Source organism: Ylistrum balloti, unplaced genomic scaffold (assembly GCF_031769215.1).
Source record: "Ylistrum balloti isolate Yb309-2 unplaced genomic scaffold, AGI_CSIRO_Ybal_v1 Utg371506, whole genome shotgun sequence".
In the NCBI taxonomy this organism is placed as follows: domain Eukaryota; kingdom Metazoa; phylum Mollusca; class Bivalvia; order Pectinida; family Pectinidae; genus Ylistrum; species Ylistrum balloti.
In genome coordinates this window covers 330,260-402,348 of record NW_026782778.1, presented here as the reverse complement: position 1 = coordinate 402,348, position 72,089 = coordinate 330,260, and the positions used below count along the sequence as shown (strand labels likewise).

The 72,089-nt window shown below is 34.9% G+C and overlaps 2 protein-coding genes and 1 pseudogene across 3 annotated transcripts in view; 2 read left to right on the top strand and 1 right to left on the bottom strand.

Moving 5' to 3' along the window:
• Positions 1-14,184, bottom strand: part of LOC132562762 (late secretory pathway protein AVL9 homolog) — a 15,738-nt gene extending 1,554 nt beyond the window's left edge. The window contains exons 1-15 of the mRNA XM_060227522.1: positions 14,030-14,184; positions 12,536-12,656; positions 11,363-11,448; positions 10,892-10,963; positions 10,257-10,413; positions 9,715-9,794; positions 9,141-9,210; positions 7,404-8,914; positions 6,588-6,722; positions 5,684-5,825; positions 4,726-4,806; positions 4,169-4,283; positions 3,689-3,742; positions 2,357-2,445; positions 1-1,152 (exon numbers count right to left, since the gene is read on the bottom strand). The exon at positions 1-1,152 is cut by the window's left edge and continues 1,554 nt beyond it. Coding sequence (XP_060083505.1) covers positions 1,079-1,152; positions 2,357-2,445; positions 3,689-3,742; positions 4,169-4,283; positions 4,726-4,806; positions 5,684-5,825; positions 6,588-6,722; positions 7,404-8,914; positions 9,141-9,210; positions 9,715-9,794; positions 10,257-10,413; positions 10,892-10,963; positions 11,363-11,448; positions 12,536-12,656; positions 14,030-14,110 — 2,868 coding nt within the window. The 5' untranslated portion in view covers positions 14,111-14,184 and the 3' untranslated portion in view covers positions 1-1,078. The remainder of the gene's footprint in view (positions 1,153-2,356; positions 2,446-3,688; positions 3,743-4,168; positions 4,284-4,725; positions 4,807-5,683; positions 5,826-6,587; positions 6,723-7,403; positions 8,915-9,140; positions 9,211-9,714; positions 9,795-10,256; positions 10,414-10,891; positions 10,964-11,362; positions 11,449-12,535; positions 12,657-14,029) is intronic.
• Positions 14,185-32,797: 18,613 nt separating this feature from the next.
• LOC132562765 (cytochrome P450 3A24-like) lies at positions 32,798-42,681 on the top strand. 2 transcript variants are annotated; one of them, XM_060227527.1, is made up of 15 exons: positions 32,798-32,881; positions 33,274-33,389; positions 34,290-34,386; positions 35,726-35,778; positions 36,580-36,676; positions 36,964-37,086; positions 37,720-37,808; positions 38,141-38,289; positions 38,845-38,912; positions 39,463-39,586; positions 39,993-40,150; positions 40,446-40,534; positions 40,844-40,981; positions 41,366-41,528; positions 41,813-42,681. In XM_060227527.1, exons 2-15 carry the CDS (start codon positions 33,307-33,309, stop codon positions 41,879-41,881), a joined length of 1,500 nt encoding a protein of 499 aa, XP_060083510.1. In that variant the 5' UTR covers positions 32,798-32,881; positions 33,274-33,306; the 3' UTR covers positions 41,882-42,681. The 2 variants fall into 2 exon arrangements, with proteins under 2 accessions (XP_060083510.1, XP_060083509.1); XM_060227526.1 differs by having other exon boundaries at positions 38,776-38,912.
• Positions 42,682-45,810: 3,129 nt separating this feature from the next.
• Positions 45,811-66,376, top strand: LOC132562761 (uncharacterized; annotated as a pseudogene).
• Positions 66,377-72,089: the final 5,713 nt, after the last annotated feature.

The following is a 72,089-nucleotide window of genomic DNA, read 5'->3' as shown; positions in this document are numbered from 1 at the left end:
TAGGAGTCTCCCCGACTTTCTTTTTTAGTTTTTGTCCATTATCTTCATGATTATTCTTTAAGTTCCTTATACCTCACATCTATCATAGAGCAAAATACAACCAATAAATTCTGAATCGTAAGCTGTGTGAAACTTAATGAATTTGTCGGACATTTCTGAAGTAAGTTTATTCATCTTTGATTTTGTGAGGGTATGGATTCAAATGCCCCATTGTGTGGGTTGGGTTTAATAGATCAAAGATCTGAGAGTAGGAGCAGGTCTGGAAGCATGTTAATTGAATATATAGAAATTTCAAAGAGGAAAGAAAACCTTGATCTACTCTCTCGTTCAATATACTCAATACTTTAATATGAATTCCAACATACAGTACATTCATATATGTTTTCCAAATAAACTCGTTAAATCCAGATTGCTAATGATCATTACAATGTATTTCAACTGCAAATGCATATGATTTTGTAAATCAATCTTTCCTCAACATGAACAAATCAGAGATCATTGTAAGCACACAACACAAAGCACTGTAAAATCTAACGTTATACAAAACAGTCCTCTTTACAGCTATTATTATCACTAACAGCCCCGTAACAACGTCCAACAATAAATGATACACCAGGTGTTACCGTTCATAAATGACATCAAGTCTTTAATCACATCATACTTATCCTGGCATTAGGGGCTCAAACACATAATCTCTGACTTAAAAGACAGGTGTGGGATTGTTACATGAATGATCAAGTGGCATTGGTTGTCATTTGTCTTGAACTGCGCTATATATGGTTGAACTAATTGCCAGGCATATCAACAGGGGCACAATACTGTACAGGTTTTTTCTAACAAAAGCCAGGGCCAACAAGAATCTTAACAATCAGTTCTACCTATCAAAGTAAAAAATAACCATAACTAACTACTCCAAAAGTCAACAGTTGAGCTATAATGTGCCTTTAATATCACGGTGGTATCAACATTCAACAGCAATGATCTTCGGCCTCGCTCAGTACTACAAGTCTGTAACAACTGTAGTATTAATATGATAAATACCTAACGAACAATTCTGTAACCCTGTTATTGAGCTTGTTCAGTTTTGTTCCTTGTTGCTCTTACTGCTGAACCAGGAGGACATGGCTGACCGAGCTTGAGTTAGGGCTCCTCCTACAACAATGTAACCATACGTATCTACATGAAGGTCAAATGAACAAATGTGAAATAAAAGTGATTATACATAGAGGATATTTAATACTTTTCAAATGGAATATCACCTATATTATCTATCTATAATATTTTTTGAGAATGGTACAATATCAACATTTTCTACAAGTGGGAATATATGAGTGATTAGAGGTGTCTTGGCAGCCACCATTTATTTGTTTATTTGTTTTATGCAAGTTGAATCTTTTCTCTTCTTTCCTCTGATTGGTTCCTTTATCTGCATTTCAGTATTCTCCAATGTGGTCCAAAAATTAATTAGGTATTGCTGTCATAATGAAACTAACCTCTTAATCAGCTGATAGTCTAAGTAGTAGCATTTTAGAATGATCAGTGCTGTTGTTGAGAGAAACTTAGAGTTAATTGTGTTGAAAACAATTTTAAATGTATAGTGGCAATGACCTCAACCTTAACTGACATTTGAAGATGTAAATTAATCCAAAAAGCACAGTCACGTAAGAAAGTAGTGTATGATGTTTGAGTTTCATAAGCCCAATAAAACTATCATTTTTGAGCAGAAACAGATTTGCTGTTTATTGTAATAAAAACATATATCTTTGATCAAGTATTCACATCAAAAAGCAATCCCAAAGCAAGCCATGCTGGTAAGGAATGATTATGCGAAAATTAAATTTATACCATCCACATCAATTTCAGTTATTTAGCGAAAACCAATATTCATAGTTGCAGTGAACTTTACCTTCAAACTTTTTATGACCCAAAAAGTGTAACTTCTAAAAATATATTGATAACAAACTTTAACAGCCAATACCTAAAATTGCCTACTATTGGCCAATTTGTTTTCCTGATAAGTCCCAAAACAGACAATGCACAACCATAGTGTGACCTTAAGGAACACAAATGTCAAATTTTAGAATGACCCATTCAGTACTTTCAAAGAAACAGAAAGATGGCAGGCTTCTGGCCATATTATTCTCCAATTACCGGTAGTACAAAATAAAAAATTCACAACCAAGGACCTGAAGAGGACTTAAATATGAAATTTGAGAATGACCTAAGTAGTACTTGTCAGGAAATAAAAATAATCAAAATATCATAATCAAAGTCCAAGATGCTCAATTGTCAGCCATTCTATATTTTTTTTCTCACCAAGTCATATTTCATTGATAATTAACAAAGTGGGACTGACCTACAACTTTTCCTGTTTGAAGAACGTATTTGCCAGTTTGAGATACTGCAGCATTAATCTTCTTGCCTCTCTCTGTACTCTGCATTGTACTGTTGACAGAAAATATACAGACTCAGTGTAAGTAATGGGATGCATCAAGAGTGTTCAACAGAAAAGGAAGGTTTGCTTGAATCATAAAAAGAATACTGGGTAATAATTTGTTATGGAAATACAATTTTATTCAAAAATGCTTAATTTGATTTTCTCTCAAAGTCAATGTCTGATTTAAGTTAAAGAGCCAGATCCACTCCGTTATAGATATTTTTTCATATTTTATTGACTGGAAATATTGTTGTATACTTATAGATAATATATAAATAAAGACTTGTATAAAGTTTCGAACTTGAAATTGAAAGGGTACCGGAGATATCGGTGCCGGAATAAGTCTCATTAATCAACACCAGGATATGAATACTGATGAGGAAAAGTCATGTGATACGTTCAGATGCGGTCAGAACCAAAACAAAAATGGAGGAAGAGGTGAGTAGTATGTCCATGTGACAACGCTTGTAAAGAAATTTTACTGATAAATGCAATCAATACTCTATATATCCTGTATGGAAATCATCTAACATATGTAGTGATCACATCTTTCAATGCTTAGATATGACACAAAAACATGCAGATTACGAGAAAAACTATGATTAATTGCAAAGAGGTCCTTAAATTGGGGCTACGATACGGTAACAAACATATAGAACATCGCGAAATGGATCTATCTAAAGCGAATATTCGATGATAAGAGTATTTATGAATATGATTTTAGATTGATACTACATGAGAGAGCCAAACAGAGAGCGATACAGAGTATGAACCAGTCATCTTCCTTCTTTTCACCTCAGAGTCTGTCAAAACACGTTTTCTTCCCCGCTTCCCTCACACGCTTTCTGCCATGTTGGAAGATGGCAGATTTATTTACAGTTCTTTGCGCATGTGTCAGAGGGCAGGACTTCCCGCATAATTATGAATAAGCACGGAGTGGTTTTGAATTCTTTTTTAAAACTATTTATTACATTAGATTGGTTGCGATTTACTTTAAAATTGCGGTATTACAGAGTTAGTCAGAACTTTTGCTACCCAAGAAAAATAGAAAATCATGAATTTTATTTGGTATAAAATAATATTGGTCGAGGAGTGGGTCTGGTTCTTTAATAACCAGCCTACAAAAAACAACGCTTTTGCCAATCTTTATTTAAACATTTCTGAGGAAAGTTTAATGCAAGTTTTACTCTGCATGCAACATTACTGAAAAACACAAATCTTACAAAAAACATTTAGTGTAATATTACTTACTGTGACAGTCTCATTCTGATGTCAGACACTCCAAGATTACCATGGTATGGATGTCTGTAACGATTAAATCAACATCAGAATATGCATTTCTCTGCCATGAAGGGTTACAGACAGCCGGTAATCGAACTTAATCTGTACCCTTCCAACAAGAAGCAGTTTACTAAATTTCATTTTGATAACTCAAAGCATAACCGAAAAAGTTCGGAAAACTTTCGTACGGACGCCGCTGCGTGGCGACAGACAAAGTGATCCCTAAGTGTCCGCCAGCTCTGCAGGCGACATAAAAATACATTAATCTGACAAACTTGCCACTGCCAAATTTCAGTTAATTCATAAAATCCTTGATGCTATCACCTTTGTTTTACAGATATATTTTTGAAGGGTACTACACTGTAAATTTCAATCTAAAATATTTGCTGTAATTGAAGCAGGAAACAAAAGGGCGAAACATACAAACTTTTTCTAATAATCAGTACTCACCCTAGGGCAATATCCTTCATACCCTCATGTTCTGTGCTGGTCCACACACGGTAGCTATGTGTAGTTTTGAATGCTTGGACAAAGGGCATACCGAAATCTTCTTGATGTTTTACATCTAAAAAGGTAAAATATCTATATCTAAATAAACCTATGAAATGCTTTTATCAGAGTTATCTTAGTGAATGAAATGTTAAAAGTTACACAAATGTATGGAAGTAATATAGAGCTAATAAATAAACAATGAAATTGAGGGATCCTATACTGCAATAAAATCAAAAAATAGTACGAAGATAAAATTACTAAAAAAGTATAAAAAAAGTATACTTTGGTATACATCCTTTTGGTATGGGATACAATATACCCTTTTGCTACTTGTCACTGTGTTCATTTTATGAGACTGAAAATTTTTTCTAAACAAGCATCATGCCGTGAGTAAACTTGAACCAGAATGGAACAAAAACTGGGCCGAAATGAAAAGATGTCCAATTACACTTGTATGTGAAACCTTTTTTGATGTTTAAAACCAAATCACACTCAGACTGAATGTATTAACATACCATCTTGGTGACAGCTGACAAGGAGAGATTGGAGATAGATCCTGAACTGAGCTCTCAACCACTCGTCTCCACCTTCCCATTCTGTCACATAAATCATCAACATTATATACTGTTTACAAGATAACTGGATTTAGGTATATTAAAATCCAGAATATAAACAAAGATTTTTCTTTTCTACCAGAACAGGTCTTGACATCCTACTATCAAGCTGTTATTTTCCCAGATAAACTTTCCCTCTAAAGCCACTTTCAGATGACTTGGTTGAAATCATCCAAGTGGTCTGCAATAATTTTGCTACACATGAACACACATGTACCGAATGTTAGGTTCGTCATGAAAAGATCAAAATGCATAGTTTTAGAATTTCCTGTTAGGCATAACAAGACAATATGAATATAACTAACCATTCATTTAACTCATATCTAACAGTATAATGCTTTTGAAAATATGTGCGTTCACCAATCCTGCTATAAGCTAAAATTCTGAAAATTAATGATATTCAGGAGGCTAGTTTTGGATAGGTACAGCTAGGCCCCTCAATCTACACATGCCGCAATCCAGCCTCATTCCTGCTCAGAACCTAGCATTTTTCTTGGTGGTTTAACCAGTCAAGTCATTTCAACTGTTTATGCAAAAGTGACCTTACTTCCAAATAAACCAGCATTTTTTTTCAAACTAGTAACCAACAAAATCTTTCATATTCATACCACAAATGTTTGCCTCTTGGTCTTTGGAACAGATTATCTTCCAAATCTAAATCATAGTTATACACGTATGGTGAGAATAAAACTGGACTAAAATAATAAAAGCCAAGACATTTTACTGATATTTCATGCTAATTCTATTCTGTGTTATCAATTTCAAATTAATTGAAAAAACACATGATTGTGCAGCCCTTATATATAGCTGGAAACATATATCATAACACCAAGCACTGACATAAACATTCCTGACATACCTGTACCATCAAAATTTGCAGCATCTGGATCTTCTTCAACAACTGCCTTAACAATAATTTCTGCAAACCGCAGATCAGCCGTAGTAAGACTCAAGACTTTCTGCAGCTCTTTGTCATGGATATCCACCCGACTCTCCATAGTCTTATAAAAAAAAATAGATGTACTTCCGGAATAACAAAGAAGAGGCCCTAGAAAGTGGTCCCAACCTGGTTGGCTTAACAATTCAATGATTCAATTCATCACAAAAAAATACTCAAAACAAGATTTTTTTTAACAATTCATTGTTAAATTCTTTACTGTGTCTTATGCCTTATCTGCCCATACGAGGTGTGTGAGCTGGACAACAAGATCCATGGGCTAATAGAATGAATAAAAGTTCTTGTAACTCAACCTTTAAAGCTGTTATGAATCAACATGTAGAATATTTAAGGGTGAAATCATACTTGCACTGACGAATGTAGTGTATGAGATGGTAATAATATATACGGAACCCACTAACTTTTTTTTTAGCTGTACTATAATCCTATGTACATTTAGGTCTAAAATGGTGTGACGAGATGATTTAAAGATTATAGATAAAAAAATACACAAGATGGTAACAATGTACTGAAGTCAATTGGGCTACGCATAATATTCACTGGCTATGCTGTAATGTCTATATCTTTATTGCGTGGTAACTTAATATCATTGGTGAAAACTGTCTTATGACTCTAGAATGTATATTGATCATTAGAAAAGCTATTTAGATTTTTAAAAAATTGTCTGTTGATAAAACATCATATATTTGTAGTGAATACCAATCAAGGATTTTGTTGGTAATACAAAACAAAACCCCCAAAAAACTTTGATTTGTTTTGTGACTAGATTAGCTAGGCTAGATAGATGTTGATTTTAGTTACTTACATCAATAACAACATCTGTCAAGTGTCTCTTCTGCTTGAATAACATGTTGGTGGCCCCAATGACAAAGGCTCGAATGTTGACATCCTGCATCAGGTCATAATATTGTAGAGACAGGTATGGGTGGCACACATTTCCCTGAAATATCAGATAAACTAGACATAAGAGGAGAATATACACAGTAAACAAGGGCTAATAACATCTGTGGGACTGGAGAAGAAGCTGCGTGTTTTTCAAGATGGCTGCCATATTGGATATCACTGGCGGATCACTGAAAAGCATAACGATGAACAAAACACATTTATGATGACTAAGGTCCTTCAAAGTCAGATGACCTTAATACAAAGTATTAACCCAACCTTTAATCTGTACCTGTAAGACATAAAACAGAATATGCTTTACTGAATTAAATGCTAATTAATCTATCTTTTAAGATAAAAAAATATATCAAAACTTTCTTATACATCGATAGATTTTGAAACTTGCTTTCACACTGATAATTCTAACTTCACTGACTCTGGTAACGATTCCTATCTCCCATTTCCTTAAGCCAAATAATTTTACCTTTCAGTCTTAATTGTTTGGCCAAAGTCTGATAGAAAATACTGTCATAGATTTTTTTTCCATTTTCAGGAGAAAACTGAAGTTAAGATTTTGATCTGGGCTATGTTCAAGAAAAAAAAACGTATCCAAGGACTCCAGGTTTTGTTAATGAGTAACAAACACAGAATTTAATTCCTAATTTGCTTAGAAGTTACGGGTGCCGAAACCATTGACAACTATATCTTTTACTGGAATTAACCTTACAGGCCATTTTACCTTAGAGAATATGACAAGTGGGAAGCCACAATCATCTTGCTGTAGTCTTGAAGCAAGATAAGAGTTGGACATTTCGACCATTTGTACATCACCAGGGCTGTTGTTGCTACTTTGACCACTGCTACCTCCACGTTTTAAGCGCGATGTCTTCTCTCGCACTGTACCAAATGCTGAGCTGAGTTTGTTTCGTAGGGCAGCTGCTTTACTCCCAGGACTAGACAATTTTCCATCGCTGTCTTGAAGACTGATTTCATCCAGTGATTTATCTCCATCAGACTTTTTACTGCTGGTTTCAGAGACAAGATCCACTTCCATTAAATCACTACTAGCTACAACGGCCTTGCCATCCTCACTAACTTTGCTGTGTTGTCGAGTTAAATCTTTTTTCCCAGACTCTAAATTTACTTCATCAGCTTCCATTGCATTATCAGAGTTTTCTTCACTACTTTCCTTGTTACTGGACACTAATTCATGTTCAATGGATAAGAACAGTCTATCTTCTTCCCAAGAAAAACAATCTTCTTTATCGATCTTCTGAATACTTTCAGGAGAATCAAGATCTTCAACACTATCACTTAGTTTGTGTTGCTGCAAACCTTCCCTGTCAGCTTCTAAATTTACAGACAGCTCGGGGTTTGATGACTTTTTTGCAGTAGATTCGGAGTCCATTTTCTCCAGCATTTCTGAGTACTCCTCCATGTCTATGACAGAATCACTATTCTGGATTGTGCGGCCTGTTTGGACAGCCTCTATATGTGTAATAAAGTTAACATTAGCTAATGGGTTGCTGTTCTCTGACATAACAACTTGTCCAGGGGAGGTCACCGGACTTGGAGATGAGGAATGGAAAGAGCTTCCTCGAGACCTATTGCTGGGCACTTTAATCTCCCTCGACTTTGTAGCCAATATAAAACTAGTCTCATCCTTCCTAATATCAGTATCACAACTGCCATCTAGATTGGACACATCACTGTTCTGGTCCTTAGTGGTTTGGTCTTCCGATTTCTGTTTTTCATCAGAATCGCATTCTACAGCTGATTTCTCTGTCTTATTTGGTATCAAAGGAAGTTCACTATCTTTATCACACTTTACATTTGAAACATTTACAGAATCTTTTTCCATTATTGCACTTTTATCTCCACCACTTAAAACACTATTACTGTTTATGTTGTCTTTGTCTTCAGAGGCACTGGAATGTAATTTTGTGGAATCTGAAGTATAAGATTTGTCTGTAAGTGGATTACTTGTCCTGGAATCTTCATCATATCCCCTTGGTATTGTCGGAGAATTGGGTTCTTCAACATTGAGCTTAGATACTTGTGTGTCTATGGTTAGCTGTATTTCAGGGTCGAGGGAGACTTTAGGGGAGCTTTGTCGTGAACTATCGCTGTGATAGTGAATTTCTAAAAACTCCTCCTCATCACTACCAATTTGTGTTGGCCTCATTGTTGGCGAAAACTTCTTACTGCTACTACTAGATGTAGCTTCTTCTAATCCAAACTCTATCATACCTGTAATAGGAGTATCATGTAAAGGATTACTGTTTGTACTTTGTGCATAAACATAACATAAAAACATACTTTTTCATAGCTAGCTGACATGATAAATGATATTTGCTCTTTAATTTCAATATTGAATATAAATTAAAAATGTCATGAATCTCCTAATGCAAGTTTAACTTTAATCTCTTATAATCAGTTAAAACCTAATTTTGATTTACACTACAGATATACTTACCAGGAAACAAGGAGAGAATTGAAAGCAATGTATTACACAATTTCTCTACAGGCGGGCCACTGAACAGAACCTGAAAGGGCAATAAAGATGTCATATAAGTACAGTGTTTCTTCCACAGATTTGACTTAAAACATAACTTTAAGAAAACTAAATGCATCAGCTAAAAATAAAGCTTTTTAATAAAAAGGCCAGAAACAAAAAATGCAAATAAATGCTCTTTCAAGGTCTTCAGAAAAACCAACAGTAAAAGTGTATGTGTGGGCAAATTCAATATTCTACATCTAAACTTTTATACATTTTTTTTAGTCTTAATATTCAAAATAGATCATTTTTGGAAAACCAATGGAAAATAAAACTTATTTATAATCTAGATTTCTGAAATGAGATTTAGAAACTTTTCGAAACATCTGAAAAATAATAACATTTCAAAATAAGTAATCATCTATTTTCTGATGGTGGACTACAGTGATAAATGTTTCTTGATCATCAACTTCACCAAAGCTTGAACTTCTTCACAAAATTCTAGTTTCACAAATTTCTAGTACATATGCATGTACAGAATAAATATACTTACCCTGCGTTCCAGCAGTATCAGTTTGAATAACAAGACAATTTTGTGTCTGAATTGACATACAACGTCCCTCACAGACATACCTATAAGATAAAAATATATATGATCTATTACAGATATACATATGATGTACATATAAGATAAAGTAAATCTAACAAACACCTCTGTACACTGTACATAACAATATCAAAGTTCCAGCAAAGTATCTAGCAATATAACACGTCCTTTCAACAGCCAAAGTCATCAGTAAATATTGTTCAAAGATCATAAGGCCACTAACAGACCATCTGTCATTACACTGGTATAAAACATCTGTGCACAGTGTCCTGTCAACATCACATCAGATAACCATTATTACTACAGGCTTTAAAATCCTTGTGCAACCTTTTTACTGTTGTGAGTGAATCAATTGCTATAATATTTAGTTGTTTTACAGGATAAAACAATCAGATACATGTCACATGAACATTCTATTAAATTTTATGTACAATGATTAAAAATTATAAGTTCTGACATCTAATATCTTTAATTTGATAAACACCTACCCATGAACACTCTAGACCCATCTCTTACACCTTCAGTGACTGACATCGTGAGGTTCCGGTAAGTCTCTTCCAATAATCCCACCTTAGTGAAGTCTCTCTCCTCAAAGTAGGCATGCGTAATTAACTCCAACTTGGCTTTCACTAACCCAAATAGAGGCTGAAGGAGAAAAAGATACCAAGTATAACAATGTGTCATAATCTATTTGAAGCAAATTAACAAAGACAATGAAACATCACTCAGAGGTGTAAACAGACACCATCTGGTCTATTGAGAGGATAGCAGTAGGCTGATGACCAAACAGATCAGTATTAAAGTATTTAATTTCATATCTCAAATCTTGTTTTCTATGAAATATACAAAAGGGGAAGCAGTAGGTGTACATTCAATTTCCCTATTTGCTGGGTAATCAATTGACCTAGGCTTACATGGTGGTGCCATCAATGAAGCAAATGTTTAAAACGTCTAACCTCACTTTCTCTTTCACCAGTTCTGATTTTTTTATGGTCACTGTATTAATTAGTTGTCTTAATTGTCTCTTTTGCAGATCACATGAATTTTGTAGTTGTATGGAAACACTTCATTTACTGCTGCTCATACATCAGGTAATTAATCGTATCAGACAACATATACTTACCAATCTACTGAGAACACACACACTTTTCTGTACTGTGCTTCTGGTCACATCAGCTGTTTTATTCACCAAGTCCTGGAGTGGTTATCCAAAGTAAAACAACATAGATGAAAGGAGTTAATGTCAAGCAGTCACTCAAATCATTAATTCATTCAACTGATTATTGTGATTTTTTAACACATTGGAAAAGGATCTTTAAAGATAGTAAGAGCAATTCATTTAGATAGGGCATTCACATATACATGGGATTAAATTACGCACAAGCATGCCACATGTACAGGCCAAAATATCATGATTTTTTTTAGATTTTTTTTATAAAACAATTAAACTTGTGTATATTCACATCAATATGCTAATACCAATGAAATATTTGACAGATTTCATCTGTTATGCAGAACATGCAAATTCTGTCTATATGTCTCGTCATTTCAACCAAAAAATTGTGTTGCTTAATTCATTTCTAAATGCACTTACAGAGGCGTCCATCTGTCTGTAACATGCAACTCCATACACAGTGGTACAGTTCCCATCCCGTGATGGCAGGTGGAAAAATATTGTGTCTTCAAAAGAGTTTTAACGATATAATGTACTCATTGGCATAAATGTTCAACTTTCAAGTCAAATTACCAGCTAAGCGTCCTACACACAATGTCATTTTATTCCAATAACTGTGGTTTATTTTGAGAAAAAATAACAGTGCAAGCTATATTTTGGTTGTATATTATCCACACGTATGCATAAGATAATCTTTACACTTTCATGTTATGAAATAATGCCCAAAAAACAATGTCAATGTAAGCTTATTCATTGATTATCTTTTTTGTTTTTTCATTCTCAAATATAAGCTAGAATCAATCCATTGATATATTGAGCACAAGAAAAACACCAAGAAATGACATGAAAGGCTTTGAATAAAACAAATTATCGCACACTCTTATTTAAGATGAAATATTTCCACACATGTTGTATTCTAAAAATTCCTTAAAGCCTGATTTTAAGTGCCTTGATAGAGACAAGTCAAACTGTCAAATTGCTTCCTGATGTATCAACAGATGGATATTTTAACTTGAATTTTACAATTTAAGAGGTATAAGTTTATTCCGTTTTAATTGATGAGTAGTGTACAGTATATGTGCTTGATATAGTTTGTGACAGATCTAATTTCAATATATTTTTTATTGAAAATAGTATAAAAATGAATACTCATATTTTTTCAACGAATAAAAACATCAGAAAAAGTGCATTATATACATGCATAGTTGCCCATGTATTATTTGATATGTACATTTGTACACGAGCAAAATCTTTTCCACATGAAGTATAGCATAGTTCAGACCACAACAATCACAAAATATAAGCATTCATAATGAAACAACTATGAAGAGAATTGCTAAAACATAACTAATACATGTACTTTGACACGATAATGACAACATTTAACACGCAACTAAAATAAACTGAATTACAATTTCTATAGTTATGATTCGAAAATCATGATCTGGACCGACAGTGGGTATCTTTCTTTTACAGAATATTATTTAGGCTGCTACAAGTATCATGTACATTTTGATAGTCCCCTGTTACCTAATTTTCATCATTGCAGTTTAATTCCCTTACAACTGGTTTTTAAGGTGAACTTGCTTGTACCTTGTATGTAGTTGTGGGCACCATCAGGAATAGCCAGGGATGGTAGATGTTTCCAGACTTCTGGTACCTCGTGACTATCAACCTCATTTCCTGCTATCAATGGTGGGTAGGAAAACTCTACCTGTATTTTTAACAGCAAATACAATATATACATAAATTTAAGTAAAATTTACATAGTATCACATATAACATCTGTATTACCTTATATATCAGCAGTGTATGTTTTACAGCCAAAAAAGGCTGTTTCCTTTTGCCATCTGTTTTCAGAAAATCCCACTTAAATTTTTCCCAATTTACATATATTTACAGCCTGCTGTTAAGACAATATGGAAAAAACATGGTGTCTTTTAGAAACTGCATTGCATATATTATCAAAAGGGTAAAAAAAATTAAGACAATATACAGTAGAAGTTTATCACAAGATTGTTGTGTAATTTACTGAATATCTAATACAATTTAACACGATAATTTGTGAACACAGCCACAGGCATACAATGCCTCTGTGTAACTATCAAGATTTTACATAAAAAGTTATAAGTTGCCAATGTAATGTCATCTCTATATCTCAGTTCTAGATTTTGCCAGTGGTTGTCCAAAGTGATTTCAAATTCTCTCATGTTATTTGCCCAAACAACTTTATCATGGAGACTGTTTCATTGACGGTTCTGAGCCCAAATGAGTCTACATGTATATGTAGTTTTATATTTCTTTTTCGTGATTGGATTACAAATGAAATAATGTGGCTGAGATGACATGGAAAAGTATATTGGAACATTTACTTCCGATTAGTAATGTCAATAGGAAAGAAGTTCTTATAACACAACAAGCATGGTGTTCTGATGACTACCTTGTCATCCTAATCAGACAACTGACCAGTGTGAAGCATACTAACACTGACAGATGTAGTATCTAAGATGGCAAGGTATCAAACATTTTTTTTCTTCTGTACTGTAATCCCACATACTATTTTTAAACTTAGGGGTCATAAAGGGCTCCATCCTTCGTGTATATTTTCACTTACTTGACAAGTGCTCTAATGCTAGTAATGGTCTTACCCTAAGAAAACAACTTACGGGATACTTTGAATTATCCACATGTGTTTGCACATGTGACTGATATTTCAGATTTTGAGCATGAATTCCAAAACCACTATGCTTACATCATCATAATATGTAATATTAAGTAGTTTGTGAACTCCTGGTATTTATAATGATAGTCATTTTCTCAACAGTCCTAAGAACAAAACAAGGACTTGTTGGCAATTGGTGTTTACACCGTTACACAGTCACGGGTATAATTTTCACCAACGCTATCAGGCATATGACAACTGCACAACGTTTGTGACGTATCTACGGTAAACAACGACAAACTTATGACTGAAATGACCATACAGTCGTAACGAAGCTCGTTCAATCAATTAGCCAGTTTGTAGGCAGAGGGAGTTTCCAACCTAAACAGCTAAAGGCCATGGACGCCCTTATTCGATCTTTTTACCTGACAACCCTTCTTGTGGTGAAATCCTATGACCACCACGTGTAGTACAGGTGAGTCCCTTGTTACATCTACACCTGCCATCTTCTTACATCGTTCTTGCTCTCACTCTGCCGTGTTTAGTTTGTAAACGAAATGTCATCATCGTCTGCCACAGAACCCATGGGCTAACTTCCGGGCAACACTACCTTTGTGACCCACCGATAGTATCCCTGAACTTATGAATAAGATCAGAGGTGCTCCGAAAATCAACATGCTGGATTACGTACGGTATCCGTAAGGTGATTGGTTAGATGAAACAAAATGTAACGAATCGCTGAAGAGCTTTTTAAATTGATTCTTAAAGATGCATGCGTATGTTTCTCTCCATACTAGACAGACCTGAGCACCACACAGACGTGATATTATATATGAAATACTGACATAGATAATAATCACCAACTGATACAGAAAACAACTGCAATACACGACGTTATTAGAAAACACAATATTGTAATACTGTAAATGGAAACGTACTTTTGATTTAATGGGAAAATGGCTATAGCAAATGGTGTGATCAAATAGGTAACAGTACTCTTGCCCACTGGACTTATATAACAGTTTTTTAAAATGTTGTAGTAGGATATGGTAAGAAAGGTCTGGACTGTATCGTCAGTTAAAATATGGTAAAAAGGTATGGGTTGTATGTATGGTAATGTAGAATGGGGTAAGTGGGGTCTGGGCTGTATGGCAAGGCGGAATGGTGTAAGCCTGGTCTGGGCCTGTATGATGAGGCGGAATGGTGTGAGTGGGGTCTGGGCTGTATGGTAAGGTAGAATGGTGTGAGTGGGGTCTGGGTTGTATGGTAAGATGGAATGGTGTGAGTGGGGTCTGGGCTGTATGGTAAGGTGGAATGGTGTAAGTGGGGTCTGGGTTGTATGGTAAGGCGGAATGGTGTAAGTGGGGTCTGGGCCTGTATGGTAAGGTGGAATGGTGTAAGTGGGGTCTGGGCCTGTATGGTAAGGTGGAATGGTGTAAGTGGGGTCTGGGCTGTATGGTAAGGTAGAATGGTGTGAGTGGGGTCTGGGCTGTATGGTAAGGTAGAATGGTGTAAGTGGGGTCTGGGTTGTATGGTAAGACGGAATGGTGTAAGTGGGGTCTGGGCTGTATGGTAAGACAGAATGGTGTAAGTGGGGTCTGGGTTGTATGGTAAGACAGAATGGTGTAAGTGGGGTCTGGGTTGTATGGTAAGACGGAATGGTGTAAGTGGGGTCTGGGCCTGTATGGTAAGGCGGAATGGTGTAAGTGGGGTCTGGGTTGTATGGTAAGGCGGAATGGTGTAAGTGGGGTCTGGTCTGTATGGTAAGACAGAATGGTGTAAGTGGGGTCTGGGTTGTATGGTAAGGCGGAATGGTGTAAGTGAGGTCTGGGCCTGTATTGTAAGGCGGAATGGTGTAAGTGGGGTCTGGGCTGTATGGTAAGATGGAATGGTGTAAGTGGGGTCTGGGTTGTATGGTAAGGCGGAATGGTGTAAGTGGGGTCTGGGCCTGTATGGTAAGGCGGAATGGTGTAAGTGGGGTCTGGGCTGTATGGTAAGATGGAATGGTGTAAGTGGGGTCTGGGTTGTATGGTAAGGCGGAATGGTGTAAGTGGGGTCTGGGTTGTATGGTAAGGCGGAATTGTGTAAGTGGGGTCTGGGCCTGTATGGTAAAGTGGCATGGTGTAAGTGGGGTCTGGGCTGTATGGTAAGGTAGAATGGTGTGAGTGGGGTCTGGGTTGTATGTTAAGATGGAATGGTGTAAGTGGGGTCTGGGCTGTATGGTAAGGCGGAATGGTGTAAGTGGGGTCTGGGCTGTATGGTAAGGTAGAATGGGGTGAGTGGGGTCTGGGTTGTATGGTAAGATGGAATGGTGTGAGTGGGGTCTGGGCTGTATGGTAAGGTGGAATGGTGTAAGTGGGGTCTGGGTTGTATGTGTTATAGGCGGATTGTGGTAAGGTGGGGATATGAGGGTTGAATGTGTTATAAGATAGATTGTGGTAAAGTCGAGGGATACGGAGGTAGAATGTGTTATAAGACAGATTGTGGTAAGGTCGAGGGATATGTAGGTAGAATGTGTGATAAGATGGATTGTGGTAAGGTCAAGGGATACGAAGGTAGAATGTGTTATAAGGTAGATTGTGGTAAGGTCAAGGGATACGAAGGTAGAATGTGTTATAAGATAGATTGTGGTAAGGTCGAGGGATATGAAGGTAGAATGTGTTATATTATAGATTGTGGTAAGGTCGAGGAATATGAGGGTAGAATGTGTTATAAGATAGATTGTGGTAAGGTCGAGGGATATGAGGGTAGAATGTGTTATAAGTTAGATTGTGGTAAGGTCGAGGAATATGAGGGTAGAATGTGTTATAAGATAGATTGTGGTAAGGTCGAGGGATATGAGGGTAGAATATGTTATAAGATAGATTGTGGTAAGGTCGAGGGATATGAGGGTAGAATGTGTTATAAGATAGATTGTGGTAAGGTCGAGGGATATGAGGGTAGAATGTGTTATAAGATAGATTGTGGTAAGGTCGAGGGATATGAGGGTAGAATGTGTTATAAGATAGATTGTGGTAAGGTCGAGGGATATGAAGGTAGAATGTGTTATAAGATAGATTGTGGTAAGGTCGAGGGATATGAGGGTTGAATGTGTTATAAGATAGATTGTGGTAAGGTCGAGGGATATGAGGGTAGAATGTGTTATAAGATAGATTGTGGTAAGGTCAAGGGGTATATGAGGGTAGAATGTGTTATAAGTTAGATTGTGGTAAGGTCGAGGGATATGTGGTAAGGTCGAGGGATATGAAGGTTGAATGTGTTATAAGATAGATTGTGGTAAGGTCGAGGGATATGAGGTAGAATGTGTTATAAGATAGATTGTGGTAAGGTCGAGGGATATGAAGGTAGAATGTGTTATAAGATGGATTGTGGTAAGGTCGAGGGATATGAGGGTAGAATGTGTTATAAGATAGATTGTGGTAAGGTCGAGGGATATGAAGGTAGAATGTGTTATAAGATAGATTGTGGTAAGGTCGAGGGATATGAAGGTAGAATGTGTGATAAGATAGATTGTGGTAAGGTCGAGGGATAGGAAGGTAGAATGTGTTATAAGATAGATTGTGGTAAGGTCGTGGATATGAGGTAGATATGATAGAATATGATAGAATGTGTTATAAGATAGATTGTGGTAAGGTCGAGGGATATGAAGGTAGAATGTGTTATAAGATAGATTGTGGTAAGGTCGAGGGATATGAGGGTAGAATGTGTTATAAGATAGATTGTGGTAAGGTCGAGGGATATGAAGGTAGAATGTGTTATAATATAGATTGTGGTAAGGTCGAGGGATATGAAGGTAGAATGTGTTATAAGATAGATTGTGGTAAGGTCGAGGGATATGAAGGTAGAATGTGTTATAAGATAGATTGTGGTAAGGTCGAGGGATATGAAGGTAGAATGTGTTATAAGATAGATTGTGCTAAGGTGTATGAAATGTGTTATAAGATAGATTGTGCTAAGGTCGAGGGATATGAAGGTAGAATGTGTTATAAGATAGATTGTGCTAAGGTCGAGGGATATGAAGGTAGAATGTGTTATAAGATAGATTGTGCTAAGGTCGAGGGATATGAAGGTAGAATGTGTTATAAGATAGATTGTGCTAAGGTGTGTTGTGTTATAAGATAGATTGTGGTAAGGTCGAGGGATACGAAGGTAGAATGTGTTATAAGATTGATTGTGGTAAGGTCGAGGGATATGAAGGTAGAATGTGTTATAAGATAGATTGTGCTAAGGTCGAGGGATATGAAGGTAGAATGTGTTATAAGATAGATTGTGCTAAGGTCGAGGGATATGAAGGTAGAATGTCTGATAAGATAGATAAACTTACAAGAAGTTTTTTTCAACTTATATCAATCTCTCTTGTTGGCCTGGATGAAAGGACGCGTGTAGTCCTACTGTGAGAGGAAATTTGAGTGGAAGCGGAAACCCAAAATACTTGGGTAGGTGACCCTGTACCTTCACACGTCCGTGTTGACAATCAAACCCCGGGTGTCTGGGTGAAAGGCAAGTGCGTTGGTGTGAGGAATGTTGGCTGTATATCGTAATGTGAAATGTGTTAATGAGGGGTCTGGGCTGAAAAATAAGGAAGAATGTGGTAAAGAGGGATCTGGGCTGTATGGTAAGATAGAGTGTGATAAGAGGGATCTGGGCTGTATGTAAGGATAGAGTGTGGTACGAGAGATCTGGGCTGTATGTTAAGATAGAGTGTGTAAGAGGGATCTGGGCTGTATGTTAAAAACATAGTTTGGTAAGAGAGATCAGGGCTGTATGTTCAGATAGTGTGTGGTAAGGGGGATCTGGACTGTATGTTAAAATAGAGTGTGGTAAGAGGGATCTGGACTGTATGTTAAGATAGAGTGTGGTAAGAGGGATCTGGGCTGTATGTTAAGATAGAGCGTGGTAAGAGGGATCTGGACTGATATTAAGATAGTGTGTGGTAAGAGGGATCTGGGCTGTATGTAAGGATAGAGTGTGGTAAGAGAGATCTGGGCTGTATGTTAAGATAGAGTGTGGTATGAGGGATCTAGGCTGTATGTTAAGATAGAGCATGGTAAGAGAGATCTGGGCTGTATGTTAAGATAGAGTGTGGTAAGAGAGATCTGGTCTGTATGTTAAGATAGAGCGTGGTAAGAGAGATCTGGGCTGTATGTTAAGATAGAGCGTGGTAAGAGAGATCTGGGCTGTATGTTAAGATAGAGTGTGGTAAGAGGGATCAGGGCTTTAAAACTCGGCCATTATAAGTATTTTGTCTGAATACAGCATATTACAGAAATAATTGACAATTTGGTACAAATAAACGTGATCACGATTCATCAACAAAAATTTGCGGAAAACCAATAGTTATTAATGTTTTATTCCTTTATAATACATCCGTACCTACATTTATTGCACACTAATTAGAAAATACATAATTTCCATCCAATTAGAACTCATTTACCTTCTTAATGTTATGATATTGATTATTCACTGAAATTTCTCAGAAACGAGTCTGGTGATTGTTTCCCTGGAAACACTCCAATATGTTTTCATACAATAAGATGACGGGAAAACACAATTGTAATATAATTGACTGTGTCCTCATATTTATTTTGACCAGAACAAATAGTTGACAAAAGCCGGAAGACATACAACAAATCACAATTTATCAGGTTATCCCTAATTAAGCAACTGTTACCAATAATTATTTCATTAGGTCACGGTGACCCATTGCTGTCATGATTTGTTTGTCGTGCGTCGTGCTTCGTGCGTCATTAACTTTTCACATATTCAGCTTCATCTCAAGAACCACTGAATGGATTTTGACCAAACTTGGCACAAAGCATCCCCATGGGAAGCCGCTTCAAGTTTGCGAAGAAAAAGGGCGTAGACCCAATAGGGGCCCCCAGGAGGGGAAAAAGGGGGTAAAATTAGGTAAATCTTTAAAAATCTTCTTCTCATGAACCAAGTCAGATTAAGTTCGTATGTGATATTTAGGGTCTTTATGGCAAGTTCTACAAAATTTGCGAATGAAAAAAAAAATCGAGTCGAAAACGGCCCCACTAGGGGGCGCTCAAAAGGGTCGAAAATTCAACTTTGACCGATTTCAACCAAATTTAGTAAACAGCATCCCTTAGTGAAGGACATATGAAATTAAGTTGAAAAAAGTGATAAGGTCCCCTTTGGGGCCCATAAGGGGTGTAAAAGGGGCCATATGTAAAAACCTTCTTTAAATGACTTCTTCTCAAGAACCAGTGGATGGATTTTGACTAAACTTGACACAAATCATCCTCATGGGAAGCCGATTCAAAGCGAAGAAAAAGGGCGCGGCCCCAATAGGGACCCCAGGAGGGGGAAAAAGGGGGTAAAATTAGGTAAATCTTTAAAAATCTTCTTCGCATGAACCAACAGTCAGATTAACCACTGGGTGGATCATGTTCAAACTTGGTACAGATGTTTTACACACGGTCCTGCACAAGTGTTGTTACATTTTTGCAACATTTTTAAAATCACCAGATTATTGACATATATTCCTCAGGTGATCGTTAAGGCCACTTGGGACTCTTGTTAAAAATAGTTGAAATTTTCAGCCAGAAACAAGAGTACAGCGGGGCGGAGCAAGATAAACGTCAACCCCCGGATGTCAACAATGTTGAAAAAGGGTTTATTGTACCGAAAACAATTCAAATATAGAAATGGCAATGAGGAGTCAAGACAGTGCTATAGCTCGTAATGATCAATTAATTAAATCTTGAAGAAGTCAGTGAAAAACTGAAAGAAATCTGTATACATAATTAAAATTCTAGAAACAAAGGCAATTGCTCCTTCAGAAATTGTTGAATCAAATCGGTCGTGTAGGGAATTAAAAATTCATGCCATGATGATTAAGCCTTCCAATTTTGAAGGAAATCAGTTTAAAATTGAGAGAGAACACCGAACAAGAGTAATAATAGGAAAACAACAAGGGGCAATAACTCTTCTACAAAAATCAATTCAAACTGCCGTTTAGGAAAACATAACTTCATGTCATTGTGATCAAGTTTACTAAATTTGAATAAAAAAGTTTTTGAAAACTGTGGTTCGAGGAGATCGCTAGAAAAATGTTTGACGTGCAAATAAACTGTGTAGAGATACAGCGATCAGTTAAAAAGCCGGTATTTCCGCTTGTTAATTAGACTAACCCCAGTATATAGAATATATGAATCATAAATAGAATTGAGCTTTATAATTATGATTGATCGGACATGTCTGAGTCTTGGGTTTCAGGGAAAGGGTAGATAAACAAGAAGGGAATGCGGAGAGTACTCAGTGGCTGGTAGCCAGTCTTCTTGCTTATGTACCAAGTTAAATTCGCCAGATTCAAAAGAAACAATTTGACGAAAATAATGGGGAATGTTTTAAGTCGTCAAAGTGGACACATTTAGAAACAATCTCAAGCATTTCTTTGTAAGATATGTAGATGGACGTATATTTTATGCTCATTAGTGTACCATAGGTTTCGTTGTTGTATACATTGTTCACATTTGATAATGTGACATTGCTGACTTGGATGGACATTTACATGGCCACTGTCGTCGATGAAGCGGAAGGCGCTTACTCTTCCGGAGCACATGGTCTTATTCTCTTTGTGGTTTTTCAGGAGTCTCCATGAAAATCGTTCTTTTAGTCATAGTTTTGCCTTGGTTTATTGAATTTGAGTTTGGAATATGATTTTGTTAACATGTGTGTATTTTTGTTGTTTTGTTAACATAAAAATTAGTACCAAGATGTGTGTATCAAAAACACTAGGTCCCCGGTTGCAACAAAATTCTGAAGTGGGACATTAAAATTTTACAGTCTAAGGCATGTGCTGATTGCAGGCACACATTGTGAAACATTTATGTCTTCAACGTCATAATGGGTTGACAGTTTTGCTATAGTAATTATGGACAATGTCATCATTTTTTAAATGTATGTAAAAGGTGATATTCAAGGAGAGAAGGTCAAAACTTTAGGTACCACAGGAAAGGCCTAGCCACGAAAAACACACACGCCAAATATGAAAGTCCTACATCATAAGATGCAATAGTTATGGAAAAGATTAAAGTTGACAAACAAACAAACAAACAATATGCCCTTAATATTTTGATGCGGGTAGAAAAAGAAACATCGTTTATTTCTTGCTACACTGTGTAGGCACAGATTGTTTAAGATTTATCAGAAATAAAAGTATCATAAACATTCAAACTTTTACAATAGAAAGGGAACAACTAGTCCGAAAAAAAAATCTTGGGTGAAAATGGCGAAATCATGTGCATGGTAAGCAAACATTAACGCGGAATCACACACCGACCGTCTTAGACCGGTGCTATCATGCATATTCGGCCTTATGTACGCGGAGACATGTTTATAATTCCATTTGTCCATTGTGCCATAAAAAAACCCCAAAATGCATAGACATTTTTCATTTTGAAATAAGCACGCGTCACACAAAAGATCTATGTTCGAAGCCTGCTATACTCTATATACATACGATACTACATTGGTATAATCCGTATAGACAGGATTTTCAAAGGACTAAAAATCGTACATATGTCCATTCAATTATGCCGATGAAACGGCATTAACATTTAAAGAATGGATGATTGTGCGTGTTGGTAACATAAAATGAAGACGTTATAGTCTGACATCAAACCAGTTTCGTTTTAAACATTTCTCAGGTACACCTCACATTTTTTTGTCAAACGATTTTGTAAAGACACTTTCAAATTACCTCGTTAGTATTTTCAATGTCAATTTACGTCATCCTGAAACGATGAGATCTGAGTTTGGCCAGTAATCTTATGTTAGATAATAAAAAAAACCAACAGTTTTCTTACGTCCTATCACAGCTGTGTTTTTGTTTTTAAGCTTCGTGTTTAGGTATATCTGGTACACGTTGAATAGACTCTGTATACGAATGCCTAAACTACAAATCAGCAAATTAACCCATTGGCACATCATTTGGTTGCTATGGTCACCATATAAGAGGCAATAAGAGAGAGAGAGAGAGAGAGAGAGAGAGAGAGAGAGAGAGAGAGAGAGAGAGAGAGAGAGAGAGAGAGAGAGAGAGAGAGAGAGAGAGAGCCGTTGTTATGGAAACATAACATGGTTTCGGATCGGTCAATCGGTCAAACTTGAAAAAATGTCCAAATATGCTGAAAATTGATTATGCTGGATTTGGAGCATGGTAAATGCAAAATATGGAAAATATTATCGTATTTTCCCTAAAAAATGTTGACATCATTCGGTCGCTATGGTTACCAAATAATACATGTAATTAGAGAAATAATGTCCAGACATTTCTAATCATGCCTTATATTTCGACTCTCCGATGTCAAATTGACAGAAGACTACGGACAAACCAACCTTAACCGGCAAGGATTGCACCATAAGTAGTCGCCTCCTTTTGACTTGCAGTGCGTTATAGAAGGCAGAAACTCTCCCCCTCTCCTGCACGGGTCGTATGGGCAATGCAAAGCGATATAATATCGCACTTTGAAGTTGAACGACCAACAGACTTCTTTCACATTCCGACTGACGCTTGCGACTGAATGTTTTATCAAAGGGGGAAAAAAAAAAAACAAAAAAACAAAAAACAAAAAATCAAACAAAAACAATTCGTGGAACTAATGGTTTGCAATAATGGCAGTTAACGTAAAATGCGATTACGTTTAAAATGAAAGTGCACTTTATAAAGAAAATTTGATTGTTTTCCCCCGATTAAGTAACGAAGAGTAAAAAGTCATATTAATATATTAGTTTTTTTAAAGGACCTATTCATTGATTATAATGCTAAGTTTTAAATGGTTACAACCTTTCTAGTAAGCTTACCAAGAGTTCAAATCATGCTGAAGTTTGTTTAATTCGAAAAATTATACTTCAATCAGGATGTGTTTAGGTCAACACCAGCGATAACATTTTTCAATAATCAAACTCAAGTGTTTGATAGGTATAACGGTAACTATGGAGGAAAATCCATATTCACAATACGTAAACTAAAACTCTATTGAAAGTGGAATATGTCTGTCCTGTGTCATCCTTGGAAATTCCAAGAACACCAGGAGGACTTCTAAAACATTGATTTAGTGCTTTGTAATAAGATGAACAAGTTCTATTATGAAAATGAGTGACCTTCAACACGAAAGCAATGCTAAATACAGTTTAGTATGGGATGTACAAAGCATAAATATAGTGTTTGAATTAATTCAATATTGCGTCAATATAAGCCTACAAAAGATACAGAAACGGATGTGTGTACTATATTTCATGCAAAACCAGTCTGCGCTATTACCCTATAGGGTTTTGTACACTAAAATATAAAAGTAAGTTAGGCAGAAGAAAACGACGAAAAGTAACAACCTAGTCCGCACACCATGACATGGATAGTACAGTTACTGCTGTGGTCTGATATACTATTCTGCATTCTTCATGTCAAAGGTAATGTTCTTTACATCAAATCATTGGGTGCTAAGACGTGAACATCGTGCTGTAAATTTCCTATACTCCTTGCTGAAATTTGATATTATGTAGCATGCATAGATAATCAGTAAGTTTTGTAGCAACAAATCAATTTCAAAGTCAAAAAGGGTACAAGCAGTTCCAAAGGGGAACCTTCGTATAAAACGTGAGATTTTTTTCCCAGTATTTCTCAGCCAAAAGAAAAAAAAAAAAAAAAATCTTTTATAGTCAAAATTCAAGATGGCCGACTGTCATCTATTTTTATAATTGATAAGTTCCGAAATCAAAAGGATAAATCTAGGGACTAACGGAAACCGCCATGTGAAATTTGTGAAACGTCTATTTAAAACTTCTCAAGAAATAGCGATAACAAGGACTGAGAATGGACGCAGGGCAGGGGTTTGATATTCATAATAGCGTTGGGCCAAAAATGAAGCAAAGCGAATCACGGAGTCTGTATTAGCAATAATTGAATAAGAAGTTTAACAATAAACGATGAATTTAGTAATTCAAATTTAACAATGCTTTTTATTCACCGTTTTTGATATGTTTTAGTAGAGACCACACTTATGCATTTTATACTTTGTTACTTCTTGAAGACGCATACAAATGCATTGGTACAATTGTATTTGCCCACTTTGGAGGAAAATACCAGAAATGAAATATTTGCGAATGTGCATCCATCATTGAACAAAATACTTGCTCAGTATGTTGTCTATGGTAATCGTCTTATGATCTTATGCTATTCTAGTTTCAGCTTATCATAGTTGTATTGAGTCGACATGGGTGTACAGAGATCCTAAGATAGGTGACATTTGCTACTGGTTCGAATCAGAAGACTTGAATGCCAGTTCAGCCAATCAGAGATGTACGGAAAATGAGGGTTTACTTGCATACATCCCCAATACGGAGGCATTCAGTATTGCACTTGACTTACTTAATTTCAGGAGCCCAAATAGGTATGTACTTATATCAATTTTATTTCAGATTTAGATAAACATTTTACTACTTAACTGAATAATCTTTTCAGCCAATAATGTTTATGCATCTCTTTAGAAAACACAACCAACCCAAATTTGACCAACTGTTTGACATGTACAGGTATTCTCCCTTTTGTGTAGTACACATTCTGATGTCCAGATCTAATTACGTCATTTCCCTCAATGCTGCTATCCTGTTTCTGCAATCCATAAGATGTACATGCCACAAAGTAATTATATCAGAGTTTTGTACAAACATATTATATCATAGTTTTATCATCCATGAGTCAACATTTGAACTTTGCTTACATTCCTACACATTAGACACTGAAATAGTCAAGATGCGTAAATGGTTAGTACCACTTTCGTGAATTCCACAGGGGATTTAGTGTTATTTTGTGTTAACATTTGTCCAGAAATTGTTACAGAATTCACACATCAATAGGTATGAACACATACACTTTTTTTATTACCTGTGACAATCTACGTAAAATACGTTTATTCAGGGTATGTGTCTGTACATGGCGTTAAAAGATGAAGAGCGGTTAAATATTGACAATTAAACAAATCGTCGTTTTCGTCGAAAATGGCTAAAGATTCTACATTAACTTTACATCAAATACAGTATGAAAGCTTTATCGTTTACTTATTAAAAGTGAGTTGATGGAGTGGATTTAATGATGATGTTTGTGTCATAAAGCGTGCGAGTAAAATTCTCTCCCAATTGTCTCCAAGAACTGATACATAAAATATGATCACAATGATTATATAATAGTTTTCCGTTGGAATGAGTTCTTCTAAGTTTCGTAAATGTCCAAACCCAAACATTTAGCATCAAATTGATTTATTTCCAATTTTACTTGATTTATCTTGATATATTCAAAGCGAAAATCCCAACGCCATCTTTGATTATTCCATGATGATTAAACATATAACGTTAAGTTATGGAATACTGTGGGAGCTCAACGCAGTTAATTGTTGATAAAAGTCTGATCAGGTTGAACAAAAAACAAACATGTTAATAAGGTTGAACAAGAGACACAAGTAAATAAGGTTGAACCAAAGACACAGGAGTAAATAAGGTTGAACAAAAGGCACAAGTAAATATAGTTAAACGAAAGGCACACAAGTAAATAGGGTTGAGCAAAAGACATATACATAAATAAGGTTAAACCAAAGACACACAAGTTAATAAGGTTGAACAAAAGGCACACGTAAATAAGGTTGAACAAAAGGCACAAGTAGATAAGGTTGAACCAAGGACACACATGTAAATAAGGTTGAAAGAAATGCAAGTAAATAAGACTAAACCAAAGACACACAGTTGAATAAGGTTGAATCAAAGATACACAAGTAAATAAAGTTGAACCAAAGACACACACGTAAATAAGGTTGAACCAAAGACACACAAGTAAAGAAGGTCGAACCAAAGACACATAAGTAATTACAGCTGCACAAAAGACACATGCGTAAATAAGGTTGAACAAAATGCACAAATAGATTAAGTTGAACCAAATACATACAAGTAAGTAAAGCTGAACAAAAGACACAAGTAACTAAGGTTGAATCAAAGATACACAAGTAATTAGGTTGAACCAAATACACACAATTAAGTAAAGCTGAACAAAAGACACACAAGTAAATAGGGTTGAACAAAAGATACAAGTAAATAAGGTTGAACTTAAGACACACAAGTAAATAAGGTTTAACCAAAGACAAACAAGTAAATAAGGTTTAACCAAAGACAAACAAGTAAATAATGCTGAGCCAAAGACATACAAGTACATAAGGTTGAAAGGCACCTAGGTAAATATGGTTTAACCAAAGACACACAGGTGAATAACACATTTTAATGCTAGAATCATATATCGTAAAGCCAAGTTATTACTTCATTAAACTTATGATACAGTCGTTTCGTCCTTTTAGAAGTCGTTCATGATGCCAAGAGCTTATATTGTTAACACCCTGACCAATTGAAAATGAAAATGAAAATGAATTAAAACAAATGATAGGAAAGAAGCGTCAAAACTCCAGATGGGAACGAGCACTAAACACAACATTTATCTCATTTCATGTATTTCAGTGAAGGACGAATGTAAGATTTTGTGTATATTGGGAGTCATGTCACTATTCGAATCATTGTAAACGTGGTATACGAGTTACCAGCAATGATTACAAACTGCAAGGTTGTAAAAAACAGAAGATCATTAAACTGATCTTAATTATCATTCTATTCAACATGGAACCAAATTATTTCAACTAATAATGTTCTCAGACAAAATAAATATCATGAATGAATGATCAAACAAAGAGGTAAGTTAGTCGTAAAATCAAGTAGTTGTTTTCGGTTCTTTACAGCTTGGCTTATGTAGGCTACAGGAAGACTGATGAAGGGTATTTGGAGATTCAAAGCAGTGGATACCTGCAGTCATGGGTGCCGTGGGAAAGTGGCCAACCATCAAGTATTGACCAAGAATGCATCGTGATAGGCTATAACTTACAGACATTTCGTGAATACGATTGTAACAATCACATTGCCGCAATTTGTTCATCGCCGTACCGATATGAAGGTATGTATATCTCTTTTTGACTGGCTGACAGATGATGGAAATCCGCTTTAGATAAACGCAAATATCTAATTTGTATGTGAAGTTTTAAAGAATATTTCATTCGTGTAAGTTTGGATGCATTGCTATCACAGGTGATACTGGTTGTTCCGCTGATGTTATTTACAAAGCACTGATTTGATGTCATAGCAAACATCTGATTGACACTGATGTAATGCTGCTAGCAACCTTCATAAATGTAACTCTATTTCAGCAGAAACTACTGCCGCCATTCTCAACATAAGCACCATAGAGACGACCACAATTACTACAATAAACACCACCGCAATAACGCCCAAAATCAAAATCTTAAGAACTACAACAAGCACCAAAGACACCACAGGAACGCTCACAGGCACCTCTAGTGTGATGGCTGAAACTGCATCCGATCTCCCGGACTGTCTTTGTCACTGCAACAAAACCAATGTCCCCATAGTTATCAAACAAATCACAAACATCACTGAGGAACTACAGACGAAACTGAACAGCCTGAAGATGGAAACCATGGTTGACGAAGAGACGTTATCATCGACTATCAGGAAGAGAACCAGTGCCACTGACCCACGACCCTCCTCGGCTTACGTCGGGTACCTAGGCATAGCAATGCTTTCTCTAGTATTTGGAGGCATTTTCACTATGGATCTACTGAGCATGATTTTGTTGGTGAAATGATAACGCGATCTTCTCAGGCACACCATGTGATCTCAAATCCCCTTGTAATCACAGGTTGGGACTTAATCGGATTACAGCTCAAGTACAGAATTATAACCAGCGTTAAGTGACAATGGGGATATTGCATATATTAGATATATATCTTCGTTCAGCTTCTCAGCGTCACAATATATTTTTTTCTAGACTAAGGAGGATAAAGGGATTTGATGAAAATTCACCTCGACTCATTACTAATATGAGTTCCCTATCGCATCATTATTGAAGCAAATAAGACGTAGAAATTTCAGCTCACTAGCACGTGTTCTATGAAAGCTATGAACATATGAACATCTGTTGAATTGTCAATAGGAATGTGCTTTTTCCATAATTTACATTTGAAATGTCTCAACATTATCTTTATATCCCTTGAATTGTTCGTTGTGTATTTCCGAGCATTTTATGCTAAGATTAGATAAGATATAATTATGATTTATTGCAATTTAAGTGTTGTATCAAGCTTTCGTTGAATGAATTAGTGTTCATCTTTTAATCACAGATAATTATATTGAAATATCTACTGTTATAACATACAGATTGTACAAAACTAGATGTTCGTACCATCGACACTGTTTACTTGTTCAATACCAAACCATTTACCACAAAGCGTTTATACTAGGCAGTAGTACAATAATGTTACATAGGGGAGGTTATTGTGTTTCATTAAACTCTTATTTCACTTTTTCTTGTTTCCTTCATACTTCTCTTTCTATATTTTTTTCTAACTTTCCATCCTTATTTTTCTATCTTTCCATCGTTATTTTCTAAATTTCCATCCTTTTTTTTAACTTTTGATCCTTTTATTTTACTTTCCATTCTTTTTTTCATACTTTTCATCCTTTTTTTCTGACTTTCCATCCATTTTTTCTAAGTTTCCATCCTTATTATACATTAGATTAAACCGTTCTCTCTTGTTTACCTCATTGCTTAATTCATTCTTCATTAACTTGTTCACTTCATCTCATTTAGTAACTCCATACCTTTCCATGTAAGCCATTCCGACATTTACCTACGGCATTTGTTTCCGTGACCTTTTAAATAATAAAGAATGGTTGCTAAGCGGCGTTTCACACATTTCAAGTTATGTAAATAAAACTGGAAAACATTTTCTAATGTTAATTCAAACAATTATCAATTTTACCTTTATTAATATTAACAACCAAAGTCCGTTAATATAACAAAATTCTTAATTTGGCTAAGATTTGTCTCGCAGGCGAGTGTAAATACATACGGATGTCCAGTCAAACTACTGTAGTATACAAATACAAATAGGTATGGTTGATGTTCACTGGTAAAAAAGAGATGTCCAATAAATGTGACGTGATGACAGAAAAATGCTAGACCGCATTCTAGCTACATGTTAACTCGTGATGCAGGGACTGACCAGATCCTGGATGCTACATTGGTAGATGTCAATGTGACATATGCATAAAAAAACAGACGTTAGATGTTTTCATAATTATTTGTATTGGTTTTTGGTGATGTGCAGTTTCTATTTAATAATTTTAATGAAACTGGAATAATTTTTCTTAGTTTTGAAACAGGTGTGCTGTCATTGCTAAAGATACACTGATTTATTTAGTGATTCTATCCAAATGTCCAAATGCACGCAATGACCCGACGATTCAAATATATATAACGTTTACTGAATAACAGTTTCTCTGTTGTAGGTGTACGATGAATACAGATGTACAAATTTGCTTGTCCATTTTCCACTAAATTGAGATGATGAACGTTAGAATATTCAGTGACAGCAATATTTCAAATATCAGTATAACGTTACAAACATAGACCCAGAACATGTATAAATATCTACCCATTTCTATTATTACATTGTGTTTGATTCAGTGAAAGATTTCATTATAATATACTTTCTTCAATCCGAGTTAAAATAACGTCTTTGAGGCAATATGTGCCAGATGTAAACTTTGGGTAGATCAAGGAAACTACGGTATTGTCAATGTAGTTGTGATTAGTAATTTTGCGTACAAACCATTGTTATTCAGCGCGCATGTCCATTATGTATTATACACCAGGGTTTCCCAAATACTGTGAAAGCTTTTGCATTATATCAGTACGTTTCATATTAGTTTGCATTGTAAAAGATAAGAATATTATAAACAAACCTTATAGTTTGGACAATTAGTTATGAGAAGTATGTGTATGTGTTACTAGTCTTGAAATTTCTGATTTGAGAAATGTTCATTGGTGATGTATATTTTGTAAATGTACTTATGTATCTGTGTGGTTATTGAGGAACCATAATGCAATACTGGGATATCTTCTTAGACGAAGCCACAATCAGGCTGATTGATATGCAATGTATATGTAAAGGTGTCAGCTTAATGTTGTAATCGTAAATGTTTGCTTGCTAGAAATCTCATTAGGATTCCTATATTACTTTAAATCACGCGGTTTTATAACACAACAGGATGATACTGCTATCATTAAAACAGTATTACTAGAATGAATTTACAGTAAAATCTTTTATTATGATATAGTGTTTCATAGAATCATGTCCTGATAAGATCTTCATGTGTAGATAATTGTATTCTTCCTATTCATGTGATAGCGTATTGTTAAGGTAATTTGTATAATTCATGCTACACTGTACACTGTGTTGGTAACACTTCTTTGACGAGTTTGATAAAAACATATTCATTCCATTCAATTTATTACCAGTATTTCTGGAAAATAGGGGAAAAAACTACATGGATGGTACATTTTACTGCCAACAAAATCATGTGACGCCTCAATAACTAGGTGATATATGACGTCACAACAGTGTTATTACACTATCTATGGTATGGCCAAATAACATGAAACAACAGGAAGTAATGTGATATAATTTTTTTACGACCAGTTGTAAATTTCACAGGGCTAAATTTTCTCATGTAGATGGGGGTGTTGTTATGTTCATGAACATGGAAAAACAGGTATGTGGTATATCCAGTTATATCACATTTACGGTGGGAAATTCCGGACATCGGGAACTCTATTTTAATCTTTTCATTATTTGTTGTGCATTTAAGTAAGGATGAGCTGACCGTCAACTGTTTAATAATTAAGAAAGGAAAAGAGAACATGAAGTATTAACGACTATACAAAGGCGACAACAACAAAATACGACTTTAAACCTGGCAAATAAAAGATGTTAAATTTTTTTTAACCCATTTTCAATTATTTTGTCTTTCATCCAAATTATCCATTTTGTATATTCAAAGATAGCCATGTGAGAGAATATATAACCAGTGGTACTGTAAGATCGGCTTAATTTTCACAGGATTTTCGGGTATCATGCAAATGCTATAGAAAAGGCAACATATGGCATGTATGATGATTCAAACCAATGTAGCAGTACATTACTAATCAATAAGAACAAAAGAGTTGTATGATGCGGTTTGATTCATCATCAAAAGTGTACCGACTTTTGAATTTGTATCGAAAGATGACATTCAATTTTGTGTCCCAATAACATAACGATTAACACTAATATAATATGTATACGTGCAGTTTTAAACCTAAGCAATTGTTAATAAAACGCTTATTACGTTATATGTCAACGCTACTTTTATATAATATACAATATTTAACACACACTCCATGAAATGCAACGACCTTGTGTGTTGAACGCCGTGTACACGTTTACATGTTCCTTGAATACGAAATATATCAGCAACCATACCTTCCAGTGGAAATAAACGTACGGTGAGTAAATTATACACATATACGAGTTTCGTTCTTCCTTTCACTGTAAGAAATATATAGCAGGATATATATCCTACTTTAATTCATACCGATGTCCAGCTAAGCATTGCATGTTCATGAACACATAGGTAATAGCAAACACACATTTAGGTCGAAAGATGTTAACAATTTCGTCATCTAGTCATGTGCTTATGAGTATGATTCATAACCAAAATTTGTCATTTAATGACATTTCTACGGTGTATCTTTAATAATGTCACTGTATTCTATCTTATCTGTCATTCAATTTTGTTTTTTTCAATTCCATTTGATCAACATTTCTTGCATTGTTGAACAGTTCTTTTACATAGTGTAGCATCTTTACCTTAGTAACAGGATTTGAATTTCACCTTTTATCAACATGTGTAGTAATTTTGCTTTGTTTGGATAAATGCAATATAACTGATTATAACATTACCCGCTCGAAAATCGTTTATACAAAATGGACATAAATCTATACATTAAATAAATTATTTTATGTTATGTACATAAATAATAAAGACATGTATAAGGAGCGAGAAAGTGACGGTCACTCACATGTTCATGGAGAATAGTACGGGTCAACATATACGACTAGATGTTTACCTTTCAAAATGTTATCGGAATGTACAATGCCCACATGAACGGCTGTCACTTCTAAATATAGATCGACCTTGATAAACAACACGTCGACAAGTGGGTGAATGAGTCACAGGTTTCCCAATGTTTACATTCTATAGCTTTATAAAACAGAGGCACGAACAGCTCCAATCTACACATAGCAGACATAAAACCAGAAATCAAGGTTTGTATTCGTGTATTATACAACATGTTTTTATGTAGAATTTGTAAGATGCACACAGTGGATATAGAACTGGGCACATCGTAGCATACATATTGTGTAGGCCTATTACAGCTACACTGTGTGTGTATTGTTATGTTCCTATGTTGAGCGCTGATTTCCGCATATTAATACTGGAAATATTTATCCATTTCTCGCATTGTTGAACAATTCTCTTACCTTCTTTGCTTTTTGTGAACAACAAAAAGTGATATAAGTTGCATTGCACGTTGTATCCACTGGTGTCGTCATTTTGTTTCATTTGGTTAATTGCAACATTCATTGATATCACGTAACCTTCTCAAAAACAGTTGAGCCATTGAATCATACCTGTTCCTTGATATTTTGATTTTCAGCCTGAATTCTGTGATAGACGTATCTACGTAGCCATGGAGGTTTTGGGGTTGATTGATATACCGACCTGGCTGCAATGGATCATATTGTTAATCGGCCTACTCGTTACATACACTGTGTAAGTAAATGATATGTAAATTTCATGACTTTTTCCAACAAAGTCTTTTCAAACTGTATGAAATTAATTTAGACATCCTGGATACCAATGTGCATCACTGCGTCTACCTTTAGTTATTTTTATAAAAACAGTATGGTACAAATTGTATTTCACAAGTCATGCAGTATGTAAATTAAAGTGTAATCCAGTTTTGTTTTGATTGAGTATGTCAAACCTGTTACTTCTATCATGAATGTTTCTAGCTAAGCAACACTTAATATTTTTCATATTAATGCAAATCGAAAAAGATATGTCTATGAATTTACAAACATCCTCCTGATTGCACTGTGACACACATTGTAAACTTGCTCAAGTGTATCATATCTCATATGCGTGAGAAACATAATGCATTTATCTGAAGTCTAATTGGTTGGGAATTATTCTCACGATTTAGCTATTGTCACGAATTAGAGATTGTTCATGTGACAAATTTATATAACATAATAAACTTACCATGACTATAATGCCCAGATGACACAGCACATCACCCTATAATACAATGTAAAAAATAATGAAAACTTTTTTATTAACACTTTTCAGAGTCATGTTATTTCCATTGCATTATTTCAGCTGATATGCTGTTCTCGGACATGTATAGTGCATGTTGAATGGTAGTTTGACTTTTTGTCTTAAATTCTTTTGTGAAAGTATACAATCAGTAATTACGTAGTTTTCAATTATTGATCCTAAATACAAACCAAACCATCACTGCTGTCATTTTGTCACTGGTTCAGCTGGGTTTTTTTTTCAAATTGTTTGTGTTGTTTCACCTGTAACTCTGTTTAACTAAATTGTATAACATCGTGTTTAATTCTGCATTACACGACGCTGTGTTGTATTTATGGTTTCGTTATGTTGCAGATACATGTCTTGGGACCATAACACCTTTAAGAAAATGGGAATTCAAGGTCCTAAACCAGAACCAATATTTGGAAACATGAGGATGTTCATGAAAGATGTATGTGTGCATTCCATTCACTTTCACGTACAACATTATCCTTCCTATAATTTCATGTAGATACTCTTTTTTCTATCTGTACCAGAATATTTCGTTTAACGGACATTTCAAGAATTCTTTCATCTGTTCATTTATCGAAGAAAATGCCCAAACATGATATATAACATATATTATTCTTTGAAGGGATGAATTAACGAGTTTTCAGTATAATTAGGTATAAGTAGAATATATAGAGAATATTGTGAAAGAAGACACGAAGATATAGTCTGTCCAAGCAACAAAAGACTTCCGCACTGAATTTGAAAAAAAAAACTCGAAAGGTTAAGCGTGCACGACTGAGAAAAGAAAAAACCCGAAAAGGCTAGGCCATCATGTTTACTTATTTCAGAGTAGCTATATGTATATACACACCTGGTTTTCAGTAAGTGTCGTATATTGTCCCATATAACATCTAAAATCGTTTACGTCCGCCCTTTGAGAACGTTCGACTGACCGGACTAAATCAGTGTATCAGGAACACATTTTTTTTTGTCGCGTGGAAATTGTTAATTGTTATTATTGACTTTATGATAAACTGGAATAACATGGTGTATTTTTACCATTTTTAAACTATAGTAACTGGAGATATATTAAAATATGATCTATTCATTCTTAATATGATAATTTTTCAAAATGTTCGTGGTTCAGCTATCTGGTTTTAATACAATTCTTTACTACACACATCATCAGACAGTCAGACAGCTACTGCTGAGAGTCATGTTCTGATGACCTACGTGATTACTAATTTCTTTCACTCTATCAGCTAATTCGATATCAACTACTGAAGGTTTGATCCAGAGATATAGTCAGAACTCTGGTTTTCTCATTCCTGACTTTCACCTTCTGATCTGTTTGCGTCTTTGTAATGACCCCCCTTTTGATATTGGATCTCGTATAAGTTACATCATATTGCGTCGGAAATTGGTTTCTAACAACGACGTTAGTCACCCAGAGTGGTCTCCCTTTTATTAAGTAAGAAATTATTGTTTTTTTGCAACCATTCATTACTTACATAATATAAACTGCTTTCAACTGCATGTAAGTTTAAGAAAAAATGTCTTTCAAAGAAAGTAACATTTAGGAATTCGTGATGTGAGTATCATCAAGAAATCGACACCTTTATTCCTGTCAGTCTTATTCAAATTTGTATTTTTGATCAACAGCTGAGCTGCTAGAAAAAAAAGCAAAGTTGTAGCACTATTTTGTTTTATGGGGTTCTGTGAAACAGATCGACCATTAGGTCGACTTGAATAACAAAACAAATAAATATGTTTTCATCTTGTCCTTAACCGTATTTTAGGGACTTGTGAAGGCTGAGCAAGATATGTATCGGAAGTATGGTAAAGTCTTTGGGTAAGTGTCAGATAAACGATCTATTTACTTATAAACAACACATTTTGCAAATATGATCTGATTTTCGTTTGCAGTCTATGACATTTATCGTTAACCGAATTAAATATCAAATTATTTTCCTTTGTTTTCGTTTGTAATGAAGGATGATTTTATTTTGTATGTTCAATATCAATATATGAGACTGTCTATGTACAAGATGTTCACACCATTAAGAAATGTTCTGTGATAATCCGTATATATTGACTCGCTATGGTGTAATATCCATGTCCGCGTTTACTTATTTGTTAAGTTTTGTACGCTGGCACTAAAGATGAGAATACTATAGACAGATAGACTGCTTCGTAATTCCGTATCAACTAATTCGGTCTGAAACCGACTAATAATCTATACAAGAGACAAAATCGCCCATAGTTCTGCTCATGACTATGAATGATGCATGAACAAGTCTGAATCTGAAGTAATTGTTGTATAAATTATCAGAAATTCTACATTCATAATATTTCATCGTCTGCCACATAATACAGATATTTTGGTTGTTTAATTTGTTTATCGTGCGGTAAACGTGTTTTAGATCTGGAAGATTGTGTGGACAAGCACTGAAAATAATCAGATGGTCACAAACATCACTTTGCATATTTTGAAGGATTACGAGTGCAGATAATTGACGTTATAGAAGATCATTACATGTTTGGACATTGATGGCGAAACATTATTATTGCTTTCATTAAAATAATCATAGTTTTGCAGTTCGTGTTTTAACATATAGTACATACATTAATAAGTATTCTTGTATTACAACAGGATGTATGAAACGTACATCCCGGTCCTGTATATAGCTGATCCCGTTCTCCTGAAGGATATTCTGGTGAAGGATTTCAAAAACTTCGTCAATAGAAGGGTAGGCATAATCAAAACATCAATTTGATTTTTTTTGATGTAGGCAAGCAATATTTGTTTCCGTAAAAATCTGCATTAGGGAGTTCAGTTTTGAAAAAAAGACAATATGTAGGTATCTGATATATGAATTTCGCTTTTTATTATTCGATATTTGATAAACTGTAACTGTCATTATTTACTGAGAAATATCATTTTGTAATACTGTGTCACAAAGGACTCGCAGGCAAAGCGACATTTCTTGATGAAATGTGAGATGAGTTTAAATAAAGTTGTGGTTTTATGTTTTAGAACACCTTTGCCAAGTTCACCTCTCCGGCATTAAGGAAAATGCTTACACAGATTGAAGATGATCACTGGCGATTTGTTCGTAATATAATCACCCCAACGTTTAGTGGAAAGAAGTTGAGACTGGTAAATAGTTATGTTTAAAATATATTTTGTGTCAGTATCATATATTGTACGAGAGACATACAATTGAATAGTACATTTTGATACAAATTTAGAGACATAAGCTGCATCATACAGATGCTTCGTCCTTCTAGGACTAGTTAGTGATACTAAGGGTCTAATTTTAGAAGCTTAGGAAACGACTGAGGAAATCTTAAGTGATCGGAAGAATGTTAAATACTAGATGAGAAGGTGTACTAGCTCCATTACTTAATACACTTCATAATGTTCTTATATCTGATAATTTTAGAAGAACGACAAGAACCTGCATATTAAATACAATATGAAGCAGCAGACACATGTTATACATGCAACAATCATTCATACGCATGTTCAATACCTTTCCATACAATTCTGAAATATTTTGCTGGATGGGGTTAACGTCTTCAAGAAACATAATCTTGTTCATATGCATGTCACTGGTCTACATATTCCATCCTTATATCTAAGAGAAAAAATATTCTATGTTCTATTTTTATTTAATAGTTACACTAACACATACCGAATTCTGTTGAATGCGACTTAAATGCTTATTAACAATGCATTACACACCATGGCGATGATTAATATATATATATTTATTTATTTATTCATAAGATGACACCATTAATCAACAGAGCTGCAGATACATTCATGGAGAACATAGAAAAAAAGATAAAAGAAGATGAGGACATCGACATGAAAAAGTAAAGATTTTAATGAATTTTGAAAAACGGAAATACCGTCTGGTTAAATGAAATGTAAATACCAGACTGGAAAATGTTCCTATCTATGAATAGCTTGTGATTTGATATAAAAGTTGAAACTAGGTTGTTGATAAACGATTCACAGGGAATTCTTTTCGTCGACATAGTCAATTCATTTTTGATATATTCTTTGGAAAAGGAGAGAATGGAATTCAAAACTCCCGATCATTTATGAAAACGTTGTAGTGGGTATATATCTTACTGAAAATGTAAATTTTTATCTCTGACCAATTACCATAATAATGATAATAATAATAATAATTCTATCACAGATTCATAGGAGGATTTACAATGGATGTGATCGCTACAACAGCGTTCGGTCTTGATGTTGATAGCCAAAATAATCCGAATGATCCTTTCACAGAGAATGCACAGGCCTACAGTGATCCGAAAAGCTTGGCCTTTATAGTGATCATCGTGTGTAAGTGTAATTTTTACAGTTTATTGCGATATTGTCTTTAAATAATTTGAAGTCCGGAACAACCTACATGTCAACATAATCTTTGTTAGAAATTAAATTTGATGGATTAAGGGCGAAATAAGAACAAAAGAAATAATTGCATGGTCAAACTTGAACATTTGCGGGAGAAACGGACATGTTTTCCGTAAGGGAAAGGTTATTTTGCTTCATAGACGACACCAACCATGCAGATCTTGGTTTAACTACTCAAGTATTCTTCTCAAATAAAAAAATAAAAAGACAACAGAACCATCAGATTATACTACATATAACAAGGTCAAGGACATCGAATATATTAAGGTATCGTTTTATTCCTTTCTAAGACCAGTTCGGGTTGAGTCAATAGGTAATGCATTTGTCCATAGTTTCAATTTCCATGAAATCATCTATATTCTGAAACATGTACGTGTATGTACTTTCCAACAAACGTTCTATGCTTTGTTTTAGTCTTCTTGCCATTTCTTGGTTGGGTTTTGAAACTGTCTCATTTTCTTGGAATAAAACTCACAAAAGCAGCAGGTGCATCTGCATTCTTCAAACGTGTTACAGAAAAGGCGATGAAGGAAAGACGGAAATCCCCAGGGGTATGTTATATGGTCAATGTAATGACACTATTCTAAAATATGTCAAATACAAAACATATATCCATAGAGTATGAAATGGTTTGCCCGCTCTCAATTGTGAAAATATTGGAGTCATGAAGTACTCTTGAAATAATAAGTTATTTTGATGTTAATAGTAATAGTAGTAGACGATAAGTAATGTGTCTATATTACCATAAAATTACGTGATATCATTTGTTTTTGTTTTTTTTTTTTTTCTGAAACAAGGCTTTATTTGTCTAAACGGTATTTCACGTGATTCTCGATTCCAGTTTATTGCTAGCTGTTTTTATAAATCTGCAGGCTAGATTTTACATCATTTCATAGTTGCCACAGTCCGGAATGGACAAACATACCTGTTATTATACTATTATTCTATAATGAAAAAAAAAATAATAATGAAACGAACTGGGGTTAATAGCCACGCAGTAAGAAATCTATATGCGGAAGAACATATGTATTGTATCATAATGGAGCGAAAACATTTATCATATAATTGACTGATAATTCCTAAAATCTTACCCGATTTCAGGAATATCACGATTTCCTTGGAATAATGGTCAATGCTGAAGCTGGGAATGAGAAATCTGAACAGGAAGAAACAGTTACTGCACCTGAAGGAGACAGTGTAAATCAATCAGCTTTGACAAGCAACAGTAAGGCGACTTAAGTGTATTTTAACAACTATAGACCGCGTAATTGATTCTAGATACTGACTTGCTCTTTGATTAGGTCGGATCGCTTAGTAATGGTTTCAATTTTTGCTTCTTGTTTTTGCAGCCATTAAAACACTCTTTGTTATAAAAGACCAAGGATGAGATTTTTCAGTTCAGTATAGATATACTTAGGGAATATGTTCATGTTAAACATAAATATTGATCGAAAACTGTATAGTTTGTGAAGACTGCTTGATGAAGGAAACAGAATTTCCGATAGCTCACAATTTTTCATTATTTATTTGTGTTAAGGATAACATCTCATAATTTGATTCGCGGTTTACGTCCTTTATTCATCAGTAGTGTTTAGACAAAATAGCACGAATGATTATTTGTTGTATTTCAGCATTGACTGAGGACCACGTAACCGCTCAGGCCATTTTGTTTTTCCTTGCGGGATATGACACTACTGCTAACACCCTTAGCTTTCTCATATACCATTTAGCCATTTACCCAGAAGTATGTGACCGTCTACTGCTGGAAATCGACGAGACACTACAAGGAGTAGGTAGAATATATCATATTGTTGTTATAAAACTACTTATATATAGTGTTTTCGTTTTTACAACTTCTGGGTTTTGATAAGAGTTTACAGATAAAACGATCTGAAATAAATGTGAAATTACCAGTTTTCATATATATATATTTAGAACAGAACGTTGTGTTTCATTGCTTGTACCTGATATATTGCACTATATTTGTAAAGTATACAAGAAATAAAACAACAATCTAAACGGGCACATACCACAAATCATATCCATGACATAAATTCTGTTTTATTTCGCTTCATAAATTATAGGAAAGCCCAAACTATGATAACGTCGCCAATTTATCCTATATGGAAATGTGTATCCATGAGACGATGAGGCTATTTCCTGTTGCTGCGAGGTATGTAACCTTATTTCTTACACAATATTGCACATGGATTTTCAGTTAAGATTAATAAATATGTGACTTTTTATCCAACAATCCGATTTTTAACGTTTATTACCAGCCTGAATTGTTCTTTACGAATATTATCGTGATTTTTTTTGGCTCTGTATTTCCAGTCTTAAATCATTATGGAAACCTTTAGACAGTCGTTTACATTGCATCAAAATCTCGACAGGTCGTAGTAATGATAAATTAAGTTAATCGGTATCGGGGACTTCGATATGACTAGCAGCAAATGTTACGTGTTGTGTTTATCATTGTTAGGATTGATCGCATGGCAAGCAATGATGTTACCATTGGTAATATCAAAATCCCTAAAGGAATGATTATAAACATACCGGTAGGTGCCATACAGAGGGATCCCGAGTATTGGCCAGATCCAGAGAAATTTGACCCGGAAAGGTAAGTGACTTCATATTTTCACTCTAATCGCAATAGCTGAACATGTTTAAAGAAAGATAACTCTTGCAAAAATTCGACACAAGATCGCCGCATCAGGAACGTGCAATTAATAAGATTACGACACTGCTGTAATTGCTTCGATGATGTCTCCACAGTTGCTTGTGCTTTTCATGTTCTGAAATGTTACACATACGGAATGCATTTGTTTTATTGTAATTACGATCATATTGTTATACATGTGTGTATTGGTAATATTCAATAAACAAGTTTAGTATGACTGTGACCAAAGAAGAACTTTCTCAAACTGAAGGTCTATCATATATTATTTCAAAGACTCATTGCCAGAGGCAATTAATAACACAGCATTAATGAATACTTCCATAGGTTCACGCCGGAGGCAAAGGCAGGTAGAGACCCATACGTATTCTTACCGTTTGGCACTGGACCCCGTAACTGTGTTGGGATGAGACTTGCTATTCTTGAAATGAAGATTGCTGTCATTAGAATTCTGCAGAAATACCGCCCTGTGAAATGCACCAAGACAGAGGTAACTGAAGTCTTGTTGATGAGAACTCGTTAGTTTATCTTTATCGTCAGTGATAATGAAAAATGAGTACAATTTCTCCAACTGCATGATGTTGAAAAATCAATACGTTTACCCTAAGATATCATTAGGTATCCCAAAATAAATTCTCGCGTGATCTATAGTTATACATACAATATGAAATACGTAACAGAGGTACAATATTTCTTGTTTTCTTATTTATATTTATTTAAAGGCTAAGAATGAATATTATATATGTGACTAATGATAATATTTTTGTGTTTCAGGTTCCTATACAGGTATCAAACTTGGGGAATGTTCCAAAGGGTTTATTTCTGAAATTTGAGAGGAGGTGAAATCAGTTTTAAACCTATACAAGTTTTTTTAATGTAAATCATCCACAAGCAAATAGCTATATAGTTACTAATTACCAAGGGTTTAGGTTTCAGTTTAAATAATTATAATTGATTTCACATAGGCTATTTTAAATAAAGATTTTTCCTTTTAGATATAATATAAAGTAAATTATGCGGTATATTTAGTACATTTTTAAAACTTTCTAACGAAAGAACAATGCCATGTGCTTAATCCTATATTGTATATTTTGTTTGTTTACGAGCATTCTAGGTTGTTTGTACTTGTATTTGTGATTTGTTATTTCGGGTCACGATCAGCTCTCCTTCAATGGTATTTTATTCGTGTTATTGATATACATATCATCTATGACGTCACGAATAAGGGGACAATACACATGACGTCATAGATTCTTTGCATACTTACATTACACTGAGGAACAGCTTAACTGTGAAAACGTTATGCAAAATGTTAACTTAACTTTTTCTTGTGTGTTTTTTTTAAACAATTTTCTTTATATTATCACTTGCGTTTCGTCATTAACTATATTATATGAGTGATTTAGTTATATGATCTAAAACCTGATATGATTAACACTTCGACTGTCTGTGAATCCCTGTTTGAGTTTGTTATACTAAATCGTCTGAAGACATCTACTGAAAACGATGTTCGATTTTACAAGGAAAACAACCCAAATTAAATAATAAAGTTTTTCATTTAGTCATAAATTGTTTCCATTTAAATAGGACCCACATAAATTGCATTTATGCCATTACACTGTACAATTTAAATACTCATTCAATCGGCAGGATTTATTTTGTAATATATCTATTTTAGTTCCTAAATATTTACTGAAATAAACTGCTATTTTCTTATTTCTGTCTGTTTGTTTTCACTAGTTCGCGTAACGTTCAAGCATTGAACTGTTCTTATTGATATATACGGCTCCTGTAAATAACGGAAAATCTTCATATCAGGTAGTAGCAAAATTAACCTGTCGCTTACAACCAGTATAGATGTCGCATTAAGATAAAAATCTATAGTTAGGTTTCCTATACATTTCACTACTTGATGTGTGTAGTTCCATTTAAACTAGAGCATGCTATTCAATCCTGGACATTGAGCAATCATAATGACGTCGAAATGGTCATTTATAGTACCTTGAATACTCTTGAAATTGTTTTGGTTAGTAAAATTACAATAACACGTCAAGTGACTGTCTATTAGCATTTAAAATACTTTGGTATTGTACAGCTTTCCACGTAGATGAGTGCTAGGTTCATGATTTCTATTCCCATGTTGTGAATTTCCATTTCTGGATAGCTCTATTCCTGCATCCACAATTTATGATAATGACACGCATCCATCGATCCAATATTGAAGGGTTGTTCGTTTTCGTGCAATATATGGTCAATTGACAAATACATAACCCAAAGCCTCACGGGATGTAAATTTATGAAAATTATGGGATGATTTTCTGTCGTTGTCGTGTTTTCACGGAGCAGATTTCTGTATCGCTTTTAAATTTAGATTATGATGATGATCTCATGTTGGTATTTTCTTTTTGTTTCTTTAAACATCAGCAATTTAAAGTAATTTTTTCTGTATTTCTTTCGAAATTAATTGAATATATAGGTTCGTAGTCCACGTCAAATAGTTTGTACACGCGAAATTCTGTTTAGAGATTGTCCTCTCTATACATGCCAAGAGGCCATACTATAAGGCAGGGACACGTAGATGCTGATATGTATAAAACGATTGACCCGATACATTTGTACACTTAAACAATCTTAAAAATAAAAATGTCCAATGACGTAGATATCCCCTAGAGTAATAAACAGTGTAAAAAACTACAAAAAACAACAACAACAACAAAAAAAAAACATTACCTAGACATGTTTCAGTTTCTATTTGGGTTTGCCTCCATGCAAACTGCAACAACAATATAGCCTGTTTCATTTGTCCATGAATTTGACGAGATTAACATCTATGTTCTTGTCTGAATACATGTTATTAGATTATATAAGTTGACAGAACTCTTACACAAGTAAATGAAAATAATCACATTTTCTGGAAGATTGCAGAATTTAATTGAAATAGAAACATTATACAAAACATCTGTTAAATAAATAGAAAGCAATACTTTATAAACAATGGATATTATTATGTTTTAAAAAACAAGGAATAAAAGTTCACAACCGTGTGTATTTGTACCGCTTTTCACCTTTCTTTGAAAAGGACGCCCTTATCACCAGAGGCGTTCCTACAGTTTGGAATGTGTCATGTTAGTATTCAGAGTTAAAACACATATTTCTCATGGAAGAAATGCCTTTTAGAAGAGGATGTATAAGAAAAGCTCTCGGATATCATTAAAATCCACATACCAATCATTTATAATGTCACATGAAGACCGGAAACTAGATTTGAATGTACGGTAGGTTTTTAAGTTTAAGCATCATGTGTTATATATGGTCTGAATTTAATATAGGTAGATGTTGGAATGCCGTTGAACACTTTAGTTTTATGTTTGGGATTTCGTTTCTAATCATTTGGAATTTAATGTAAAAGATTAGAATAGTGGATTTGTTCTGTAACAATGATGTAATATATTATTGTTTCCAACAGCATTACTAATTGGATATTTGAGACCGTCAAATCTGTTTGTACAAATCATAGAAAAAATGACAATAATTGTACAAAAGACACGAAAGGACATAAAGACTTTTCTAATGCAAGTCAAATGTTAGGTAGAGTAGCGTAAAAAATGAATAAAACTGCATTATATAACTGTTTCTTCCTTCTGAAGACAATGTACACAACTAAACATATGAAAAGAAAGAAAGTGGTTAAAAGGTAAGACTTATATAATATGTACATATGATCAGTGACACTTAGACTACAAATGTTGCGGTTTGATTTCAATTATTATAGTATTATTCCATTTCACAATTAAATCGATTACAATACTGTACATGATTTTAGTATTAATTATGTTTTGGGATAGTTTTGATATAATAATAAATATGTCACTTTGCTCTCGTTATTTTATTTGCATGTATATAAAAGAAATAGTAGATAACACCACTGACGTTAGACACAACAAACATTTACCTTTAAAGAAAGGATGAATGAAAGTGAAGCCTGGTTATGTATTCGTGTCCAATGAACCGTTGAGTTTCAGGATAAGACTTGAATTAAACTAGCTATCATAAAACACGGTCGACTGGTTTGTTATTGGAAAAGTAACACATATATATTATATTCTGTCTGATGTGTTTGGTTACCAAGCGTGCAATTCTACAATCGGAACATGTCATTAACTCGTTAATAATTTAAGCTAAGTATTGACACCGAACTTAACTCACATAGGTCATTAGTATGATGTTTAAATATAAACAGGTCTTATGTTTGTATAATCCTCGGATTTAAGAGGTTCCCTGTGTATAGGTTTAGGGTATAGTATCACGGTATACTATTGCCGACTTATATTACAGCACGAGAAGAAAGGCATGTGACACGATGAGATGGTTTGGATTATAAACGGGTATGCGTATGGCTTCACGTTGACAGATGTACATATGGTTTTGCTTTGAGGAAGTTTACAAGTCTACAACTAATGGCTATAGTTGCATATTCATCCTAACCTGGATCTTTGTTATTTATTTGTAGCACCGTGTGTTCTTGTAGATTATCAACAAAATGGCTTCCGAATTACACACGAAGTTCACTTATCGATTTCAAATTAGCTTCATTGCTAATTAGTATGACGCTTGAAGAGTATATATTGGTGTTTGGAAAGAATATCCGAAAGGGTATCTGTCGCGGATAGCCTAAGTGTTCCCAAGACAATGATGTGTGCCTGATAAGTCAACAATAGCCTAACATTCTCTGGAAAGCATTTTGTTAACAAGTAATGTAATTATGTTCTGATATGGGATGCAATCAAAGCGACACATCCTATACAGGGGGACGGTCCCTTAGGCTCATCATGGCGGGACTGGACGGCTCAGGTAATGAGATGTAGAAACAATCTAATATAGTGTGCATGCAGCAATGCAATGTCCATATATATGCCTGACACTGAAATAATGTAAATACCTGCTATACAGCAATGTGTTTATCTGATTTAAATACACATGCAATTGGAAATATTTCCAGATTAGTTAGTGACGTAACTTGAAAGTTGAAACATCTGCCAATAATGACATGTAGTATAGCAGATTTCGAAAATTTCAAAATATCCTGATTTCTACCTGAAATAATGTCATGGATTTAACAAGCTGTACCTAAGATATATAATGTGGAATTTCTAATATACCCTCTTTTATTTGTATGTTTTAGGACACCCTACATTAAAAATATAAATAAAAAATAAATATATATATATTGCATACACTATGCTTATGTAACAATAGATGTCTTCATTATAACTTAGATTCAGCACGAGTTAAAATACTTCAGTTACTGATATTGTACACAATATATTGTCTAATGTTCAGAGTTACCCTTCTTTGTACCTAGAATGACTACTAAAGTATTCCAGTTCTCTCTCATTCAGGTAAAACGACTATTTTGTAGCAGCTTCAACATCGAGATTTCTTTACCACCACACAAACCCTTGGATTCAATGTGGAAACAATCCAGCATCGGGGGGATGAGCTCACAGTATGGGACATGGGAGGGCACAAGTCAATCCGCGGACTCTGGAAACACTATATATTTCAAGCTCAAGGTAGCGTGCCCAGATGAAAGAGATACTTGTTCTGTTTGTACTCATAATGTTTAACATCCCCATCGACAGTTATATCATGTTATTAAGGTGGTGTATCTTCATGGACGGTTGGGTACTCAAAGGTGTTAGTATAGTACTACCACACCGAAATATCATAATGGAGACACGAAAGTGTGAGATATCATACAGACGATTGACATGCCAACCCATACTACAATTCACCTAGCAATGAACATACATTAGTGAAGAATATGTACATATAATAATCTTAAAGATAAAAAAAAAATCAAGAACTTAGCAACATTTCAACATAATTATAATTCAAACTCACATTCAATAAAAATAGGGCAAAATATGAACAAAAGAAAGACTTACAAGGAGACCCCTGAAAAAGTACAAGGTGAATAAGACCAGGTGTTCCAGAAGAGTAAGCGTCCTCTTCTTCATCCATGACAACCGTAAACCTTGGTCAATCCAAGCAAGTACTGTTAGATTCTCAAGGTATACAACAACTCAACCAACAGGCAAACTAACAAGCGTCATATTGTGCAAGGAAATATAATGTTTCTCATTGAGATGACTATGGCGACTCTGAAACCATAAATTTCATCAAACTGCCTTTTTTGAAACTCGTAACGCGTTTGTCCTTCAGTTAACGACTTCTTGCACGGAAATCGTAATAACAGGATCTGGAATATCGAATCACCTGGGGCATGTAAACACCATTAGTTGGGGATGCATGGACAGAAATGGAAAAAAATCACATTAAGGAAATTGAAATCATCATGTGCATCATAGCCTTTGGTGGAAAGCTGTCCACGTTGGTTTCGTTGTAGGGAAATATCGAGAAAAGAAGCTAATATAGAAAAGTCTGTCGTGACTTTGATTTCCGATCGTGGTGGGTATATACGATGGCCATGGTCAATAAATTTCTCGTTATTTAAAGACAAGACATCATCAATATATCTGACAGTGAAATTGAACGACATTGCAAGGTCTTTGCGACCAGGTCTGGAAAGCTCTTCAATACAACCAGCCTCGTATGGAAACAGCCAACAGAGGGCCACAGTTTGTTGCCATAACTATGCATAGGTGTAGGTATGTGGGAAGATCTTACCACTAAACTAAACTAAAGATGTCGTCAATAGAAACTCGATCATTTTGATGATCTCGTCCTCCGTATATTTCTTCTTTGATATTAACGTCCTTTTTAAGCTCGCTTCAGTACACCTAACAACCATATATTGGTACCGCCGTAATCTTTCACGTTTTTCAACCAAAGTTTGTCTTCAAGGACAGCACTCATAATATTCTCCGCCTAGGCGGATGAATACTTGTTGTTAAATATTAGTAAACGAATTATCTTGAGATAATGAAAAATTCCGTTCTCTTTAGACGACTTGCTTGAGTTGTGGCGAATATCCTTCTCCAAGAATCACTTTGGATGCATTGATCATCTGTAGACTTTGAACAATGTGCTTTTCTAATTATTCTTTTAGACTAGGAAATGATTCCTTCATGATAAAACTTATCGATAAAAATTATTTGAATATCAATTCAGAATTTTGAACTGAAGTGACTAAAGTTGATACATTTAAAATAAGCAGACAATGCAGACGAATGCCAGTCACAGCCTCATTGGATTTCACCTCAGCTGGCCCGTATTGCCAAAAGGATGTACGCACTAATGAGAAACGTCAATACCGCGTCAACTTTGTTTCCTTTTAACGACTTTTCCTCAACAAGATTTATCCTATTTTGCTGATCAACTAAAGCAAATCCCGATAAAGTTTGCGAAATGACCTTGACTCATTTTGAAGGTCAAAGAGGCAAATTTGTTTTGATACTGAAACGACACCATTTGTTTGACTTTATTTCCTTCAATAATATTTCTGTCATATGTTCATAACAAACATTAGTTTCAACATTTGTTTCACAGATAAATGACCATGACCTATATTCAAGGTCATCGTGGTTGATAGATTAATCATAGAGTCATAACATTTTGCCTAGGTATAAAGCCAACCCAGTTTTACAGAAGAGAAATAACCTTGAGTAACATTCAAGGTTGCAGCTTTTTAAATTTTGTAAAACGCACAGACGATTTCTAATTATACTAATCGTGATATCTGACTCATTGGTTTCAGCAAAAATAAAGCCCAATTACCTTCGAGAAGCGAAATTACATTGACCTATAATAAGGTGACAGGGGTCAAATTTGTTCTGGAGATGGAATGATTTCTGATGATACACAAAACTACCTGGTATCACGTTATATAGCTGGTAGGTTCCCGGGATAAAGGTTGACAAATAGTGTTAAATGTAACTTACGATACCTATATTCGAGCTCAAAGGAATCGATTTTGTGAAACCCTTAAGTGAATTCACATTTCCGTTCATTGTGTTGACTGAATTCATCCACACCACGAACCATTTTGTGTAGACCAACGCTTACCTTGTTACGTAAGCATTCGGAATGCTAATTCAACAGTAGGTGTAAATAAAGTTGGTATATACCCATTGACAATGATACATACTGGCAAGGTATTTGTGAGAAATACAAAGAATACCAAGTTAATCAATTCAGGACATTTGATCATTTGTTCGATTTGAATCAAATATCAAAACTATTGTTGTATTTTGATAAATAAGGTAATACTTATTTCAAATATCTACTGCAGGTATGATTTTTGTGGTCGACAGTTCGAGCAGAGAACGGTTGTCTGAAGCGAGGGACGTGCTACAAGCGTTGCTAGGACATAAAGAGCTAGAACATGTTCCTGTAGTCATACTTGCTAACAAACGTGATAAACCTGGTAAGTGTTGACTTATTCCTACTTGTTACCATTGAACAAAAGTGTTGGTATTTTAGCGTTATAGAATAGTGTCAGGCAAAGTTATAACACATCACATATTATACAAAAGACATGCAGGTTAATAGTATCTTTTAATACGAACTGAAATGCGGAACAGTAGATCCAAATAATAAATTAAACTGCATCATGCTTCGTCCTTCGTCAGTAGTGATAAATGCCTAAATTTGATACCCAGAAGTCTTCACAATGTACCATAAACCTATCGATCATTTGAAATATAACGCTTAAAATTGATTCCGTGTCAGTCCAGAGAGAAAAATAGAGTTTTGGGTGATTTTCTTGCCTAGAACTGGAATAAAATTAAGTTAATATGACAGCATGATACATGACAATGAAAGTCGAAACATTTGCGTTACTTCTGGTAAGCATTGTACACTCGTCTAATAACAGCATGTCCGTCAATGGTAATGCAATACTATTGATCTGGTTCTCATTGGGTTACTCAAGAACCACACGACTGTCTAGCTATTACTCCACAACAGAGCCACCTTCTAGACACTTTGTCAGTTTTGTGTAAAAATGTGGAAGTGCATCATAAGCTATCCGTATAATTTGTAATTGGCATATCGTTTATCCATAAGATAGGTTAAGTAGCTCTATTTTACACTATGATTTATTACAAAACAACTCCCAGATGTTACATATCAATTTATTCATTGAAACCCAAATTAGTGAACAAGATAGATTCAAAACGAAACGTAACGGAAAATTATTGAAAATAATTTTTTTCTTGAAAAATAAAAGACCTAACATATTAAAGAAGCGCTGAAATGATGATAAAGTAAGGAATATTGTGAGTATTAAACCTCGTCTCTGCACTCTAAAATCACTTAATGCTTTCTTACATGACGATGTCACGTACCTGGCTGTAATAGTAAGTGTACGACAGAGCGAGAAAGGCGTTGAGACCTGTCCCTTGACAACCATTAAAGGAACCCTATAAAAGTGACACTTGCTGTGCGATGTTCGACTTAAACCTTTAGATTGATGGTCAAGGGAGTGGTTAGTTCTCAGTTAGTATAATGTCACCCGGTTAAGTATGATGTTACTGCGCCACTTTGTCACGTTTTGTTGACAGCACACTTTAGTACGGTCATAAAGTGACCCGATGCTCGGATGATAAGATTTTGTTAAGTCTTTAATATTAAATAATTGGACTGGCGCGATCAATGTATTATTTCGGAGTCAGCACTATAGTACACCTGAAAGTGCAAGAGTACAGTAATAATCACTAAAATGACTGTAAAAATCCTTCAACATAAAACCTGCGATTCACAATTCAATTTCATTTCATTTTCAAGTCTATTCGTTGATTTTGGTCCCAATGATATATATATATATTTCTGTTTGTGGTCTTATGTATAAGGTCGTCATCCAAAGATAAGCGTTATTATACAATATAGAAATTTATTATATAAAATACAATATCATTATAAAGCCCCGAGCGGATAATGAAGATACGTAATAGGTATTTGATATCCTACATCTAAGACATTTTAATAGAAAAATAAAACCACGAGATATTTTTTTTCAAAAGAAACTGACTGAATCTAATATAAACTCACGTTTTAGTCTTGTGTGTCTTGCGAACTAAAACGCAACGACATATAAAAATCAAACGTGCAATCCGTTGTTTACGCCATGCCAATCTGGCGAGATGTAGGCGGTGACTATACCGAACAAACTAGCGATGTGCACACGATACTAGAGGTGATGCGTGCGCCTTTGGATCTTCACACGACCCGTTCTCTTTCAATTTTTGTATCTTTAGTTACACCTTATATTTGATTCCATAACGATTCCTCCTACGGGTAAAAAATTTTCTTTTTTCTTTTTTAATTAAAATATATATCAGGTCTATGCAATGTATCAGTAAAGAAAACAGAACGGCTATCATGGATAAGACAAGTGTTTACCTTCCGTCGACTATGTCTATTTCTCATTGCTCAACTTCAGTAAATATACCTGGTCCTTGAAAGTCAAAAACCGGTCACATCCCTAAGCCCAAACTGTATATAGACCCGACTTGTCCTCTTTCTGTTGAAACGCCACCTAATCCGAGACATTTTTCATTGCCTAAGCCAAAGATTAATTACATCCTGTTAAATATGTTATGTCCATCGTCGGAAGCTTTGCCTGTAAACCTCTTTATGTGTTATACGTCTCAATGGAAGCTAACCGAAGGACGTGTAATTAAAGATATGTCTTCCTTCCACAAGACATAAAACATTCCTGAAAATTTATGTCATTGTCATCATCTGGTGTATATTTCAGCTTCTCGCACGTACAATATATATTTGTTTTATATAGGGGATAAGCTTATACAATTTGTCAGATACATAATCCTGAACATTCAAAAGCTTCCGTGACGTTTACAAATTAGGATTCATTTTTATGATAAAACAAGTCTTGAAACATGTTTTAAAATGTTCTGTTTTCTCACACGTAAAAGGGGACCCAAGCATACCTTACTGGCAAGTATCTGTTATAGGTCATTGGTGAAGCCACACGTAGGCATTGATATCACCATTCCCTGCGACAGTTCCTTCTGATTAATATAATCTTTACCTTAACATTGCACATCGAAGTAGCTTAGAAATCCGAAGTTGTCGCCATTTGTGTGCACCATGCTCACTCTACGTATCACATCACTGAATGTAGGAAAAGTCAGGATATTTGTTATAGACTGTGTATAACTATATAACTGGTATCTTCAAAAGTGTGTTATTATCATAGAGATTCAATAATGCTTATGTTTGAAGTCAACCACACAGTTTGCCGTATTTGTAAATTCTCCTAAAAATCTCGGAGAAAAAACGTATATATTAAGCGGACAAAGTCTTTATCAATATCATAAAATTGAAGAAAAAAAATGCTCACAAAAATAGCAACATTAACCTAATATTAATGTATTGCAACGTTATTACAACAAAATTTAACCTTCATGAACGTTCTCATCTTAGTTGAGATTTGCCAAGATGAATAAAATAGACCATAATTTTCGAATAACTATTCTGAACCACTTCATTGTTGTTAGTGATATGTATACAACTCTCTTTAAGTCATATCCAGCTGTGTAGTAAAAACTCAATTATTTTGATCGTTTTAATTGGATAAACATGATACACTACTTCAAATTAAACATGGTCAACGATCATTTTATAGTGCTGTCATACTGAAATTCCATTACATAGATACGGAATTATAACACCCAATAAAGTCACATATTGACAATGGGCTACTCTGTCGTTGTGCATCAATCTGGAACAGCAAACTAGGTGTACAAATAGAAGACCCAACACATAGGAAACATAGCAGCGATCAAAGCAGTCTTGTTGTCAACATGACAGAATCAATCGTAGTCCAGCATTGAGTAAACTGTGACTTAATTAAATAGAACAAAGAGATCCGGGAATACATGCTCGGAGGTATTTAGACAGGCAGGCATTATAGTTGACACTGAAGACGTGCGGGTAAATGATTTAACTAGTGCTTTTGCTGAGAAGCCTAAACGTTATTAGCTCTCATGCATAGCTTTGTTTGTTTGCTTGTTTTTTTTTTCTTTCTTTCTTTTCTATAATTCAATATCCAGTGACAAGAACAAACCAAAGTGACAAATTAAAATTGTTCTCTCCGTATACTTTGTATCATGGTAAAATGACTTTCTATAAGATTTTTTTTTTTTTTTTTTTTGGGGGGGGGTTATTGTAGTTTTATCATCAACCACATTCGATGTACTTCTTAAGATAAGTCCTCCTTTTCACTCCATACAATAGTTGTTAAAAAGTTAGTTTTAAATGGCGAAGTTTACCGGCTAGATAAAACATAGGATAGGTTTCAAGTCACTATTAAGTAGAGTATAGGGGAATTGAGGGGATTAAGTCATTACCAGTACAACGCGATCGATTTTATAAAATCCCTGAGCACAAGAAAACGTTAGAATCAGCATTTGCATGTCTATAAGAAAGTCGCTTTCAGGTACATATTGAAGACAAATGCACGGACGGGCGACACAAAGGTTGATTGGTAAGCCAATGTTCTAGAGGAACAGAGATATTTGGAGCAGCGATGAGGTTTTTACACTCAGAGGTTAAAAGGTCAAAGAGGACATGTACTTTCGAAAGATAATTAATTGATTAATTAAAACCAGAAGGTGTCATTGTGTACTCAACGTTAATTGCTAACTTGGTAACGAACATTCTGATTTATTTTGAAGTTCAAATGCATTTTTAATAGTTTTGGCCTAAGAAACAAACATGGATACAAATGCTTTCCTAGCGAATAGATGCGAATGTGAATTTTGTGTTTAGCGCTCAGTTTAAAACGGAAGGAGGAAGATTGTGAGCATTGATATATGATGAAATAATAAGACACGTTGATCTCGATTTAATGAAGCTTATTCCTTGTTTCAGTCTCGATACCTTGACTTTCAATCATTAAAAACTGAAATTCAATATTTTCGCTGTAAATGATAACCTATTTTTGATATCAGTATTACACGATATTATAATATTGTACAAAAGACACACAAGTGAAAAGCAGCTTATGATACATCAGAGCCAACAGTTGTGTGTTGATTTTGAAAGTGTGTATTTTTTTGTCGATAGATTATACTGATAACTCTTTATTTTTATGAATCATGAAGTGAAAATGTGCTTTCAGCTCGTTATTCTGAAAATATCTTAATTTGGACACGATGATGAAAATGGGCACGTTACCAAATACCAGGTAAGTACCCATAGGGGACAGCTTGTGATTTGATGACCTGTCAGAGTTATCTTGTTGGTAACGTAATAACCCATTTTAACAACATATATCAAACATTAATGTGAAACCCAATTCAGAATCAATGTATGGATCAAGTTCAAATGCGTCAAATTTCATCCAAGGCAAGATGTATTTTATACTGTAAGAAATAGTTGTTTTATCTCATTTTATATTATTTTAACGAAGTTCAGAATTAAATTCCATAAACAACTAAAAATTAATCAATGTATATTTTGTTAAGATGATATCTAGGCCCGCTAGTAACGATAGCTGCCATGGAATGCTTATATTCACGTGCGAATTATACGAGACGCATTTCTTATTTCTTTATATGAAAATATGACATGTGACAGATCGCGCACATATAAATGTCAATATGTACGGAGATGGGGCCCCGTGGTTATGAAGATATTCCGGCGCTGTCACACGACTACCAGACACGTTAATGTATCCCAGAGGATGACCTCCCTCTCGGAGGAGAGTTCTTGGCTGGTCGGTCGTCCGGTTTGTCGAGTCAAATATATATATAAGTGACAATTCTGAGTGCATCGTTGATAGATGATCCGCGTGTTATTGATGTGACTAAACTAGTGTTGGAGGCTTAGAAAGAACTAATGATATCCAATATATGGTTATCCTTTACAACTTTACATCAATATATTGTGTATCATGTATTTTATAACTCTTTGCTCTTGACCTTGTGATTATACGTTGAAAAATGCTATTCCTATTAGTGTTTACATACCGTAATTAGCATTTCATTTTGACAAGTATTTGTGTATTTCAACATGTATTTGGGGTGTCATCAAGTTTCAGGCTGACTTCTTAACGTGTAGTGTTGTTGTAAAGGTTTCCTGGTGACTATATGTATTTTTGGTGTCGTAAAGGTTTCCGTGTGACTACATGTATTTGTGGTGTCGTAAAGGTTTCCTGGTGACTACATGTATTTGTGGTGTCGTAAAGGTTTCCTGGTGACTACATGTATTTGTGGTGTCGTAAAGGTTTCCTGGAGACTACATATATTTGTGGTGCCGTAAAGGTTTCCGTGTAACTACATGTGTTTGTGGTGCCGTAAAGGTTTCCTGGTGTCTACATGTATTTGTGGTGCCGTAAAGGTTTCCTGATGACTACATGTATTTGTGGTGTCGTAAAGGTTTCCCTGTGACTACATGTATTTGTGGTGCCGTAAAGGTTTCCGTGTAACTACATGTATTTGTGGTGCCGTAAAGGTTTCCTGGAGACTACATGTATTTGTGGTGTCGTAAATGTTTCCTGGTGACTATATGTATTTTTGGTGCCGTAAAGGTTTCCGTGTGTCTACATGTATTTGTGGTGCCGTAAAGGTTTCCGTGTGTCTACATGTATTTTTGGTGTCGTAAAGGTTTCCTGGTGACTACATGTATTTGTGGTGCCGTAAAGGTTTCCCTGTGTCTACATGTATTTGTGGTGTCGTAAAGGTTTCCCTGTGACTACATGTATTTGTGGTGCAGTAAAGGTTTCCGTGTAACTACATGTATTTGTGGTGTCGTAAAGGTTTCCTTGTGACTACATGTATTTGTGCTGTCGTAAACGTTTCCTGGTGACAACATGTATTTGTGGTGCCGTAAAGGTTTCCCTGTGACTACATGTATTTGTGGTGTCGTAAAGGTTTCCCTGTGACTACATGTATTTGTGGTGTCGTAAACGTTTCCCTGTGACTACATGTATTTGTGGTGTCGTAAAGGTTTCCTTGTGACTACATGTATTTGTGCTGTCGTAAACGTTTCCTGGTGACAACATGTATTTGTGGTGTCATAAAGGTTTCCCTGTGACTACATGTATTTGTGCTGTCGTAAAAGGTTTCCGTGTGTCTACATGTATTTGTGGTGTCGTAAAGGTTTCCCTGTGACTACATGTATTTGTGGTGTCGTAAAGGTTTCCCTGTGACTACATGTATTTGTGGTGCCGTAAAGGTTTCCTGGTGACTACATGTATTTGTGGTGTCGTAAAGGTTTCCTGGTGACTACATGTATTTGTGGTGTCGTAAAGGTTTCCGTGTGTCTACATGTATTTGTGGTGTCGTAAATGTTTCCGTGTGACTACATGTATTTGTGGTGCCGTAAAGGTTTCCGTGTGTCTACATGTATTTTTGGTGTCGTAAAGGTTTCCCTGTGTCTACATGTATTTGTGGTGTCGTAAAGGTTTCCCTGTGACTACATGTATTTGTGGTTTCGTAAAGGTTTCCTTGTGACTACATGTATTTGTGGTGTCGTAAAAGGTTTCCTGGTGATAACATTTATTTGTGGTGTGGTTTCGTAAAAGGTTTCCGTGTGTCTACATGTATTTGTGGTGTCGTAAAGGTTTCCTGGTGACTTCATGTAATTGTGGTGCCGTAAAGGTTTCCTGGTGTCTACATGTATTTGTGGTGTCGTAAAGGTTTGCTGGTGTCTACATGAATTTTTGGTGTCGTAAAGGTTTCCGTGTGACTACATGTATTTGTGGTGTCGTAATGGTTTCCTGGTGAATATATGTATTTGTAGTGTCGTAATGGTTTCCTGGTGAATATATGTATTTGTAGTGTCGTAATGGTTTCCTGGTGAATATATGTATTTGTAGTGTCGTATAGGTTTCCGTGTGACTACTTTACATGTGTTTGTGTTGTAAAATGATTTCCTTTAAATTGCATTTGTTGATTCTGTCTTAATGTTTTCCTTGTATGTGTTTTCTGTCTTCTGTGTTCCTATGTGACTCACCTGGTGACTGCTTTGTTGTAATTTACGTATGCCTCTGATTGACATGTTAGATATAAGAGTAATGACCGAGGAAGTATTTTCTAATTTCAAGAGCAAGGAAGTATATCCCAATTATGACAACAATAGTACGGTTTTTAAAATGATATTTTAAACAAAATTATCCCGATTCTGCCGAGATTAGGGCCGCCGAGAAAAAGGTTTTTAAATCAAAGACTTTGATTTCATATACAAATTTCGCACACTTTTTCTTTGCATATTTTTAAAATTGTCATCCATTTGTGATCTCGAGTTTCTAGAGATAGTGTCGATATACTTACTACATTTTTTCAATCCATTAAAAAACAAATTCTCGAAACTATACCACATTACAATGATAATGTCATAATTCGGCCGCAGACTACACAGTTCATCTCAGGACGAGACAGACTGGTATATAGCACTCATCATAACAGCTGACTGTCTAGAGTACAACTGTACCAAAACACACAAGTAAATAACAGCTTTTCAAACAAAATAGAGCTAGATACAATGTGGTCATCGACATAATTTTCTAACAGCCTTGTTACTTTGTTCGGCAAAGCCAGTTGCCGTGATTGCAGAACTGAGAAAATACAGCCGTTTAATTAGGGTATTAATATGCATTGCAACAGAAGAAAATTAAAAATACTTTAAAATGTACTATATATCAGGGTATTCATTTTCACTCCGTTTAATTTCCGTCCTTTTCGTCCTTGACCAATGAGAGCGAATTCAAAATGGGGCATTTTTATACATTTACGAGCATAACCCTTTTATACAATTTCTAAAGGGAAATAATCTGGGGCGAAAAAATTCGCCTTTACAATAGGAACGCGTTCATACTGACTGAGAAATTTGAACTTAATGGCAAATATATTGAGTTAAAGGCAAACTAGGAACAACAGAGTGAATCAATTAATAACCCTGAAAAGTATACAAGAAAACTAATTTTGGAATTAGGTTCATAACAACGAAAGGTGTTCCAATTATACCGAACAAATCTGACTTTTTATTGCGAAATGTGATTGTAAATTTCCTTAAGGGGTCATGATGGTGGCCTTTTAACTTTTACATAGTATTCTCCTCGAAACTCACTTGTGTAAGTTTATCTGTCAGAGTGAGACAAATTCTAACTATCAAAGAAAACGGTAAATGTCAAGCAATAGAATTTAATTTCAACAAACATTTCTCTTGAGATATCAGATGATTATGTTCTAGATAATGAAACCAAACCAATTTATGATTGGTAAGACAGTTAAAAAAAAAGGGAAACGGTGAAGTCTTGGTTTTTCTATGGACGTTTGTCAGTACAATGGAAATGAGGTATGAAAAAAAATAAATTGACGGATAGAATAACGTGAGAACATTTGAACAATTTGATTTTAACCATTAAAAAATAATGAACGTATGAATCTAGCAGCCCCATACGACTGTTTCGCCCTTCTAGGATACATAGGTTATTAAGAAATTTTTTTCACCGATATGCATCATATGAAACGGTGTCCATACGTATAACGATGTGTTTCATTGATGTGCACAGAAAATTTGTCGTTAATATCAATTTCAATGACATAATTAATAAAACGGTATCAGTATTAAACCATTTTTTTTCTGATTTATAGTTAATCATTTTGCATTTACTCAAACAATGTTGCATGAATGCAGACACGTCTATAATTCCCGACATAAGTTCATCTTCCGTCTTTACCAGAGTTATGTCCCTTGATAGTTCTTATTCATTCTTCATATCGCTATAGGGGCAACTAGCAGCCAGCTTAAGGGGTACGAAATAGGCCTTAGACGGCAGTTTTAGTTGTTTCTGAAACGTGCACCTCAGCGATCGACACAATGACCAGCTGTGATATTTTAACAGAAAGTGACATGATGTTGAAAGTCAGAATTAAGTCAGAATTAAGTGAAATATCAATGTCACCAGCATCACCGCAAAAAAACAAATATTACACTTCAATTAAATCAAATGAATAATGTTCTCTAAGTTTTCTTGATTGACAATAAATAATGTCAAGAATATATTGATATAACATCAGAGTAACTAACTAAACATGTGTTTCGGTGATCTCACCAAAGATTTCACAGCTGATATCTGAAAATACTCAGGTCGTACACTGACTATGTTTTATTACATGTACATTTCAGAGTTCAAAATCAATTACAGCGTACAAAGCTAACCGTTTATCAGAGCCTGTAGTTTACACAGTATCGATATGTTGTTGTTATTAACGACGAGTAAGACAATAAAATGAGTCGATGTCGTCCGTGTAGCGTCCCGAAATAATTTGTCGTCTCCCTATTTGACGTAGGCATGAACGTGTAATTGAAACCGACAGGCGATCACACTGATAGAGTACATTTCTAATATCTAGTGTGCATGATGACTTTGATAGTTTAAATTGTCCCAGTGATGAACTGATTGGAGATAAATAAGATCAAAAGCATGGGGAGTGTTTCACTCCCAAATCTACAAGACCCAATACATTATCTCTGTAGTTGGCACCAACGACCATGAACTACAATTTCAATTACCATACACCAATAAATTGAAGAAGACAGTGGGGATGATGATATGCCGACGTTGGGAATGGATATGATCTGTCAGGAACAGACATGATTTGTGTGTCCGTATCAAAATATCACCGACCCTTCGTTGTACAGTCCATTGATCTACTATTGAACAAATGTTCGTCATTTGTTCTCTTATTATCTCCCTTGATTGCTATCAGACAAGTACGAAGTAAATTGAAAAGTTGGTTTACTATATGATAACAACTAAGAGAGTGTATTTGTATAGGAATCCTGACTTCCTGATGATTCTGCCTCCTTAACAGAGACAATCCTCTATGGTAAAGAGTTGTGACGTGTCTGTCATAATGACCTCAAATCAAATCGATAAGGTTCACGATATGAAAACTTGTTTATACGTAAAATATCCCTCGAGAAATGAATGTTGGTGTTATCTAAGAAATGCCTACCTTATCCAATTAAGTGAAAATATTAAGAATATCCATTGTCTAGAACTGTGTATATGTTATTAGTACACATGACGTTCGATTCGATGAGAATAATATTGTTTGCAATTTATGTCCTGTAATGTAAAGACATCTGTACAAGATCAAACAGCCAGTCACAAGAAGAAACAGATGGAGAAAAACAGAAAATGAAAATAAATTATCATGAATGAGGGTAGAAACCGGACATATGTAATTAAATGAAAAGTTCAAAGGTGACCAGCTTTCTTGAGAATAGTTAATCATTTTAATGGAAAAAACTGCTGAAGTTTGAGCAGTGAATAATGGGTTAGAACAATAACGGTTGTACATTTAAATGGAACTGAGAGATCGACTGCATGGTAGTGTACCTAGCGTGGGAAACACATCGGTGACAGGTACTTGTGTATTCCCAATAGCCATATTGATGCTGGAAAGGAGGTCTAGCTGGGACACCAATTATAAAAAACAAAAAGGCAAAAAGGAATTATCAAGGAAAACGGTGAGAAAACGTAAAATTTAAATGCTAGACCCAAAGACTAGATGAGGGGCGGGACTTTAAAATGGACTATGAGTTGTTGGTCATTAAATCATGTTGTTGTTTACTTGAGTCATTAAAGAATGCTGCTTATTCGGGTTGTTAAAGAATGCTGCTTACTCAGGTCATTATATAATGCTGTTGCGTACGCGGGTCATTAAAGAATGCTGCTTATTCGGGTTGTTAAAGAATGCTGTTCACTCAGGTCATCATATAATGTTGTTGCATCATTAAATAAAACTGTTTAATAAATGGTTATCAGATATAATGTTGTTGCATACTTTAAAGACTTGCTTACACAGAATGTGTTCACTCAAATCATATAATGTTGTTGCATCGCGGGTCATTAAATAATACTGCTTACTCGTGTCCATTATACAATACTGCTTACTCAGGTCATTAAATAATACAGCTTACTCGTGTCCATTTTGTTAGAGAGTGCTGCTTATTCGGGTCATTAAATACAACTGCTTACTAAGGTTATTAAAGAATCTTTTATTTACTCAGGTCACCTAATAACACAGCTTACTCAGGTTATTAAATGATAGAAAAAATGAACGTCAAAACTATTTACATGTTTTTCCTGTTTTTCTCGTACTAGACAAATTTATTCTGAATGATGGACCCATTCCACGTGTAATATGACCGGGTAATGTAACATACTACAGTGTTCAGGTTGTGACAATTTCAATTTGTTTGTACTATAAAAAAAACGCCTCTCGTTGGCCTCGTCATTCGTGATCACGGTCTGCATATGACTGCAGCTGTTGAGAGGATGTTAATAAAAAGGGTCTCCAATTTTCCTGTAATAAATGACCGGAGAAAATACCTTATTCTGAAAATGAAATATACTGAGTCACCCTCTGTGATTGCATTGTTCGTAAGCATTGTTTTTCACTATTAGAAACCTCTTACGAGAAACGAGAGTTATACCACTAACATATTCTCCCGCTTTTGAACCATCCCCTATAAATCGTGTACTTCTTATACCCAGAGGGAAACTGACAATGCGGAAAACTAGCTCAAGAAAAAATATAAATAATTGACTTGACACTTTTTATCCTATTCTTTTTTAAATATCTTTACCCGTATCGCTAGAATCAGGCAATAGTGTGGTTATATTGGACAGACGAATACCACATGATTTAACCTAGTACCAGTATCAGTTTATTTAGTACCAAGCTAAAATAGGGCATGGAAAAACTCAATTAAGTGTCATGATAAGCACTCTGTCTACAGGGCGTCGCGTTACTTAACGATAAGGGTACACACGTGGGAGAAAATTATTGTGGCCACTCATGGGACGCATTACGTGAAAAATTGTGATACATGGTCCAATCACTTGAGGATTCTACTTGTGACATCCGGTAAGGTATGCTTAGGCATCAAGCACTTACGTCCTTTTCTTCATATTGGATTTCAAAGAACTGTTGCATTTCATAGATATGAATTTAATCAATTTAATAACATTATATGTATATTTAAGACACTTTCGGTTCGTACCTGACTTGTCGAAAAGAAGTATTATGAAAAACAAAAGTTGTTGGCCACTACAGAATCGTTGTGATCTGGATTTTCCTTTTTCAATATTCAGGTTCCCTTTCCCCTATAAAATCAGGACGCGACGCTCGTTTTTCCAATCTCTACATCCATCTTCATGTTATGTTGACTGTCCAATATTGTAAGATTTCTCGGCTTTCCTATGATTACGTTATCCTGCAAAACACACCAAGAAGTTCAGTCAGCTCTGTCGCTCACCCATTACTATTATTGTCAATATACGTTTCAGCAAAACCTAATATTCTCGTAGGTAACATTTTACTTGCATGAAGTACCAAAGAGCCTATGCAAATTAAGCAGTGCCAACCACGACACCAACAAAGGCGTTGGTCTCAATAGAATTTAAGAGCTTTGAGAAAGAGCGAATTGTCTCGGTCTGTAGGCTGTAGTTATATCTTTTGTTGTTGGCACAGGAGAAAACAGACTTCGAGAGCAGTGTAGATGTAACATTTGTAACAAATGTCCACTTGTGTCTGTAAGCTATCAATCAATTGATGGAGTTGAGTTATATGTTTATTATATCCATTATCGAAAAACACATCTTTTTCATGTCGATCTGGTAAGTTATTACATGGTGAATAATGAACATCTGTAATGACTAACGGTGTTTTGCTGTTTACTTGCTTTGGTGAACTATTCTTTAGCGTCTTTATCTCCATATATTCACGTGGATGCATGTATTTTGTACTTGTTTTTCAAAATCTCAAAATATGTGAAGCTCACAGTAGATCTTATCGTAATGAAGAAAACATACATAGTTAAATTCCATTTCTAATAAACATATAAGTTTGGCGGGATAGATACATTTAGAGCCATCGATTTTTTTTTATATTCTTTTCATGGCCGAAAAGCATTTCAAATGCCTAACAACTTTTACGTCATCCTGGTTAACGAAAGATGCGTTGAACATATAGAGAGATTACAGAAAAAAACAGAACTTATCGGGCTTTGCAATCCAAAATCCGATAATTCATTACTGACGATTTCAGTAAACACTTACGTCATTTCAAAGGTTACAGCTATTTCTAGCACCAATTAACCTTGACCTTATGTTCCGAAGATTACCGACAATGAGTAAATACTAACATGTTGTACTGATATTGAAAACGTTAACATCGTTGTTAATCACTCAGGGTCAAATCCTGAATATATAGTACGTGAGTGTTGTGACATGGTTGACATTTCAAATTCTCCAAAGTTCACTGACCTTACATGTCTGCATTATACCATCATCTTTTTGCTGTCATTAAATTACAGCTTTACGCCTTACTGGCACCAGACATAATTAATATTAAACTGTCGGGTATTTTTATTTAATTTGTACATACGTAGTATCTTATTGTTGACTTACCAAATAAAGATGTATATTGTTATATTCCTTGCTATATACGTAAGGAAGACCTCGCTTTTGACATACACCAGAGTTAAAGCTATCAACAAAACCTAAACAACGGAACCATAGCAGGTAATTTTTGATTTTGGTTAGAATTTGATAAAACATAAATTGACATTTTCTTTTATAGGCACTTAAGACTTCAAAGTAACAAAATCATGGTGCAAAATACTACACCGACTGTGTCACCTTCAAGAAGGGTGGACGAGAGATTAAGACACATTTCATGCTTAAAATTCTGGCAGAAATGTCTATACATCTCATCGGTTGATAAACCAACAACAATTTCTACAAATATCTATGGTCATTCACGGACGGTCATGTATGTAATGATTATTTCCATAACAAACCGGAACTTTTAAACAGAATATTTCCTACGAAATAGGTTTGGTGTTTTCCCGTTCTCTAGTGTTTCTTCGACGCATGAAGCCTCTCATCCTACATTCAATTCCTGTCATGATTTGCGTTTTTTGGTCGATATGAAAGAAAACATGTAAATCACCGAGCACAGTATTTCATTGTGTGACCAGCCTTTATCATATGTCCATGTTTATAAATATACATAACTTTATATTATTTCAATGAAGATTTCTGTGCTATCTTAATGCACACAATGTATCTATATATTAAAAGACCATATTGTACCCTTTCACGAACTCGTGCACTCAACACTGCACTCAATCTGCTTGCATAGTAACGCCACCCTTTAATACTTCTGTTGACTGGATGTTGAACAATCTAACTGTATACTCATATAGCTATCACTGATGACCTATATATCTTTTGAGGCAAAACGAAGTGTAACATTCAAAACTTTAAAAATATGTTTGCTCTTTATGTAATTTAGGTTGTTAAACTTTTAATACAATTTTTACGTTAATTTTTTAAATAACCCTGTGTATAGTTTATGAACCCGAGAAGAACCACTATATAGAGATCAACTTTGCCTCGTCTATTTGCAAATGTAATGGCCTCTCAGTGTCTTTCCTAGACAACAAGCATTTGTGGAGCGCTCCACTCCCTACTCCAGTAACGGATAAAAGTCAAACTTAACCATTCAACGAAATACGTACATGCAACTAAATAAGTTATAAAAGTAGATTAGAATAGTTCTATTTATTTATCAGTACAAAATGAACGGAAAAAAGCATCAATTTTTCGTGCCGTGTATTTGGAGTATTCCAACTGTTTATTAGCGGAATCGGATGACAAGAATCAGCTACTGATAGGGAAACACATAAAACAGTAATAGGGTTTCAGACGGGACGGGCCATAAACAGCGCGAGCCATTAGGCGGTGTATATTGTGTAGTTTGGATTTAATATAAGCTAATGATGGTACTAATTCCGATGTTGCTCCTTTGTTACTGTCTCTACAATGAGAGTTGAGAGAAACGGTTTCCCGTGCCGGCTCATCCAGATTCTATCATTTGCTGTGTCCTTTTGCAACTCTACCACAAGGATGATTTTAAAATATTATTGAACAGAAAAGATTGTTGAAGAAGTCAAATTGTATGATACATTTTTTTATTGTTCTTTTTTAGAATAATATACTTGTAGCCATGTAATACAAATATTTGGATTTAATTAGTGATGACGTAACATTGAAATGATAATATACCATTTCTGGAATTATTGACATTTACTTGAGTGCATAACATACCTTCAAACTTCCAACAAAAACACGTTGAATGTATAATTACAACAGGTTTTAATTTTAGCTAGACCCGTTACACCAGTACCACCAGAATACCTCTTCAGGCTTTGTTATGTACATGTACTTCAGCTTAGAAAGGTCTGAAGAAAAGTCGAGCTAGTACATTGTACCTTTAAAACAATTCAACGACTTAAGTTAACACTGGTAATGAACCCTTACGTGCTCCTAACTCACAGGCCCCAGTTTCTTTCCAATGCTACTTATAGTTACCCAGTGGTTATTGAAAAAGTCGATTGGTTGCCAAGAAAAAATAAACAAACAAACAAAAACAAAACAAAACAAAAAAGGCTAAACTAACACCTGTAATAAATCAATCAAATTTTCACTAACAACCGGTTATCTCTAACCACTATTTGGACAACTGGGGTCAGGTCAGCTATTTGGTTCAATCAGATAACAGACTAACCATCGTGTTTCAGATGCTATACTTCAGCGACACACACTGTACAAAATTTCATTAGAATCGCACAATATCAAAATTTCATCCCAGAAGAAGTCACTATTTGACAGTAAATTTTTTGACAATGTTAGGTTTATCACATCATCTTCGAGAGTGCATTTTTACGTTTATTGTTTTAAAATGTTTAACACAGACCACGATGTGCCACAAATGGATTAAGATTTTTTTTCCTGACTGAATGTTTAATCACTTGAATGGTTTATTACAGTTTAAATTTCTGTGCCGAGTGAGGCTGTCTTAGTGACATTTTGTAATGACACACATAAACACACACACGCACACGCACACGCGCACACACACACACACACCCTTACTCACACACACACACACACACACACACACACATATATATATTATATATATCCACATTTGTGGCTAGTGTCTGTAATATGCACAAAGAACTTCTGCCAGTATTTGAAAAAGAGTAGTATATTTGATACTTTTGATACGATATAATGCATTTGACGTATTGACTCTATTCATAATGTTAGTTTATATACACAATCCTTACACATATATTGCAGATGTGATGACGGAAAGGGCTTTGCTGGATGGTCTAGGACTATATGACGTCACAGGAAGGTTATGTACAATACAGTGTACATGCGCTGTGACGGGTGACGGACTCATAAAGGCACTGGACAACATTGTGACATTTAGTAAACGGAGCCAGGAGCGATCTGCAACAAAATCCGCATAAGTTCACAAAAATACTCAGCTGGACGCAGAGAGTTGTTACTTAATAAGTATATATCATGCAAGATAATTATATGTGAAACAACGTTTTCAATATACGTTCTTAGTATTTCAATTTGCATGCATCGAAGGGAACATTTAGAAAAAATGAACAACCAATTTTTGAGAGCTCCATTGTGTATGACATCAGCAGTACGTGTTTTGAACTTGTGATCATGCTTAACGACTCTCATCAAATTAGATCTAAGTAAATCATATTTTGGTTTGGTTAGGTTTCCTCTGCCATTTCTGTTCTGATCATTGGTAGTTGGTTGAATATTACATATTCGTGTGTATGAATATCATAATTTTAAAATATTTTTCTATGACCTCTTGAATTTTATTAGGATTATTTTTATATTGATGAGATTAAATGTTTTCATGGCACAGTTCACTTCTCTCAGGAAATGTACTTGACTTTATTCACTGTGTTCCTATTCCTAAAAAGTATTCAATGGCAACTGAAAAGGATATATCGGAACGTGCAAGAAACGACACAGTAGAAAGGAAAGTGCTGTATCATTTTAAGAAGACATGCTCAAAAAAAAGGCATTCCCAAAGTCTAGAAATTACTATATCCATCCCTCACAAAATCTTTAAAATATGTTCCTTTAAAAACAAGACTAACTAAGCAACACGTTCTACTTCCTATGAACATGTTTATATCGGGTATAGTCTCTTCGCGTCTGGTGCGATTCCTTTGTCTATCGTCTCACACCTTTAACCAACCGCCGCAGTTTGTTGTGAGGAATTTTCTGATACTCTTGAATCAATGCCTGCCATATTTATCATAATTTTTGGAATTTTGGATCGCTGACATTGACAGTTTTTTCGTGATAGTCCCACATATCATCGCCTGGATTCAGGTCTTGAGATATTACAGGCCACTAGAACGTCTATGTCACTTTTTTGTTGCAGAAAGACTTGCATTACACGGGCTCTCTGTGGTTTAGCATTGTCACATATTAAGATAGTCCCAAATACGGAACTTGAGAGGTCGAAGGAGATCTAATCCCGTGTCAAAGCCCATTCAAATGATATGCAAGCGAAGCCTACAGTAACAGCGCTATCACCAAATGTTGTTGTACCAGGAATGTGATTCTAATGCTATGCTGTCCCCAAGACGGATTTGCAAAACACTAAGTAAAAGCTGCGTTTAGGAAATAATGTCATATCCGGTGATCTACTAATTCAGTATTTCTTGTTTGTTTTTCCAGGCAAAATACCACGTTTTTAAATACGGTTTAATAAGGGATTTCATTAAGTTTGGTGTATCGCTTGGTGGCATTTGACAACAGACTCCAAAGGAGATATTGCAAAGTGTAGGACATGGTTTATTTTTACAAAAGGAAACCTCAGTTTTAATTAAAAATTTACAGTCTGAAATTGAGATCCCCTGACCTCTGACCAAAAGTATACAATGAACAGGAAGTATATCGTATCAAATTAAGTTTGATCTTTAACGATGTCAAATGCGAAATTGCACAACGTTACACAATGAGCAAAGCACGTACGGCCTAATTACAGTTTTCAGACGAAGAATGCACAACAAATCGACTACATATATATGGATTGCAGACCAATAACATTAGGGTAAGTGGAACGAGATCACGTTGATACAGTGTTGCTTAGGTCAATCCCTTGATATCTAAAACGAAAAGAAAATGAAGCTGAAATAATTAGGAAAGTGGAAAAGTAATTGCAGTTTTGAATACGTGTAGCTACACAAACACATACGAGGCTTTGATTTGAACCACTGTAGTCGATGTCTATGGCTTTCAATAACGAAGTCCGAAATATCGGATGCCCCTGTCATTTCCTTATAAACCACTATAAATTCTATATGATATGTAATTAAATGATATCAGAAATATCAGAATAAATGAATACAACTCCATAGAACAGTTAGAATAAGCAAACAAATTACAATGCTAATCATCATAGATAGAAGATGAAAAAGTAGAAAGAAAATGTCTTACAATTTACTAATAAAATTGATAGTACAACGTAATTTCAGATAAATGCACAATTTCTTTTCCAGCATGAGTATATAGTTTAAGAATACAATATCTTAAAATCTGAACAGCATTTTCTAGAACGTCATTTGCAAAATCACGACGAAAGGAAGATATTGGTTTGACAGCTTTGTGAAACAATCATAAGATAGGTGTGTTTTGCCGTTCTAAATTACATATTATATCAATTGTATATCAGATATGACCTTACGGACCCTGATTGACTTATGCACTCTGTTAAGATCGTCGTGTTTTCTCTTAGAATTCCTGCTTTCCTCCTCAACCTAACTCTGGCACGCACTTAAAAGACCTAGGCTGTTGATATGACGCAAAGCAAAATTAAACCAAACCAAATGTTTTTGATAGATTTCGATTTTGCCTTGTCGATGTTTTCTCTCTTATTGGTACTACGTGTATTCTGGAATTTTTATAGTACACGTAAATATACCAAAATTTGCCATCATTAATATTTCGATGTCGAATCACCTTCCACGGCACACGTATTTATATGAGAACTATATAGAAAGGTTGATGGACATTTTAGATCGTGTTTGTTGCAATAAAGTCTTTCGAAGGTGGAATACAATTCATTCTACAAGTTTAATGGGATGAATTTCCAGCAGTTTTGACGTGAGTTTGTACAGGCCTTTGTAATTCTTGTTGGTATATTCGTGTTGAAAAGATATGATTCCATAATCAAATTCAGATGAAAGGATCACAACATTACCTTTAGCAATAACGAAAACAGATCCTCTAGTAAACATTCAATGAACAAAAATCTTTAGCACACATTGACAGATGATACAAACACAAATTCAATAGTCACCAATAGAGATGGATAAAAAGTAGAAATAGAGAGACATCCATGGGGACACCTATGAATATAGGAAGCAAAATCAGATAATGAGAGACATAAGACATGTAACGAGGAGACTCATTATCAATGGAGTTGACAAAAACGTGACAAAGTCAAAAAGGACAATGATCCTCAGTAACCGTAAAACCAATGAGACAGGAAACAGTCCTAATACGACTGGTAATGTTGAAAACGAGAAAAAAACTTAACCATACAGCGGAAAATTGCGAAAACAACTAAAAATATCATAAAATGACACTAAAATATACGAAGAAAAAAATGAGAAGAACATGAGGTGAAACTCAAATAAATGTGGAAGAAAGCTGAAGTAAGAACTCACGTAATGTGAAAAGAAAGACATCAAGAAGTGGTGAAACTAAACCAAAAAGGGAAAAGGACATGCATAGATTGCAGGTAGCGAATATTGCTTGGTACTCCCCAAAGTTTGCCATAATCTGCTTGCCACGTTTTATTTCATTCGAATAATAGCACGGTTCAAAGTATGCACATATACTTGACGTTTTTCTAAAGTGATGAATTTTACGAAATTTTCTTAAGTGTGGGTTTAGTACACCTCCCCTTCTATATTTGGTCATTTCTTGGATCATTGTGGATATTCCTCATACGTCTCCGAGGTTAAAGACCTTTCGCGTCACTGACGAATCTTAGATGGACGAAACAGCTGTATCATGCAGTTTGCTTTACTGTTTGGCTCTATTTAAAAGTTCTATTAAAATGTGATATCCACTGGTGTTATAAAATGATAGAGATGCTATGACAACACTGAAGCGAATGGAAAAAAACAGCAGAATATTCTTTGAACATATTTAATCTACTGAGAATCTTCTAAAATAAATATAGATGTTATTGAAAGTGCATCCGTCATATGTGGTAAACATGCAGATCTTATATAGATAATTACAGAAGGCAGAAATATTTTTTATAATATGATCAAATAATTTTAGTAGTCTGTATTTACAAATACAACCTACACGATTATTGACGACTTGATATAATCTCTTCATCTTATACACTATAATTTAGTAATAGGAAATAAATGGAAAGTATTCGAATTTTTAATGTAATATATGTTTAAATTAGCAATATTGATAACTCTAATATACGAATTGTTCACACCGTCTTTCATACTCTGAAATTACTTCAACAATCTGTTTCCCTGAATATGTAAAACGACATTTATCGCAGACGAAAGTCTCTCAATTCAAGATTTCAAGAGATGTGACTAACGACTAAAGTATGTACAAATATATGGTGATTTGTGTGTATTCCAGAAACATTAGTCTCGTTACTGGCCTCTAAGATACGAGTTCGTCGTCTCGAGACAGCTATCAAAAAGTTGCAAACCTGTATCTTTTCAATTCTGTCTACAGAAATCAATAATGTAGCATAATGTCAAAGTTTTTAAAATTGTAAATACGAGTAGGGTGGGACACATCCCGCATTCAGTATTTGTATATTAAGTTAACATTAAAAGTACTGTTATTGGTCTCTAACTCGTCATTCCAGACCCTTCTCGATCTTATTGCATAAATATGTTCCACTAATACCTGGAATAAAACAACTAATACTGGGAATAAAAGTTCAATCTTTTGAAAAAAATGGCATTATAAGTCAAATATATAGCTATCCAGTCCATAACGATATGGTTCAAAGAGACAATGAATACATGATCGGTGCGCACGACATTCAAGTTTGTCGGATAAAGGTAATCTGTTAAGGTCTTATATTATGCGTTAGTTTCCTCATTTCGACTCTCAAGTCATTGATTGTTCAGAAAGAATGTTTTCGCTGTTTCCGTACACATACTGTTAGCATAAGAAGCAACATGCTCAGTGTCTAGGTCGTAAAATGTAACTTAATTTATAACCTTCATCTCTGATTTCATAACGGTTGGCATTAGATCGGTAAGAGTCGTATTTTGACCGTTCTGCTAAGTAAGGAAAGGTTATAGGCAATGTCCAAAGACCGAAGAAAAACAGAAAACACATGGCTTTAGTTGGACACTGCCACAATGAGACATACATGAATATAGACAGCCTCCAGAAAACAGGCGTACTTAACACAGAAAACTGTCTCGATATATATAGTTTAGCAGGACAAAACTAAACCTTTGTGCTTGATGTTCAGCCTTACATTTTGCAGCAGTGGTACGAAGTGGTCGGTCCATTGTCAGTATAATTGGACTGAGTGAGGGTCATGTTTTCGTATCCATGTTGTCATTTCCATTTTTTATTACAGTGTGATGGCTCTTTAAAAGCCTTTATATGACTTTATAAGTCGAGAGAATGTAAATTAGTCACAGGACAAGCAAAAAAAAAACGCATTGGAAAAACAAGAAAATATCGCCATGTCGGGTAAAAGCGCTGAATCAAAACTCAAAATCGATGAATGAGTACGGAAAACAACTTCTGTTTGATGTAAATTTTTATCAATCCATGTACCAGAACGGAGTGTCATATTCTCAAAGAGCATTATGCAACACAGATTTAATCACCGACAAATATCTGAATCAGTCATACGAATAAATCATACGAATACTTTTTTGTTGAGCGTTTTCATGTTGCTCTGGTCACATGAAACCATGAATTGATATTCAGCAATATTGTGAGATTCTTTTCAAACGGCATCCATATCTGTTTTTTATGATCATATAGGCTAGCTCTATTTAAAATTATAAAGCGACATGCTAGTTCGTATATTCCATATTCATGAGTCATATCTTTTCCATAACTTTTTGAAGAATTCTTGATAAACAATAAGACAAAAGGACAACACAATACATCAGC

Bases quoted from the DNA above. Each gene is read 5' to 3' on its own strand.
- LOC132562765 (XM_060227526.1), top strand. From the start codon at position 33,307: ATGGAGGTTTTGGGGTTGATTGATATACCGACCTGGCTGCAATGGATC. The intron at 36,677-36,963 runs GTAGGCATAATC...TTTATGTTTTAG, and splicing joins AAAACTTCGTCAATAGAAGG to AACACCTTTGCCAAGTTCAC. The intron at 38,913-39,462 runs GTATGTTATATG...ACCCGATTTCAG, and splicing joins AAAGACGGAAATCCCCAGGG to GAATATCACGATTTCCTTGG.